The sequence below is a fragment of the Chamaea fasciata genome, unplaced genomic scaffold, assembly GCF_029207755.1.
Source record: "Chamaea fasciata isolate MVZ Bird 193981 ecotype frontalis unplaced genomic scaffold, bChaFas1.0.hap1 SCAF_16, whole genome shotgun sequence".
Taxonomy (NCBI): Eukaryota; Metazoa; Chordata; class Aves; order Passeriformes; family Sylviidae; genus Chamaea; species Chamaea fasciata.
This window is the reverse complement of record NW_027094101.1, coordinates 9,161,946-9,230,497: the sequence shown is the minus strand read 5'-3', so window position 1 is coordinate 9,230,497 and position 68,552 is coordinate 9,161,946. Positions and strand designations below refer to the sequence as shown.

Below are 68,552 nucleotides of genomic sequence, written 5' to 3'. Positions count from 1 at the left end.
CGGTCACCGTGGTGGGCCTGGGAGAGGGGACGGGGATCCAGGGCTGGGAACGCTCCTGGAATGTCCAGCTGGGCCAGTTTGGATGGGTTCAGCCCCAAAAGCAAACCTGGGAAATGAGGGAGATGTGGAAACCCGGCAGAGATGGGAGAGAGGGAATTACGTCTTTGGGGAAATCCTGGTATCTGTGAAATATAAAATATTCCTCTCTTTTAAGTTTTTTTGGCAATTTTGGTTGACTCCGGAATTCCCCAATTTCCAGCTTTGGTTTTGATTCCTCCAGTGGAAGAGGGAAGCTCATGGCACCTCAACTCCCTTGGGAACAAAAACAAACAAAATCCACATTTTTAGCTCCAGGGTCAGCACCTGCTGAAGACTTCCTTTAAAAATTAACGAAAGACGGAATTAGCAGCAGAGTTTCCTTTGGAATTGTTTTCCTGAAATACAAGAGGGGCCTCTAGTGGTGTCATCTCCCGAGTTATCCTTCCCAGGATATGAAAAACAAGTGATTGGACTTATTAATTAGTAATAAATAATTGCTATAATTATATGATATAATAATACATATCATAGCCTGATACTATAATTAATATCGGACTTACTAATTAGTAATAAAACATAATTAGAAGATTGAAGAGCTCTTTTGGGAACTCAGCCCTCTTTTCCCCAATAATTCTTCTGCTCCTTATCAATCCTGATCTTCCCGAGCCAACCTTACATCAAAAAATTAGACTAAAGCGGGGGGAATTTGAAATTGGTATTTGGGACATTGGCGTTGGTTATTTGGGACATTTGACGCTCTCACACTGGGAGATAAAGTTAATCCTGAATGTTTTCTTTTAATAAATCAAGACTTGGAACAAAACTTGGTTTGGAGCCTGGTTTCGGTCTGGTTTGGGGCTTGGTTTGGGGTTTGGGCTTGGTTTGGGGCCTGGTTTTGGTGTGGTTTGGGGTCTGGTTCTGGTTTGGTTTGGAGTCTGGTTTGGGGCTAGTTTTGGGGTCTGGGTTTGGTTTGGAGTTTGGTTTGGGGTTTGGTTTGGGGCTTGGTTTGGGGCCTGGTTTTGGTCTAGTTCGGGGCTGGGTTTGGGGACTTGGTTTGGGTTTTGGTTTTGGTTTGGGGTCTGGTTTTGGTTTGGTTTGGGGCTTGGTTTGGGGTCTGGGTTAGGTTTGGGGCCTGGTTTCGGTTTGGGGTCTGGGTTTGGTTTGGGGTCTGGTTTTGGTTTGGGGTCTGGGTTTGGTTTGGGGTCTGGTTTGGTTTGGGGTCTGGGTTAGGTTTGGGGTCTGGGTTAATTTGGAGTCTGGTTTGGGGTCTGGTTTTGGTTTGATTTGGGGCTTGGTTTGGGGTCTGGGTTAGGTTTGGGGTCTGGTTTTGGTTTGGGGTCTGGTTTGGGGTCTGGGTTTGGTTTGGGGTCTGGTTTCGGGTCTGGGTTTGGTTTGGGGTCTGGTTTTGGTTTGGGGTCTGGTTTGGGGTCTGGGTTTAGTTTGGGGTCTGGTTTTAGTTTGGGGTCTGGTTTGGGGTCTGGGTTTGGTTTGGGGTCTGGTTTTGGTTTGGGGTCTGGTTTGGGGTCTGGGTTTAGTTCGGGTTCTGGTTTTGGTTTCATTTGGGGTCTGGTTTGGGGCTTGGTTTGGGTAGGGAGGGACCTCAAAGCCCACCCAGTCCCAACCCCAACACCTCCCACCACCCCAGGCTTCTCCACGCCCCATCCAGCCTGGCCTGGAACATTCCAGAGATGAGGCAGCCACAGCCTCTCTGGGAATCTGCGCCAGGGCCTCCCCACCTCACTGCAAAAACAAATCCTAATATTTCATCTGAATCAACCCATTTTTTGGCCGAACCCCGTTGTCCTGTGAAGAATTCCTATTTTTGGAGCGGCGGGACAGGACGGGGTGGCAGGACAAGCTGTGCCCTCCCCGTGCTCCTCCAGCCGTGTCCCGGCTCCTTTTCCTCGGGAGCACAACGACCTTCCCCGACCTTCCAGCTCAAGCTGTTCCCACAAAAACCGGGAGCCCCAGCTGCTCCACAAAGTCCCTTTTCCGCACTGAGCCTTGAAGGTGGTTCGGGAAAATTGCCGGGGAAAAGCTCCTTCAGCAGCTCGGCTCGGAGTCTTCCAGGATGCCTGGTCCTTGCAGGAATTTTAAAACAGAAAAAAATTCAATATAAAAATAAAAATTCAATTCAATATAAAAATGCCATTCAATATAAAAATTCAATATAAAAATTCAGTCTCAATTCCAAGGATCTTTTGGGAATGCTGGTGGAGGCGAGCAGGGTTTGTGTCCTGTTTCAAATCCTCCCCGAGATGGTGAAATCCCGTGAAATTATTCCCAGTAATTTGGAGGATCCAGGAGGTTGGGTGGGATCTGGAGGTGTGGGAGCCTGGGCTGTGTCCATCTGCGGGGACAGGGAATGAGGGGACGCAATTCCAACAGGGAGCCGTGGAATTATCCCTTTATTTAATGGAATTATTCAATGGAATTATCCATTTCTTTAATGGAATTATTCAATGGAATTATCCATTTCTTTAATGGAATTATTCAATGGAATTATCCATTTAGTTGATGTAATTATTTAATGGAATTGTCCCTTTATTTAATGGAATTATTCAATGGAATTTTCCATTTCTTTTAATGGAATTGTTTAATGGAATTGTCCATTTATTTATAGGAAATATTCAACGGAATTGTCCATTTCTTCTAATGGAATTATTTAATGGAATTATCCATTTATTTGCTGGAATTATTCAATAGAATTATCCATTTCTTTTCTTCCTGGTGTTCCCAGGACACCTCCCGTGCTGCAGCCTGGCACTGAGCATCCAGCAGCTCCCTAAATCCAGGTCTCAGGAATTCATCAGGATTCCAGGCTCTGGGAAAAAAACAAAACAAAACCACAAATATGAACTCAACCTCATTATTTCATTGGGAATAGCAAGGCTTGGAATATTTTAAATCCATACAGAGGACAACTGGTGGTGCCCAAAATTCCATATAAATGGAATTCTATGGAATATCATAGCTCGGATAAAAAGAAACCCGCCATGGATTTAATCAAACATTCCAAGAGACAACAGCAAATCCCGCATTCCCGGTTTTTGTGTCACAAATTCTCCTTGGAGAAGCTCCTTTGTTTGTTCACCTGGATTTTCCCTGCTCCAAGTCCGGGAATTCACGAGGAGGATTTTAGAGCTGTGAATCCATTCCCACTTTTCCTGTCCCTTCCCTGCAGCCTCTCCAGGGTGTCCAGACCTTCCTTTCTCCAGGGGAACATTCCCAATTTTCTCCTTTCTCCTGCCTGGTTATCATTGTATTCCCTCTTTTTTGGATTCCTCATTTTTCTGCGCTGATTTTTTGTTTTTGTCCTTTTTTTTCCTCCCACACGGCCAAACCCGAGCTCTGTAAATCCACTGTGCAAACAGGAATATCTTCCCCTGAATGGGATTATTATTCCCAAAGAGAAAGCTGCCATTCCGAGAGGCAGAAATCCTGTTTATTCTGGAGACACCGGCACCGCTGACATAAAATCCAGAGGAAAATAAAAGCTCCCATTTGGACCATTCCTGGAGAGTTTGGGACCAGTTTTCCAGGTTTTCAGACCCCCCAAATCCTCTTTTTTTTTTTTCTTCAGTTAAAAAATCAAATTTTCTACTTTTTCAATAAAAAGTCTTTCCGTTAACGAGAGCATTTTCCTTATAAAAATATTTCCTTCATAAAAAATTTCATTTACAAATGTGTTTTACTTATAAAACAATTTGGTTCAGAAAATAATTCCCTTATAAAATATTTCCCTTATAAAATGTTTCCCCTATAAAAATACTTATTTCTTTTCAATTTTTTCATTTATTTCTATTTAAAAATTGGGGGAGGGTTTTAATTAAAAAATCATCAGCACTTCATTTCATTAAACTCCACCAATTCCAAACCATTCCCCACAAAACTCATCCACCCAGGATTATTTTCCCCCTTATTTATCCCGGCTCCACCCGTGGATCTAAAGGTTGTTTTCCTTCTTTTTATTTGGAAAAGCTGTTCCAAAGCCGGGTCAGCTTTTCCATGGAAACAGCCCCACCCCTGCTGCAGGGCTCCGGGCAGCGCTGGGAGCACTGGGAGCACTGGGAATTGGGGAACTGGGAAAACTGGGAGCACTGGGAACTGGGGAATGGGGAAACTGGGAGCACTGGGAACTGGGAGCACTGGCAAATGGAGAATTGGGGAACTGGGAGCACTGGGAACTCTGGGAATTGGGGAACTGGGTGGACTGGGAATTGGGGAATTGGGAAACTGGGAGCACTGAGAGCACTGGGGGCACTGGGAGAACGGGAATTTCTGTGAGCACCTCGCTGCCTGCTGGGATGGATCAGGAAAACTCCAGGGAAAGGAAAATTTCAACCTGGAAATAAATGGGAAAGGGCACAGAGAGGGAGAAATTCCCCTTTCCCTCCTGGTGTTCCCAGGCCGATCCAAAATTCCCTTTTCCTTCTCATCCCTAATGAGGGAATGATGCTGGAGCCGCCCTGGGATGCCTGGAACTTCCACCCCTCCTGCAATTAATGGGAAGAGGCTGGAAACAGGGAGAGGGAAATAAGGAAAAAGGAAATGGAAAAAGGAAATGGAAAACGGAATGGGGGAAATAAATTCAGAGCCCAACGGGACTTTAAATAAATCCTCCAAGTGTTTTTCCCAAGGGTAAGAAAGTGTGGGCATGAAAATTGTGGAATTCAGGAATGGTTTGGGTTGGGAGGGACCTTCAGGCTGATCCAGGTCCACAATTCCCACCATCCCGGGCTGCTCCAAGCCCCGTCCAGCCTGGCCTTGGGCACTCCCAGGCATCCAGGGGCAGCCACAGCAAATCTGGGAAATCCATTCCAGCTCCTCCCGGGGAAAATTCCTTCCCAATACCCCATCCACATCTCCCCTCTTTCAGCACAAAGCCATTCCCGCTTTTCCAGCTCGTGCACAAATCCCAGAGAATTTTTTAATGGCTTTTTTCCCTTTTTTTCTCCCCCTTTCTCCTGCTTTAAAAGATGCCGAAACATCCCAAAGGAAAATTCTTTCCATGTGATCCCAGCACTTTCCCTCTTGGCTGGGACTCTGGATGTGGTTTTGGGTTCTGTGGTGGAGTTTTTTCATCTCTTTTTTTTTTTTTTTTTTTTCTAAAATCCCCAATTTTTTTTTTTCCCACTTTTTTATTTCCATCCCTGGGAGAGGCCCTGCAGAAATTCCAGACTGGCAGCGAATCCCGAGGAAAGCAGAGCGGGACAAAGGTGCAGGAGCCCGGCACAGGTCGGTGCAAGCAAAGAAAACCAAGGGGGGGGGAAAATTCCTTTTGCCAAGTTTTCCTAAGGATCCAGCCTGACTTTCCGTGTTTGTCTTGGATCCCGGCACGGAAGCTGCAGTAGCAGGAATAGCAAGGGAAGGAAAATCCAGAGATTCCGAGGGACGAGGTGAGTTACAGGGATCGGGATAAAGGGATCGAACCCCCCCGCGGGATCACAGCATTCCCACCCTGCCGTGCGCATTCCTCGGGAAAAGCAGGAATGAGGCGGTTTGGGAACGCTGGGTTGGCTTTAATTTGTCCCGATTAAAATTCCCGATCCCGTTTTCCACCCCGGGCAGCCCAGGACGGAGCGTTTCCCGGCGGGACGTCGATGGATCCAGGGCAGGAAGGAGCCATTTCCTGGAGTCCTGGAAATTTTCCGGGAATTGCGCTTCTCCAGCCCTTTGGAATGTGCCGCTGGCTCCGGGATGGGATTGGGATTGGGAGCGTGGCCGGGAGGGATCCAGGCAGCTCATCCTGATGGGAAAATCCCACCCGGGACCCTCCGCAGGGAAAAAAAAAACAACCCGAGGGCTCCTGGCAGAATTCCCGGCACTGGCAAATCCCGGGAAAGGCGCTTTTCCATGGGGAAGGGTGAAGGAGCGCTCGGTGCCGGCCGCTTCCATCAGGGGGGTTTGTCCCGAGGGAGAAACTGGCCCGGGAATGACTTTTACTGTAACTCCTGCTGAATCACCGCCTGCGCTGCCTCGGGAGCCGGGAATCCTGCCAGGGAGCCGCCCAGCCTGGAGCAGGGACAACGCCGGGACACGGCGGCAGGCAGAGTGCGGCCAGGGACACGGAGACGGGGAGAGGGGAGAGCTGTTCCCTTGGGAATCGGGAACATCCCCCGGCTCCCTGTCCCTGTTCCCTTGGGGATCGGGAACATCCCCCTGCTCCCTGTCCCTGTTCCCTTGGCAATCGGGAACATCCCCCTGCTCCCTGTCCCTGTTCCCTTGGGGATCGGGAACATCCCCCTGCTCCCTGTCCCTGTTCCCTTGGGGATCGGGAACATCCCCCTGCTCCCTGTCCCTGTTCCCTTGGCAATCGGGAACATCCCCCTGCTCCCTGTCCCTGTTCCCTTGGGAATCGGGAACATCCCGCTGCTCCCTGTCCCTGTTCCCTTGGGAATCGGGAACATCCCCCGGCTCCCTGTCCCTGTTCCCTTGGGAATCGGGAACATCCCCCTGCTCCCTGTCCCTGTTCCCTTGGGAATCGGGAACATCCCGCTGCTCCCTGTCCCTGTTCCCTTGGGGATCGGGAACATCCCCCTGCTCCCTGTCCCTGTTCCCTTGGGAATCGGGAACATCCCCCTGCTCTCTGCCCCAGGACAGGGTGAAACCTTGGGATAAAGAGAAGGAAAGAGGGGAAAACTGTTCTCTTGGGAATCACAAATATCCTCCTGCTCCCCATCCGTGTTCCATTGGGAATCACGGGCACCCCCCTGCTGTGGCAGGATGGAACCTTGGGAATTTGCAGGAATCCAGGGGCACGGGAATGTTTCCATGCAGGCACAGCCCGTCCTCCCGCAGCACCCCCGTGGAATTGTGTAAAATCCATCCAATCCCCCCGGTGTGCAGGGATATTTCCTCGGGAACCTCGTCTCGTCCCATTGCTGGGGGATTCCTGGTGGATTCCTGATGAATTCCTGATGAATTCCCAGTGAATTCCCAGCAGCTGAGCACCCCAGTGGTCGCTGCTCAGGGCTGGCTCCTCCCAGGACGGAGGAATTCAGGGAATCACTCCCAATGGAAACAGGCCCAGGCTAAAAAACCACCAGAAAATTCAAAATAAACCGGATAATTGGGAAAGGAGCTGCAAATTGCCTGGACAAATATTCACCCAGGCACTGCAAATCCAGATGCAGCTCCACTCCTGGATGTCTCCATGGCTGGATCCCGGTTTTCCCTCCATTCCTGCCTCTCTCTCCCAGCCCCAGCAGCACTTCCAGCCCCTCTTCTCCATCATCCCGGGGTTGGATAAACACCCCGGACAAGGATGTGCCTCATCCTCCAACCACCTCAGGCAGCGGGAATTCCCAACCCACTTCCTTTTTGGGATACAAATATTCCTGCCTGGGACTCCTCAAACCCCTTCTGCCACGGAGCAGCTCCAGAAGGATCTCCGGGATATTTTGTCCCACGAGAATCCAGCGGCATTTCCCTTGGAAAACGCACAAAACTCCTCCAGTTTTTCCACAAGGAGCTGCCCACTAAGGAATTTTAGATCCTCCTGAGGGGAGAAAATCAAACAAATCCCAGAGAAATCCTTTCCAAGAGGAAGCACAGGAAATCTGAAGATGCCTCGATTCCTGCTGCTCCCCATCCGAGGAGCTCCGGAGCCGTGAGGAGCTTGAGGCTGGAGAGGAAAGGTAAAAAAAGGCACAACTGGAATATTTTCCATGTCTGGAACGGAGTTTTCCATCGAGGTTTTGGGTTTAACTGTGGGGTTTTATTCCCGAATTTAAAGGGACAGTGCCTGGTCTTGTCCATGAATTCCAAGCAAGGAGAGCCATGGATTTCTTTTCCAAGTGAAGCCTTAGGATTAACGGGAAGGTAAATATCAGCAGGAATCCCGGAATTCCTGAGGTGGGAAAAGCCCTCCCAGACCATCGAGTCCATCCTGGGCTGGTTTTTAGGATTTTCTGCCCTTTGAATCTCCCCGTGGTTCCACTCCCGTGGTCGGAAACTCAACGGTGGCTTTAAAAATCAACGGAAATTAAAAAGGATTGAATTACGTGGAATTCCGGCCATGGATGCTGACGGAAAAAGGGGATCGATCCCTTCTCCAGCTGCTCCTGGAATGAGGTACAAAATCACAGATCCAAAGGGATTTCCAGACCTGGTGGAACTCAGGTCAGTCATTATTTTCCTGCTAACAGGGATTTGTTGGATTCCCAGGAAGCTGGAACGGCGTGACTGACACTTATTTTGAAGCAGGGAAGAACAGGAAGAAAACATTTCCCAGGAATGCTGGTCCAGTCCCACTCCTGACAGGTTTTCCCTCCTTTTTTTCCCCCCCTCTGGCTCATTTTGTTCCAAGGGGAGCAGCTCCAAGGCTGGAAGTTCTCCCTCTGGAACGAAATCCATGAAATCCACGAATCCTGGGTTTCCAGTGAAATCCAGGGCACCCAGCACCCCCTTCCCAAGCTATTCCAAGAATTCCAGCTGGTGGAAGAGGAGCCATTCCCAGCCCCGGGTCAGCCCGGGTCCATCTCACTTAATTGGACTTTGGAGAAGATCAACGGAGGCCTCAATCCAAGAAATCTGTCCTGGATGAGGCTCCGCTGCAATCAGGGGAATGACACCAATTACACGTGGAATGGGAACGAGTGGCGGATCTCCAGCTCCAATCCTTCCCTGGGAACAGGGCAGTGAGGAGCCAGAGAAAATTCCTCTTCTTTTCTCCTGTTCCCAGGGAGGGATTGGAGCTGATTCTGGGAGAAATCCGGGGGGAAAAATGCTTTAAATGTGGAAAACAGAGGAATTTTCTCTGGATTCTCGCTGACCTGCTCCCAGGGAAGGATTGAGCTGAATCTGGGAGAAACCCAGGGGAAAGAAATTCCTCAGATGGGGGAAAAAGAGGAATTTTCTCCCTGGATTTCTCCCAGAATCAGCTCCAATCTTTCCTTAGGAACAGGTTAATAATGAGCCAGAGAAAATTCCTCTTTTTTCCTCACCTGAGACATTTTCTCCTGGATTTCTCCCGGCATCCAGAACCTTCTGGGGCTCACCAGGAGCAGATGAAAAAATATAACAAAGGAATCCCAAACCCCAGGGTTTGTGCGGAGCAAATCCCGCTTCGCTCTTTGGGTTTCCATCCCGCACACGGGAAAATCAAACTGGAAAACACACACGGGAATTCCGATCGGGAGAGAATCTGGGAAAGGATAAACCACGGGAAAGAAGTCACCAGCAAGAGGCTGCTGAGGAACATTGAAAGATAGAAATGGTTTTGGTTTCTTTTTTGGTTTGTTTTCCTTCTGGGCTTTTCCTCATTAAAAAAAAAAAATCAGGTTTTGGCTGTATATTTAAATAAAATTCCATTTTTAAAAAATAAATAACTAAATAAATAAATATTTATAGATTAATATAAAAATATATAATTGTGCACATTTAAATATACAGGTTTTGGCTGTATATTTAAATAAAATTCCATCTTTTAAAATAAATTAATAAATAAACATGTATTTATATATTAATATAAAAATATGTAATTGTTTCTTAATATAGTATAATATAGTATAGCAAAACATAATATGCTATAATATAATGTAAATTAATATATTATAATGTGATAGGATATAATATACATTATTATATAATATTATATTATATTACATGCATACATTCCATTATTACATAATTTATGTATAATTTTACATATTTATAAAATAGAACACATTTTAGATAAATATTTAATATAAAATAATTTTATATAAATATATAAATAAATAGATAGATAAATATAAATATAAAATAGATATATCTAAAACCTGTATTTTGCCCTTAATCTTGAATTTTTTGGGACACTGGGGCACCAAACCAACCAGCAGCGCGTCACTTTTCTCTTTTCCCCAGGACCTTCCCGTAAGGGTTGCTCCAAGAGTTTTTCCAGTGGAGAAAGGTTTTGTTTGGCTTGGGATTTTTATTTCCCCCCCTCCCCCCCGTTCTTTTGTTGACCTGGTGTCCCTTGGCAGCTGTCACAGGCGATGCCAGCCGGGAATTGCCTTTTCCAGTGCTCTGAGGTGCGCCGTTCCCAGCCGGAGTCTCCGGGCGCCGTCAATGATTAACCCCAAGGAAAGCAGTGGCCAGGTGGCCTCGATCGGGATCGCCCCGTTAATGGTTTGTGTTCCTTCTCCTCTCCAGCTGCTCCCGAGGATGAGCTGAGCTGATCCTGCTGATCCCGCTCTCGGCCGGGAATGCCGGATCCCGGCCGGACACGGCGTTATCCAGAGGAGGGAAAATACAGAAACGAGGGCAACTGTTGTGGTTTTACGTTTGCTGAATTTTGTTTGTTAACTGGGAGACCGGATTTGGGGAGAAAAAGGTGAAACGGGCTCAACTTGAAAGTAAAACGGGTAGATTTTATTAACGCACACTGAGGAAAGAGAAGAAGGAAAGGAAAATGAAACTTTCAAACACTTTCCCTCCTACCACAAACCGTTCACTTTCTCCCTCAACACAGAGAGAAAACTATGATTTTCGGTCAGCTGTGACCGTTTGAACACGATTTCGCACCACTTTGGGAGAGGAGCTTCTTTAGGGTTTATGGGGACGCTCGCTAGACGAAAAGGTTCAGGGCTGAAAATAGATGAAGCAGCGGCAGCGTTGGTGGAACGGGCAATCAACTCAGCAAACCCTGGCCGGGCGGATTTGAGCTCTGCGTTGGACACGCTGCTTGGCCCCGCTGAGAGAAGAACGGTGAACAAAGCCGTGAGGCTCCGCTGCAATCAGGGGAATGACACCAATTACACGTGGAATGGGAACGAGTGGCGGATCTCCAGCTCCAATCCTTCCCTGGGAACAGGGCAGTGAGGAGCCAGAGAAAATTCCTCTTCTTTTCTCCTGTTCCCAGGGAGGGATTGGAGCTGATTCTGGGAGAAATCCGGGGGGGAAAAATGCTTTAAATGTGGAAAACAGAGGAATTTTCTCTGGATTCTCGCTGACCTGCTCCCAGGGAAGGATTGAGCTGAATCTGGGAGAAACCCAGGGGAAAGAAATTCCTCAGATGGGGGAAAAAGAGGAATTTTCTGCCTGGGTCAGCGAGGATCCAGAGAAAATTCCTCTTCTTTTTCAACTGTTACATCAGTTGAGGTGAGCATTGCAAATGGATCCCTTCAAGGCGCTGTCCCACGGATATTCCCACTTGAAAATCCGGGATGGGATCCAAACGCCCCAGAAAATGGCGAGGTTAAAACGCCGTCAAAGCCTGGTGGTACATGTTCATTGTTATGTGCGTTTACGTGCGGTACGTGTTCATTGTCAACGGCTGGTGTTCCCTCTGCTCCCCAGGAGTGTCCCCTGCCATCGAGGATGAGCGCCCTGATCCTGCTGCTCCTGCTCTCGGCCGGGAACGCCGGATCCCAGCTGGGCACGGCGCTGCCCCGGCGGCGCCTGTCGTGCGTCAGGTGCTGCGGGCCCTCGGAGCAGCCCGTGTCCATCGTCTCCCAGAGATCCGCCAGGATGAGCCCCCGTCCCCAGTATTCCCTGCCCAAAATCCGGCCCACCATCGACATCACCATCCTCAAAGGTGGGTGCAGCCCCATCCTTGCTGCTCTTCCTTCCCTACGGCAAGAATTCAGCCCAAAATTCAAAATCAGGTCAAGGCTTGCCCAAAATGTGGTTGCCCAAAACGAGGTTAAGGTGCCCAAAACAAGGTTAAGGTGCCCAAAAGTGCCCCAGAGTGCCAAAACAAGGTCGAGGGGTGGCCAAAAATGTGCCCAAACAAAGGGAAAGGTGTGCCCAAAATGTAGTTGTGCCCAAAATGCGCCCAAAATAAAATCAAGGGGTCCACAGGATGTGGTGGTGCCCAAATGTGCCCAGAACAGGGTCAAGGGGCACCCCAAACAAGGTCAAGGAGTGCCCAAAATGTGGTGGGGCCCAAACATGGCCCAGAGTTAATCCTGGGAATTGGGAAGGTGCTGATATCTGACCAACATTCCCAGATTAAGCCTTCAGAGGAATGGGAAGGTTCTGATATCTGACCAAAATCCCCGGGTTAAATCCTTCTGGGAATTGAGAAGGTTCTGATACCTGATCAATATCCCTGGGTTAAATCCTTCAGAGGAATGGGAAGGTGCAGATATTTGGTCCATATTCCCAGGTTAATCCTTCTGGGAACTGGGAAGGTGCTGATATCTGAGCAATATTCCCTGATTAATCCTTCTGAGAATTGCAAAAGTTCTGATATCTGGTTGATATCCCTCCTCAGAGGAATTGGGAAGGTTCTGGTATCTGGTCCATATTCCCAGGTTAATCCTTCTGGGAACTGGGAAGGTGCTGATATCTGAGCAATATTCCCAGATTCATCCTTCTGGGAATTGGGAAGGTCCTGATATCCGACGAACATCCCCAGGCTGGTCCAACAACGCCCCAGCCCCTCCTCTGCCGCTGTCCCCAGAACCCGTCCTTCCCCTCCTTGTCCCTGACACCCTTTCCCCTGTCCCCGGCAGGCGAGAAGGGCGAGCCGGGCGAGCGGGGCTCCCCGGGAGCCGCGGGGAAGGCGGGAGAGCCGGGAGCCCGCGGGCCGAGCGGGAGGAAGGGCCAGAAGGGCCAGCCGGGCCCCCAGGGCCACTCCTGCAAGCAGCTCTTCGCCGCCTTCTCCGTGGGCCGCCGCCGGGCCCTGCACAGCTCCCACTACTTCCAGCACGTCACCTTCGACACGGAATTCGTCAACCTCTACCAGCACTTCAACATGTTCACCGGGAAGTTCTTCTGCTACGTGCCGGGCGTTTACTACTTCAGCCTCAACGTGCACACCTGGAACTTCAAGGAGACCTACGTGCACCTGATGAGGAACGAGGAGGCGGCGGCCGTCCTGTACGCCCAGCCCGGCGACAGGAGCGTCATGCAGAGCCAGAGCCTGATGCTGGAGCTGCGGGAAGGGGACGAGGTTTGGGTCAGGATGTTCAAGAGGGAGAGGGAAAACGCCATCTACAGCGAGGAGTCGGACGTTTACGTCGTCTTCAACGGGCACCTGGTCAAACCCGCCCTGGAGTAGGAGCTGCTCGGCCCCGGGGAAAGGCTTTGGGCCGTCCAGCAGTGTCTTCCCTCTAGAAGCGCGTCTCTAATTCCTTTTGGAACAGCTGTGCAGCCCCTGGAAGAGTTGTTTTTCCCACGTCTGGGTGGATCCAAGCTTCTGCAAGAATTCCAGAGGGTTCCCAACTCCCTTTGGGAATAAACATCCCCGGAGTTTGTCCAGTTGACAGCAAAAATGTCCCTTTTTTTCTCTGCATCCCCCGTTCCATTTGGAATATTTGTAGCCCTCGCGAGGGTGGTTTTTCCCACTCATTTATGGACGGAGGGGGCTGCTCCGACCGCACGAGAATTCCTGAAGTTTTCCAGCTCTCTGTGCAGGAACATCCCTGAAGAGCTGCCAAGTTGGCAGCAAAATAACTTCACTCCTTTCCCTGCACCTCGTATTCCATTTGGAATATCTGCAGCCCTTGGAAGGTCGGTTTTCCACCCCTGTGCAGACAAAGGCGACTCTTCCACCCGCACAGAAAATTCCAGAAGATTCCCACCTCCCTGTGGAGCGTCCCCCCCAAGAACTTTGCCAAGTTTGGAGGAAAATTTCCCTCCTTTGCTGTGCTTTGGAGAAGGAATACAATAATCAGGATGTCGTTAGGATAAAGTAATTATCCCTAAGGACCAGAGCGGTTATCCAGGTGCCAATTAAGGAATTTGGTTAATCCTGCAAAAATCTGGGCTAATTAGAGCCCCTCCCTCAGCAGCACCAGGTTGGCTCCTCTCAGGCAGGAATTTTGGTGTTAAAATCCATATTTTGCACGGGAATCAATCCCGACTTCCGGTTTCCGCGTCGTATTCCGTGATTCCAGCAGAATGGTGGAATTGGAGAAAGAACAGCACGTGGATTGGGGAAAGCTTTTCCAGGGAAACTGAGCTGGGTACAAGCACGAGCTCCAGAGATAAACTCCCCAGAAAAAGTTCCCAGCCAGGCTGGGAATGTGCTTCCCAATTGAACGAAACGGTGGGAATTTGGGATTTGCCGAGCTGAGATTTCTGGCTGTGCTCCTGTCTGGAAATTCCCAACATTTCTGGAAAATGGAGGGAAAGCTGGAAACCAAAAGGATTTTTTATTATTATTATTATTATTATTATTATTATTATTATTATTATTAGGGATTTTGGTGGGGGTTCTTTTTCCCCCCCAGAAATTCCCATCTTGGAGCACCATTATTTCTGGAAAAGGGAGGAAAAACTGGAAAAACAAAGGAGCTTTTCTTCAAGCAGCGAGTTTTAGGGATTTGGGATTTTTTTTTCCTAAAAATTTTATGGATAGAACCGTGGTACATGCATCAAAACCTCATCATTTTATCCCATTTCTTCCTTTCCTTTTTCCCAATCTCTCCTTTGCTTCCCAAACCTTTTGTATGAAGAATCCAGGGAAATTCTTGCCAGGAAAACGCTTCCATGGATCTCACCTCCCCCAGCTTTGGGAAAAGTAGCTGAAATAAAGATTTTTGCTTTCAGTACCTGCAGTTGTTTCTCTCTTTTTCATAAATTTTTCCGTAAGTTTTTCCATAAGTTTTTCCTCATTCCCTATCTAAAAGCACCACAGTGACCCTGGAAAAACCTCTGGGGACAATTTTAGCTCCTTTAATCCAAAGAATTCCCAGAAGGAAGCTGTCGCCAACTCCTTTCCCTCTAAATCAATCCTAAATATTCAAGATCTCCCAATTTTCCTGAAATTTGGGACTTTAAAGTAGAAAATTCCGGATAAAAATGGATCCCAAGCCTTGAAACCTCGAATGTGCTCCTGCTTCCCTCATCCTGCATCCTGAAAAGGAAACCTAGGAAATTTTCATGATTTTAAAATTCCCTGATTATTGCCAGGGGATGGAAAAAAGCCCACCCAGAACGTGTTCAACCCGTGGAATTCCAGAGAATTCCCTTTCTCCCGGGAAGCAGCAAAAAAATCCCCTCATTTTTATCCCTGAATAAACACATCTCCGGGAGAGATAATTTGGATTTTGGAGCCCTCGTGACTCAGCTCAGTGCCAGGAGCAGAGAAATCATTAAATCCACGTCGATTCCAAGGGCACAACGACTTTTCCAAGCATCCAAAGGGATCCAAATTATCCCTGACAGCCTAAAATCCGCCAGGAATCTCGACTTGCCGAGGTTTTCGGGGGGAAAAACTGGAACTGCCACATTTTCAATTGTTTCTCCAGGGTTGGACACCCCTTTTGGGAAGGAAATTTCCATAAAAATCCAACTTAAACCTGCCCAGCTCTGCTCCTTCAGCCCCCTCTGCCCCGGGAATGCCACGATCCCTCGTTCCCGTCTCCTCCCACTCTGTTTTGGGGATAAAGAGGGAAATCATTAAGCTCAATTCCAGGGGCAAAAATCCCAAAGGGTGCCCACAGGATCCCGGTGGCCTAAAAACCACCGGGAATCTCAGCCTGCCGAGGGATTTTTTTTTTTTTTGAGAATTAATTGGAATCTCTAAAACGTCCGATGATTTTCCCACTGCCACCATTTAAAATCCCTTTTCCCAGGGCTGGAATCCCTCAAATCCGACTTAAACCTCCTCTGCTCAGTGGTTTTCCGCTCCCTCTATCCCGGGAACGCCACGATCCCTCATTCCCAGCCCATTTTGGGGATAAAGATCCTGTCTGGGTGTGGTTTCATCCCTCTGGATGGATTTTTTTTTTTTCTCGGGAATAACAACAGGCACCCGGTGCCTTGGGCAAACTCTTCCCTTCCTCTCCAGGAGGAAAACTTTGGATTTACGACGGGAACAGCCAGATAAACATCGGGGCCGATAAGGAAACCAGGCAACGGATCAGGCTAATGGATTGGCCCTGGATGAGCGGAATGGGATTTAATGACTCCGGCAAGGATCTGCCCGCTCCCAAGGATCGGGAGAAAAGGCAGGAGATGGGAGGGGAAAGTGGGAAAGCAAACAGAGGGAGCGCTTCCGAGCCAGGGAGCAATCCCGGCTAAAAGCCTGCAGGGAGACTTTGGCCTTCCACACCTTCCCTGAACGCTGGGAATGGCGATTCCCAAACCAGGACAGGCTGGGAATGGCGATTCCCAAACTCTGGACAGGCTGGGAATGGCGATTCCAAAACCATGGATAGGTTGGGAATGGCAATTCCCAAACCCAGGAATGGGAATTCCCAAACTCTGGACAGGCTGGGAATGGTAATTCTCAAACCCTCTCTGCAGGCTGGGAATGATAATTCCCAAATCAGGATAGACTGGGAATGGCGATCCCCAAACCCAGGAATGTCAATTCCCAAAGTCTGGACAGGCTGGGGATAACAATTCCCAAACTCTGGATAGACTGAAAATGCCAATTCCCAAACCAGGACAGGCTGGGAATGGCAATTCCCAACGTCAGGATGGGCTGGGAATGACAATTCCCAAAGTCAGGACGGGCTGGGAATCTCCATCCTTCCCCAGGATGAGAGGTGGGATCCATTGTTGGGGTTCCCTCTTCTTGCCCTGTGCTCTGTTCCTGTAAATCCTGAGGATTCCTCATTCTCCTGATTTTCCAGGGTGTTTTCATTTTTCCTGGCAGCATCCAGGCCCAATCCATGAGCGCTCTCTGCCCTCAGCACCTTTTCCTTGCTTCATTTTGGGAGGTTTCCTGCTCTCTCCCAGACTTCCCAATAAAAATCCCCGGGATTCTGATGGGGCAGGACCTTCCCGTGGGGAAAACTCTGGGATTTGTGTCCTTGCAGGGCTGGATTCAGCCCCAGCAGAGACGTGGGAAGAGTTTCATCCCCTCAGGAACGGGCAAAGCGGGAGGATGAGCTGGATACCTGGGATGAGGAGGGTTTTGCTTCCCAATTTCCCAAACCTGGGGATGTTTTTTTCCACGGCTGCATTTGTATTCCAGCCGAAAAAAAAGCTGCTGCGGAGATTTGGGCACCCAGCTATTCCTGCCAGACCTTGGGAATGACAGCCTAATGCTGTTTCCAGGGGGAAAATCGCATTAAGATCGGCTCTCCGAGGGATTGCTTCCTCTCTGGATGGTTCTGGAAACAAATCCCCGGCTGCTGCCTCCGGGCTGGGATGCTGCAGGAGTGAAATTCCATGTGCAGGAAGGAAAGTGAGGAACTGCCGCCGGATTTGGGGTTTTGGTGATCCAAAACCCAGCGCACAGAGCCCGTGAATTCCCGGGGAATCCCATTGGAATCATCTCCCCTTCTCCATGCAAGCCAGAATCCAAAACAATTCCCCCACCGGATCATTTTTTTTTCCTTTGTTTTTCTGGCTTTTCATCCCTTTTAAAGTCAGAATCCTGTTTGTTTTTTTTTTTTCCCCCAGGATTGAAAAGACGCTGGCTAAAATGATAATTTAAAAAAATATATAATTTTAATTTGTAAAATTAAAAATTGGACCGGGATGGGCTCAGTGCAGCCAGAGATCTTTTCCTCACGTCTGCGATCCCGTGATCCCAGGGATCCATTCCCAGTTCCTGGCTCTGTCTGTGCGGCCCCAGCTCAGCTCCGGGTTTTTTATCAGGTCACACATCCGCGGATCTGCTTTTCCCTCCCCTGAAAACGTGCCGGAAAAATCCAAACGGCAGCGAGGGCCGTGAATTAATTCCTGGAAAATGCCCCCGATTCCTGTCAGGAGGCAGGCGCAGAAAACCAAACAATTCCCGGTGTGGGATGTGGGGCTGTCAGCCCCGTCTGGCACCCGGCATATGGGGCTGGGATCTGTGGAAAAAAACCAAAAAAACCCAACAAAAACCGGGACAGGGATGCAAACAGGACGCTCTCATTAATTCTGGGAATGCATAATTAATTAATTACCCTGCCCAGGGGAGCGGCTGTCACCACGGAGCCAGAGCTTCTGCCCGGGTGAGGCAGGAGCTGTGGGGTTTGTGTTCCCTGGCGCTTGGAATCGGGAATTGTGGATGGGATTTGTGCTGAATTGGGAACTGTGCACGGGATTTGTGCTCCCTGGCACTTGGAATTGGGAACTGTGCACGGGATTTGTGTTCCCTGACTTTTGGAATTGGGAATTGTGCACAGGATTTGTATTCCCTGGCTCTTGGAATTGGGAACTGTGGGAATTGTGCTCCCTGGATCTTGGATTTGGGAATTGTACATGGGATTTGTGTTCCCTGGTTCTTGGAATCAGGAATTGTACATGGGATTTGTGCTGCCTGGCTCTGTTGTTCCTCCTGGATTTGGGAATTGTGCCCAGGATTTCTGCCCCACCCCTGGAAGTGCCCAAGGCCAGTGCATGGATCACCCTGGGATAGTGGAAATTGTTCCTGCTCATGGCAGGGCTTGGAATGGGATGAGCTTTAGGTCCCTCCCAATCCAAACCATTCCACGATTCTCTGTTTTTCTGGGGAAAGCCAGGAGAGCATAAAGTCCCTGAGGCCTCGGAGGGGTTTTTATCCTTTATTTTCTTCCACCGTGGTGGGCTTCACCTCTGGAGCAGGCCGAGGAAAAGCCCCAAATTTCCCTCTGGAATATAAATCTGGGATCCTCCAGGGGATCTCCCATCCCAGAGGGATGCGCCAGGGATTTTAAACCCCAAACCCGACCAGCAGAGAGGATCCACGGCAGGAGAAGGGAAAACTCTTCCCTGATAATTCCCAGCTCACCGCACTCCCAGGGCTGGGCTGCGTTTGCATCCAGCCTCAAATCCCGACGGGAATTCCTCCCATCCCAGCAGGCCAGGACCGGCCATTCCCAGCTTTTCCCAAGGGCTGCTGTTTTCCCTGTCGGAAAAAATCCCCGCGGGTTCATCCCCGGGCCGAGGCAACGGGATAATCCCAATAATGGGGAGAAGGGACCAGCGGGGGCAGCTCCACCTCCGGCGCCTTTCCCGGGAATGCTGGGCAGGGAGGAGGATTAAATGTGCCGGGATCGCCGCTGGAGAGGGGAGAGGGAACACAGGAACCCCGGAGTGTCGCTCATCCCATGGCAACGGCGCCCGATTTCCATGGAGTTCTCCCAACAACACCCAAAGGGGCGGGAATGAACCGGCCAGGAAAAGCAGGAGAGGGAGCAGATGAGGAATTCCAGGGGCTGGAGATGGATAAAATGGATCCCGAATGAGATTTTGGGGGATGAAATACGGGATTAAATGGGTCCTGGATCCCAAAGATGGATTTTATCCTTTTTTTTTCCTTCACACCCTTTGGTATCCAGCAGCTGGAATTCCCTTTATTCCATGGATCTCATTGAATATCCATAGCTGGAGCCTGAACCAGAAATCCCAGTTTGTTTTTTTATTCTTATTTCCTTTTTTATTTTATTTGAAATAAAACATCCTGGGAATGAATCACAGGAATGAAATCAGCCACCCCTGCCCCGGCTGCAGCTCCCAGGAGCAGGGAAAGGCACCGGGAACTGGGAATTTGCAGTTTTTAAGGATGCTGCTGATGGATCAGAGCTGGGCCAGGACTCGGTGTCCCGGGGAATGTTTGGATGCCAGGGATAATCCCGTCCCAGGGAACCGAGGGCTCTGCCTTTAACTGCGGGTTAAAGAGGGAAGCAGCAAAAATTCCGTGTGTGGCCTGCCCTCAATCCATGGATAAATCCCGGGATAAATTCCACACTTCAGGCACATCCCTGGGATTCTCCTGCCTGGGAGAGCAGCCAGGAGAGATCCCAAAGGCAGAGGATTCCATGGAGGTGCCCAGTGAAGTCCATGAATCCCAGTCCCTCTGAGATGCCCACCTGGAATCTCCCTTCGGAATTCCTGTCTCCTAACGCCACTCATCCAAACTGAATCCACCATTTTCCCCCTTCAATTAAACCCATTTTTCATGGAATAAAAAGTGAATCCCTGAAGGAAGCTGCTCCTGGATCCCAAAGGCGGATTTTTTTTCCTTTTTTTTTTTCTTCACATCCTTCGGTATCCAGCAGTTGGAATTCCCTTTATTCCGTGGGTCTCGTTGAATATTCATAGCTGAAATTCCAGTTCATTTTTTAAAATTTATTATTTTATTTCAGTTTTTATTTTATCCAAGTGATTTTTTTTTCCACCTCTTGAAGGCCGGGTGGACAACGGGCGAATTTCCCATCATCTTCCCGTGGGTGAATTTTTTTGTTTTGTGGGGTTTTTTTAGTATTTTGGGGTTTTTTTTGTGGGGGGTTTTGTTGTTTTTTTGTTTTATTATTTCAGCAGAGCAGAGCCAACATTTGGAATCCTCGGCTGAATCAAAGGAAAAGCTGAATAAGCTGGAATTTTATAAGGATTGTCTGTCGAGGTATTAAAGATGTCAGTCAATCCCTGGGAGGCTGAGGGATTGGGGCTGGAATGTGTGAATAAAAAAAAATAAATAAAATAAAATTTAAAAAGGGGGAGATTTGGGGAGTGTCGATGCTGTCTGCAGCTTCCCGGGAAGGGCTGGCTGGGAGGACAGATTTTTCCCGGGAATTTGTCAGTCTTTGTGGAAGGATGACATGTTTTGATGGGATGTGTGCGAGGACGTTGGCAGCTCGGCTGGCTCCTCAAAGTCCCGCTGCCGAGCTGCCAGGAAAAGCCCGGGAACGGCGGCTGGGGAATTCAGGGAAAAGCCAACGGAGCTTCTCGAGGCACAGGGCAGGGATGAGGAAAGATTTTGTGGTTTTTTAGGATGGGGAAGGAATTTTTTTAGGATGGGGGCGGGAATCCCCAAAGGCTGCGAGGATCTGGGAGAGATGGTCTGCAGGAGCTGCAAGAAAAAAAATTCCAGAAATCCCAGAAAATCCCAGAAAATCCCAGGAAAAAATATTCCTTGGGCTGGGAAAAGATTCCTCCAAAGCAGTATTCCCATGGCTCTGAATTCCCTGGTTGGAAAGGGAATTTTCCTGGGAATTGGAGCATTGAGAGCTTTCCTAAATTTGCTCCTTAAATGTGATGGAGCATGACCAAGGGGAATGTTGGGTGGGCTGGCGGGGATTCCTGTTTTCTGGGAATTGGGATCCCAATCCTGACCTGGGGGAGCGGGAACAGAGCTGGGATTGGTCTGGGCCGTGTGGAAAACAAGGCCCAGCTTCATCTGCCCCTTTTCCAGGGTGTGCTCCCCCCAGATAAAACCTCCCTGGCTTTAATTCCAAGGATTTGATCAAATCCCAAGGAAAGCGGAGAGAAGTTCTCTTTGCTCTGCTCAAACCAGGCTTTAGCTCCTTCCCAGAAAAGGGGAAATTTATTAAAATTAAAGGGAGATTTTATTTATTCAAATCCTTTTTTTTTTTTTCCACAGCAGATTTTCCTGCCCCAGCCTCGACCTTTCCAGTCATTTCCCACTCTGGAGCTTCCAGGAGGGATCATTTCGGGTGGGAAACGGTGGGAATCACAGCCCAGCTCGCACCAAACCCAGGGGAAAAGTTCATTTTATCCACGGATCAGTTAAACCCGGCCGTGCTGGGGTTTGGAATGTGGCCCAGGGCAGGGGGGCACAGGGAGGAACCTGGGAGTGAATTAATCCTGGTCCCAGCCGGGCTCTGGGTCCGTCCTGGGAGTTCCCGGCTTTGGGAGTGTGAGCGTCACATCCAACAGAATAAACGGAAGCGTGGAATTATGAAAACTGGGGGAAAACCTCCAGGACTGAGGCGCCAACACCGCTCCAGTCAGGAGGGGGTTGAGCTGGGTTTAATTTCTGGAGATGCAGTTTTGAGCCCAGACTTACACCCAGACCCAAGGAACGGACCCAGAACCTCCCCAGGACGCCGGGGCCAGCAGCACTGACACCACACGGACGGGTTACAGCACGTTTCCTCGGCTGGGGAGGTGGAAACGTCACGGGAACGCTGATTCCTTCCCAAGATGTTTCCCTAATCTTGGCTTTTTCTCCTTTCCGGCCGAGTTTGAGGGGCTCCTGACTGTTCTGGCTCCCTGGGACAGCTCAGGGACGGGAAAACAAAGCACCCAGCACACCAGAGCCCGTTTCCAGAGCACGGCTGGCGCCTTTTTTGCATGAAACTCTGAAGAAATCTCGTTCTCCTGTCAGAAATCCCCTTGAAGAATCCTCGGAGCTCCCAGCTGAGCCTGTTTGCTGCTCGGAGCTGATCCCAGCAGGGCAGAGCAGCCTTAAACCCGGCTTAACAAGGGAATGAGAGCTGGCCTAGCGTTGGTCTGCGTCGCCAGAGGGGTGACAAAGCCTGGAAACCATTCCCTGGAGGACCCAAAGCGGCCCCAAACCTCGGATCCGGCAGGACACCGTGAGGGCCTGGCACTTCCAGCTGGGAAAAGCAGGGAAGGGCCCTCTGGGTACATTTCTTGGAGCTTCTGGGGCACCACGTGTTCCATGAGCTCTCCTTGATGTCCCCAAGTCCATGAGGGGACTCTGCAGTGCCAGGCCGTGCCCGTGTTGATGTCCCCAAGTCCTCCAGGGGACACTGCAGAGCCAGGCCATGCTAACCTTGATGTCCCCAAGTCCATGAGGGGACTCTGCAGTGCCCTCCTTGATGTCCCCAAATCCATGAGGGGACCTTGCAGTGCCAGGCCATGCTAACCTTGATGTCCCCAAGTCCTCCAGGAGACCCTGCAGTGCCGTCCTTGATGTCCCCAAGACCACCAGGACACTCTGCAGTGCCAGGCCATGCTAACCTTGATGTCCCCAAGCCCTCCAGGGGACCCCGCAGCGCCCTCAGACCTTGCTGGTCTGCATGTGCCCGTTGAACTCCGCGTTCCTGTGGGTCAGCATGGACTCCTGCAGGCGGCTGCTGTTCTCCTGCCGGTGCTCCACGGGCTCCCCGTCCTCGGGCCCGTCCCCTTTCCGGAGGCACAGAACCTTCCGGAAGCTCTGCTTGAAGTTGTCGGAGAGGAAGCCGTAGAGGATGGGGTTGGCGCAGCTGTTGGCGTAGGACAGCACCACCATGAAGAAGTAGAGCCCCTCGAGGACGGGGTCGGCGGGCAGGATGAGGATCAGGTTGACGATGTTCATGGTGTAGAAGGGCAGCCAGCAGAAGACGAAGACCACCACGATGATCACCACCATCCTGGTCACCTTGCGCTCCGAGCGCCGGCGCCGCGTGGAGCCCACGCGGATCCCCGAGGACTTGACCTTGACCACGATCAGCAGGTAGCACAGGCAGATGACCAGCAAGGGGCCGAAAAACCCCAAGGCCGAGGTGTAGATGATGAACGCCGCCGACCAGACGTTGACCGGCTCCGGCCAGTTCATGTTGCACGTCTGGAAATCCTCCTGCACGTCCGAGAAGATGATGACGGGCAGCACCACCAGGAAGGAGAACGTCCAGACCGTGACGCTGATGAGCTTGGCCACCCTGGGCCGCCTCCACTTGGTGGACTTGATGGGGTGCACCACGGCCAGGTAGCGGTCCATGCTCATCACCGTCAGGCAGAAGATGCTGGTGAACTGGTTGATGCCGTCCACGGTCATCACCAGGCGGCACAGGAAGGAGCCGAAGGGCCAGTAGGAGATGGCGTTCTGCGTGGCCAGGAAGGGCAGGCCCAGCATGAAGAGCACGTCGGCCACGGCCAGGTTGAGGATGTAGATGTTGGTGACCGTCTTCATCTTGGCGTGGCGCAGCACCACGTAGATGACCAGGGCGTTGCCGCTCAGCCCCACGGCGCACACCAGCAGGTAGCAGATGGGGATCAGCACCTTGTGGATGTACTGGAAGGGCGGCGGCGGCCCCGGGAACGTCGCGTTCTCCGTCGCGTTGGGAAGCAGCAAAGAGGAGTTGGCCTCGCCGGGAGCGGCGTCCGTGCTGAAGTACAAAGGATCCATGGTCTTTTTGGAAATTGATTTTTCTGCTTCTCTCGGCGTGGTTTTCCCTCTTAGGAGAGGTTAAACTTCACGGGCATCTTGTTCCTAGGAGGGAAAAAAGGAATTCAAAGTTGGAAAATTCAATATTCGAAACATTTCAAAAAAAAATTTGAAAATAATTCATCGTTCGAAAAAATTCAAAATTGGAAAATCGTTCATATTTCGGAAAATTCAAGATTCGAAAATGATTTCAAATTCGAAAATTCAAACTTCAAAAATAATTTAAATTTTGAAAAATCCCTGAGCTCCAAGGCAGAAAGGATCGCGTCTGAGACCCTCCCCACCAGGTCAGGGTGTGCACAGAGGAGGGAAGGAATAAAATCCTTTTTTTCTCTCTCTGAAGACTATTTTTTGTTTTCCTGCATCCTCTCATCCTGAACTGTTTTTTATCCCAAAAATCCCCTTTTCCCCGCAGGAATTCCAAACTGCAGTGGGCAGCTCCAGGACAGCTGAACAGATTCGAAGCTGGAATAAATTTTACCAGCCGCCCTGAAAAAAAGGTGGAGAATTTCCAAGGCCCTTTTCCCTGTGGCGTGCTTGATTCCCAGGAATATTTTCCCACATTTTTTCCATTTTTTTTTTTTCAGTGTGGTTGGAAAGTAGGTGTTTACCAGGAGGAGAAACTTGGAAACATCCCCTATAAAAAAAAAAAAAAAATTGGAGCTTTAAAGCCTGGCGAAGGTGGAAGAAACAACCCCGGCTATAATTTTTTTTTCCCTCGCATCACCTGACGATCACAATCCCGGAGTGGGGGGGAGATTTGGGGATCTGGAAATCACAAACACCCAGCCCACAGCTCCTGGAAAAATAAAAACCTCCTCGTCTCCGGGGCGGCGGCGGCTGGGCTTTTCTCCCGGGGTGAGAAAAAACCTGGGGGAGAGGAGGAGTCCCGGGAGGAATCACAAATGTGCCGAGCCGCTTTTGGGAATGTGCAGATGGGGAGTAGGTGTCTCACGTGGCTGGGGCGGAGGGGGGGGAAAAAAATCGGGAATGCGGCGAGAGCTCCGGGGGGGGGGGGGGTGAGGATGAGGAGGGAGGAGCTGGAAAGGCTGCTGGAATATTTGGGATTTATCCCTCCCCATCCCTGCAATTCCCAACATCCCGCCGCAGGCAGAGCTCAGCCAAGACCGTGCTCCTTATAAATTAACCAGGAGTGGGTCAGAGCTGGGATAAAATAACAAAGGAGGGTTCCAGTGCTCGGGGAAAATAACACGGGAAAAGTCCAGCTCTGGCGAAAAAATCAATGGAGTCTGGAATCCTGGTCTTCAGCTCGTTTTGGAATCCTGGGCTGTGGCAAATCTCGGGTTATTTCTGGGGGAATTCTGGGAGAAGCCGAAGCTGGGATCCCTCAGAGCTGGGAGGGGTTTGGGAATTCCCGATTTTCTGCTGTGACCCCGCTGGGATCGCTGAAGAGAGGAGCAGGAAGGAAAAATACTCAGGTTTATAAACTCAGATCCATGGTGCTGCATCCTTGGGATGGTGCTGGGATTGGGAATGTCCCAATGGAACTGGGATTGGGAATGGCCCAATGGAACTGGGATTGGGAATGGCCCAATGGAACTGGGATTGGGAATGGCCCAATGGAACTGGGATTGGGAATGGCCCAATGGAACTGGGATTGGGAATTTTCTTCCCAGGCGAGCTCAGCACATCCAGGTTGGCCCCAAAAAACCCAATTTTTCATCCGAGCCTGGAAAAAAAACCTGGAAGGCGTGGAAAGGAGCAGTGCTGGAACTCAGCAGGGAAGGTCGGGGGGGGCAGCCACGTGTGGCTCATCCTCTCAAAAACTGGAAAGGACATTTTTCCAAAGTCTCTTTTCCCACATTTTGGATTCAAGGGCTCCAGGAATTCCACAAAAATTTCAATCCCGGTCCTCCCACCGCCCCTGGAGTTCAGGCCTTGGAAGGAGGAGCTCTTTTCTTTTGGATGCTCCCAGTTTCTTCTCTCCCTGGAGGAATCCTCCAGACCCAAATCCCTGTTTGCAGAGGGCTCTCCCAGCCACCCATTGGCATTCCAGAGGTTTTCCATGGAGGACTTTTCCATGTGTTTTCCATGGAGAGGAACCTCCAGGTTCCCTCAGCAGCAGCTGTGCCAGACTTTTCCCCGGAGTCAGGGACACTTTTGTCACCTCAGCGTTCTGGGGCTCTTCCCCTGGGTTTGAAAACCTTTTTTTTTGAGAATTCCCATGGGAATTTCCACCTTTCCCTCAGGAATTCTGTTCTGTGGGATGAGCTGTACAACATTCCCTGTCAGGCCGAGCGGATTGGGAAAGGAATCCCAGAACTCTGGGACGGTTTGGGTGGGAAGGGACCTTCGAGCTCATCCATGAGCACTCCCCGTTATCCCAGATCGCTCCAGCCTGGATGTGGACAATCCCAGGGATGTCCCAGGGTTCGTTTCCTGAGGGAAAATCCACCTCCTTAAGCTCTGATCCAAAACTCCCAACTCCTCCCCGCTGTCCCCAGCACCAGGAAGGAATTTACTCCATCTGGCCCTTCCCAATTCCCAGCATCTGACGTCCCAAATCCCCGCAGATCTGCAAGCCCTCAATCCACGTTTTCCTCCCTCAGCCTTTACTAGAATTCTGGGATTTTTCCTGGGAAAAAACCAACCCCCTTGACCGGCTGGAAATCCAGCTGGAAATCCATGTTTTCCCGGCTGCCTTGGACGAGCACAGGGAATTTTTTCCAGGTGACAATTTGTCCCTCACCGGCAGCGATTTGGCCTCAGCTCCTTTCGTCACCACCCCCGAACCTCCACGAAGGGTGATTAAAGACGACAATTAAAGGTAATTAAGAGGCGCTGATTGATCCCTCACGGCTTTGTTTGGCGTTGTTAATTAATGGATTCATAACCAACACGCCTCCAGGGGATTTCCTCTCATCCAGCTTTTTTTTTTCTCCCATTTTGGTTTCCAATCCCCCCCACCCTGGGATTGCCCATAAATTCTGGGTTTTTCCGCTTCAGATGGAGGAGCTGGAAAAAACAAAGCTGGAATAATCCCTGATAGAATTCCAAGTTTTAACAGAGCACCATCCTGGGGGGAAAAAAAATAAAATCAGGATCCACGACAGCTGAATTTATCTGTGTCCCTGCCTCCCTCCCCAAAAAACACGGGGAATAAATAGCAGAGGTGTTATGGCGCTAGAAATTCACATTCGTGAAAACTCCTAAATAAACCTGGGTGAGGAGGAAGAAAAACCAACCGACCCAGGAATTACCAGAACAGCGACTGAAAAATCATCCCAACCTAAGGGAAAAGGAAAAAAACAAATATGGAAAATCGAATTAATTTCTTTTTTTAATTTCAAATTAAAAATGCCCAGACAGATCGAGGCTGAAGTTTTTCCCTGGCTCTGGTGGCGGCAGGAAAACAAAAAAAATAACCCGGTGGAGAGCATTGCATGAGAGCGGGGCAGGAATTGCAGCAGAAAACCTGATTTTCCAAGGCTGGATCGGATCCCGCTGCCTGCTCGCCGCTGGAATCATCGCTCTGCCATCCACGGTAATTGCTGGGAATGGAATTACAGCCCCGGGATGGCAAATCGCTGCTTCCAGCGGCAGGATAATGACGGAGAACACACCCCAGGACGATCCAGGCTTTTTTCCAAGGGTCTTGGGAAGGAAAAAACACCCGAAGAACTCTCCAGGAATTCCGTCCCGGCAGCAGAACTCCCGTCCGGTGGAGCTGGCTGAATTAAATTCCCAGAATTCTGGCAAAGGCTGAGGGAGGAAAATGTGGATTGGGGATCTGGGGGGATTTGGGACACCAGATCCTGGGGATGGGGAATGTCCGGGTGGAGGAAATTCCTGGGGTTTTGGTATTTTTTCCCCCTTTTGGAGCTGAGTGTCCATCACCTGCTGCTCCCCGGAGAAGAAGGGGCCTCACCCCTTGGATTTGGGGCGTCTGGAGCAGCAGGAGAGGGGAGGGGCAGCTCCGGGATAACTCAAAAAATCCCGGGAAAAGCGGGTGGGGGCAGCAGGGAGGGAACTGCGGCGTCACCCTGAGAGCTGCGGCAGCTCCCGAGTGATAAAAATGTTCTGTACCCGCCCGGCAGCTCCCACACAGCGGGGACAGCTCGGTTCTCCCCGTCCCAGCCCTGTCCCACCACCTGGAGTTTAAAAACCCGAAGGAATCAGCTCAGACTCTCCTGAAAAGGAACTTTCTCCTCGTACAAATCTGCCTTTGAGCCTTCTCAGGGGGCCTTTGTTGCCCCCAAAAACCCGAGCGATGGATTATCATCTTTTTTTTTTCTCTGCTGAAAACAAAACTTCCCTCCCATGGAATTGCTCCTCTGCTTCAACTCTCTGAACCGGGACTAAATTCCGCGTTCAGCAACTCCTTCCCACTTTTAACCCTAAAAAGAAATCCATTGTTGGGGTTGTATTTTCACCTCCTCGTTACCCCTCAGCTCATTCAAGGGTTCCCCAGAGCACCTGAGAAGCTGCTCCTGGTTTTTTTTTTTTTTGGTTGGTTGGTTGGTTGGTTGGTTGTTTTTTTTTAGGAGCAAACGACTCATAAAACAACGCAGAACCCCAAATATTTGCTGAAGCCTTTCTGTGGGTTTTTCACCCCAAACACATTTAGGTGCTCAGGGGTTGCTCACCCGGCCTGAGCTGCTCCTGCCACACCAACACTCGTGGAAGGCAAATGCTGATGGCTTTGGGTCCAGGTTTAAGTGGGTTTGGGTCCAGGTTTAAGACGGGTTTGGGTCCAGGTTTAAGATGCGTTTGGGTCCAGGTTTAAGACGGGTTTTGTCCTGGATTTAAAGTGGGTTTGCTCCCAATTTAAGGTGGGCTTGGTCCCCGATGCAAACTGGGTTTGGTCCCAGATTTAACGCGGGTTTGGACCCAGATTTAAACTGGGTTTGGCCCTGGATTTAAGGAGGGCTTGCTCCTGGATTTAATGTGGGTTTTGTCCCAGATTTAAACTGGGATTGCTTCCGGATTTAGGGTGGGTTTGGTCCTGGATTTAGGATGGGTTTGCTCCTGGATTTAAGGTGGGTTTGGTCCCAGATATAAGACGGGTTTGCTCCCAGGTTTAAGCTGGATTCGCTCCCGGATTCAAGATTTAAGATGGGTTTGCTCCCCGGTTTCAGCCTCTCCGGGCAGGGCAGGGTGTGCGGCTCCATCCCTGCTCTCCCGCCGGGCAGTGGGACCGGGCTGGAGCTCCCGAACCCGGCACGTCCCCAAACCCCGCGGCTTTCCCCCCAAGGTTTCCTTTCCCCCTTTCCTCTCCGCAGTCCGGGGCCTCGCGGGGATTCCAGGGACACCCCGGATCGGTGCAGGAGCAGCAATTCCCGGCTGCGGCTGCTCCCAGGCCAAGGGAGAGCAGGAGCAGCCCCGGGCCCCGCGCTGGAGCAGCAGCTCCAGAAAAAGAGCCCCGGGGAGGGAAAAATTCCAGGATTTGGGGAATGTGGGGTCTCTGGCTTGGATCCATCGCACTCCAGTGCAGCCACCGAGCGCTGGTGACTGTCCCCAGGAGCTGGGGGTCCCCCAGGCACCTCCAGACCGGTCCCAGCAGCTCTGGGGCTTCACCCGGGGGTCTCCTCCTCCCCAGAGCTGCAGCAAGTCTCTGGCTGAGCCCGACCCACCCGACCCCGGCTGTTCTCTCCCCGCTCTTTCGTGCCACTCTCCGGGGACGGGCTGGGAGCCGCGGGGAGCCCAGGGACAGCCCGGCCCCATCCTGTCCCCCCCACCTTGTCCCCTTGTCCTTGTCACCCCTGCTCGCTGTCCCCCCCCGCAGCACCCCCGCGCTCCCCGCCGTGTTTTATCCCACAGGAGCATCCTGAGCACGGCGCGGATCGCTCCCAGCACCAGCCGGGGCTCGGCCGCGTCCCCGCGGTGACAGCGGCCCCGGGCTGTGCCCGGTGTCCCCCCCGCCGGTGTCGCTGGTGTCTCTTAGAGCGGCACGGCCGCGCTCGGGCTGCTCCTGCCTCCAGCCCAGGGCCGGGGGACCCTCCCGGGCACCCCAAAGCCCGGATTGGTCACCCCACTGACCAAAGGGACCCTCCCGGGCACCCCAAAGCCCGGATTGGTCACCCCACTGTCCAAAGGGCCACTTCTGGGCACCCCAAAGCCCGGATTGGTCACCCCACTGACCAAAGGGACCCTCCCGGGCACCCCAAAGCCCGGATTGGTCACCCCACTGACCAAAGGGACCCTCCCGGGCACCCCAAAGCCCGGATTGGTCACCCCACTGACCAAAGGGACCCTCCCAGGCGCCCCGAAGCCCGTATTGGTCACCCCACTGTCCAAAGGGCCACTTCTGGGCACCCCCCAGCCAGGAAGGGTCACCTCACTGCCCAGGGGGACCCCCCCGGGCACCCCAAATCCTGGATTGGTCACGCATTGTCCAGAGGCACCCCCAGCCCGAACTGGTCCCCCCAGTGCCCAGAGTGCTCCCTCGCCATCCCCCAGCCCGGATGGGCTCACTCCTCTCTCCAGCATCACCCCCACACACACACCCCTCAGAAGGACAAATTCGGCGTCCCCACGACCCACGGCTGCGGTGCCTCCGTGACCTCAGTGAGCCCCCCAAAGCGGGGTGCGCTCCACAAACCCCCTCCTGCCCCGTGCCCGTCCTCCCGCCGGGATCGCTCCCGTTCCCGCTCCCGCTCCCGCTCCCGGCCATGGTTACCTGCGGCTCCGGAGCTGCTCTCCCGCTGCAGCCGGAGCCTCCCGCTCCCGCAGCGGCGCCGGGAGCGCTCCCCGCGCTGGCCGCTCCCCCGGGAGGAGCTCGGCGGGGCCGGGGGTGCCGCAGCCCTGGGGCCGCCCCCCGCCCGCCGACTCGGGCTGGAGCCGGGGAGCGGCGCTGCGGGGAGACGGAGCGCTCAGCGGGGATGCTCTGCCCGCCGCTGCCGCCGCGTGTGTGTGCCCGGCTCGTGTGTGTGTGTCCCTGGATCGTGTGTGTGTGTGCCCGGCTCGTGTGTGTGTGTGCCCGGCTCGTGTGTGTGTGTGCCCGGCTCGTGTGTGTGTGTGCCCGGCTCGTGTGTGTGTGCCGGGCTCGTGTGTGTGTGTCCCTGGATCGTGTGTGTGTGTGCCCGGCTCGTGTGTGTGTGTGCCCGCCTCGTGTGTGTGTGTGCCGGGCTCGTGTGTGTGTGCCCTGCTCGTGTGTGTGTGTGTCCGCCTCGTGTGTGTGTGCCCTGCTCGTGTGTGTGTGCCCTGCTCGTGTGTGTGTGTGTCCCTGGCTCGTGTGTGTGTGTGCCCGCCTCGTGTGTGTGTGCCCTGCTCGTGTGTGTGTGCCCTGCTCGTGTGTGTGTGTGCCCTGCTCGTGTGTGTGTGTCCCTGGCTCGTGTGTGTGTGCCCGGCTCGTGTGTGTGTGTGTCCCTGGCTCGTGTGTGTGTGTGCCCTGCTCGTGTGTGTGTGTGCCCTGCTCGTGTGTGTGTGCCCGGCTCGTGTGTGTGTGTGCCCGGCTCGTGTGTGTGTGTGCCCGGCTCGTGTGTGTGTGTGCCCGGCTCGTGTGTGTGTGCCGGGCTCGTGTGTGTGTGTCCCTGGATCGTGTGTGTGTGTGCCCGGCTCGTGTGTGTGTGTGCCCGCCTCGTGTGTGTGTGTGCCGGGCTCGTGTGTGTGTGCCCTGCTCGTGTGTGTGTGCCCTGCTCGTGTGTGTGTGTGTCCGCCTCGTGTGTGTGTGCCCTCCTCGTGTGTGTGTGCCCTGCTCGTGTGTGTGTGTGTCCCTGGCTCGTGTGTGTGTGTGCCCGCCTCGTGTGTGTGTGCCCTGCTCGTGTGTGTGTGTGCCCTGCTCGTGTGTGTGTGTCCCTGGCTCGTGTGTGTGTGCCCGGCTCGTGTGTGTGTGTGTCCCTGGCTCGTGTGTGTGTGTGCCCTGCTCGTGTGTGTGTCCCCTGCTCGTGTGTGTGTGCCCTGCTCGTGTGTGTGTGTGCCCGGCTCGTGTGTGTGTGCCCGCCTCGTGTGTGTGTGTGCCCGCCTCGTGTGTGTGTGTGCCCGGCTCGTGTGTGTGTGTGCCCGGCTCGTGTGTGTGTGTCCCTGGCTCGTGTGTGTGTGTGCCCGGCTCGTGTGTGTGTGTGCCCGGCTCGTGTGTGTGTGTCCCTGGCTCGTGTGTGTGTGTGCCCGGCTCGTGTGTGTGTGTGCCCTGCTCGTGTGTGTGTGTGCCGGGCTCGTGTGTGTGTGCCCGCCTCGTGTGTGTGTGTGCCCGGCTCGTGTGTGTGTGTGCCCGGCTCGTGTGTGTGTGCCCGGTTCGTGTGTGTGTGTGTCCCCTGCTCGTGTGTGTGTGTCCCCTGCTCGTGTGTGTGTGTGCCCTGCTCGTGTGTGTGTGTGCCCGCCTCGTGTGTGTGTGTGCCCGGCTCGTGTGTGTGTGCCCGGTTCGTGTGTGTGTGTGTCCCCTGCTCGTGTGTGTGTGTCCCCTGCTCGTGTGTGTGTGTGCCCTGCTCGTGTGTGTGTGTGCCCGCCTCGTGTGTGTTTGTGCCGGGCTCGTGTGTGTGTGTGCCCGGCTCGTGTGTGTGTGTGCCCGGCTCGTGTGTGTGTGTGCCCGCCTCGTGTGTGTGTGTGCCCGGCTCGTGTGTGTGTGTGCCCGCCTCGTGTGTGTGTGTGCCCGGCTCGTGTGTGTGTGTGTCCCCTGCTCGTGTGTGTGTGCCCGGCTCGTGTGTGTGTGTGTCCCCTGCTCGTGTGTGTGTGCCCGGCTCGTGTGTGTGTGTGTCCCCTGCTCGTGTGTGTGTGCCCGGCTCGTGTGTGTGTGTCCCCTGCTCGTGTGTGTGTGTCCCCTGCTCGTGTGTGTGTGTCCCCTGCTCGTGTGTGTGTGTGCCCGGCTCGTGTGTGTGTGTGTCTCCTGCTCGTGTGTGTGTGCCCGCCTCGTGTGTGTGTGTCCCCTGCTCGTGTGTGTGTGTGCCCTGCTCGTGTGTGTGTGTGCCCGCCTCGTGTGTGTGTGTGCCCGGCTCGTGTGTGTGTGTGCCCGGCTCGTGTGTGTGTGTCCCTGGCTCGTGTGTGTGTGTGCCCGCCTCGTGTGTGTGTGTGCCCGCCTCGTGTGTGTGTGTGCCCGCCTCGTGTGTGTGTGTGTCCCCTGCTCGTGTGTGTGTGCCCGGCTCGTGTGTGTGTGTCCCCTGCTCGTGTGTGTGTGTCCCCTGCTCGTGTGTGTGTGCCGGGCTCGTGTGTGTGTGTGCCCGGCTCGTGTGTGTGTGCCCGGCTCGTGTGTGTGTGTCCCCTGCTCGTGTGTGTGTCCCCTGCTCGTGTGTGTGTGCCCGGCTCGTGTGTGTGTGTCCCCTGCTCGTGTGTGTGTCCCCTGCTCGTGTGTGTGTCCCCTGCTCGTGTGTGTGTCCCTGGCTCGTGTGTGTGTGTGCCCTGCTCGTGTGTGTGTGTGCCGGGCTCGTGTGTGTGTGCCCGCCTCGTGTGTGTGTGTGCCCGCCTCGTGTGTGTGTGTCCCTGGATCGTGTGTGTGTGTGCCCGCCTCGTGTGTGTGTGTGCCGGGCTCGTGTGTGTGTGTGCCCGGCTCGTGTGTGTGTGCCCTGCTCGTGTGTGTGTGCCCGCCTCGTGTGTGTGTGCCCTGGCTCGTGTGTGTGTGTGCCCTGCTCGTGTGTGTGTGTGCCCGGCTCGTGTGTGTGTGCCCGCCTCGTGCGTGTGTGTGCCCGCCTCGTGTGTGTGTGTGCCCGGCTCGTGTGTGTGTGCCCTGCTCGTGTGTGTGTCCCTGGCACGTGTGTGTGTGTGCCCGCCTCGTGTGTGTGTGTGCCCGGCTCGTGTGTGTGTGTGCCCGCCTCGTGTGTGTGTGTGCCCGGCTCGTGTGTGTGTGTGCCCGGCTCGTGTGTGTGTGCCCTGCTCGTGTGTGTGTGCCCGCCTCGTGTGTGTGTCCCTGGCTCGTGTGTGTGTGTGCCCTGCTCGTGTGTGTGTGTGCCCGCCTCGTGTGTGTGTGCCCGGCTCGTGTGTGTGTGTGCCCTGCTCGTGTGTGTGTGCCCGGCTCGTGTGTGTGTGCCCGCCTCGTGTGTGTGTGTGCCCGGCTCGTGTGTGTGTGTGCCCGCCTCGTGTGTGTGTGTGCCCGCCTCGTGTGTGTGTGTGCCCGCCTCGTGTGTGTGTGCCCGCCTCGTGTGTGTGTGCCCTGCTCGTGTGTGTGTGTGCCCTGCTCGTGTGTGTGTGTCCCTGGCACGTGTGTGTGTGTGCCCGCCTCGTGTGTGTGTGTCCCTGGATCGTGTGTGTGTGTGCCCGGCTCGTGTGTGTGTGTGCCCGGCTCGTGTGTGTGTGTGTCCCCTGCTCGTGTGTGTGTGTCCCCTGCTCGTGTGTGTGTGTGCCCGGCTCGTGTGTGTGTGTCCCCTGCTCGTGTGTGTGTCCCCTGCTCGTGTGTGTGTGTGCCCGGCTCGTGTGTGTGTGTGTCCCCTGCTCGTGTGTGTGTGCCCGGCTCGTGTGTGTGTGTCCCCTGCTCGTGTGTGTGTCCCCTGCTCGTGTGTGTGTGCCCTGCTCGTGTGTGTGTGTGCCCGGCTCGTGTGTGTGTGTGTCCCCTGCTCGTGTGTGTGTCCCTGGCTCGTGTGTGTGTGTGCCCGGCTCGTGTGTGTGTGTGCCCGGCTCGTGTGTGTGTGTCCCTGGCTCGTGTGTGTGTGTGCCCGGCTCGTGTGTGTGTGTGCCCGGCTCGTGTGTGTGTGTGCCCTGCTCGTGTGTGTGTGTGCCGGGCTCGTGTGTGTGTGCCCGCCTCGTGTGTGTGTGTGCCCGGCTCGTGTGTGTGTGTGCCCGGCTCGTGTGTGTGTGCCCGGTTCGTGTGTGTGTGTGTCCCCTGCTCGTGTGTGTGTGTCCCCTGCTCGTGTGTGTGTGTGCCCTGCTCGTGTGTGTGTGTGCCCGCCTCGTGTGTGTGTGTGCCGGGCTCGTGTGTGTGTGTGCCCGGCTCGTGTGTGTGTGTGCCCGGCTCGTGTGTGTGTGTGCCCTGCTCGTGTGTGTGTGCCCTGCTTGTGTGTGTGTGCCCGCCTCGTGTGTGTGTCCCTGGCTCGTGTGTGTGTGTGCCCGCCTCGTGTGTGTGTGTGCCCGCCTCGTGTATGTGTGTGCCCGGCTCGTGTGTGTGTGTGCCCGCCTCGTGTGTGTGTGTGCCCGGCTCGTGTGTGTGTGTGTCCCCTGCTCGTGTGTGTGTGCCCGGCTCGTGTGTGTGTGTGTCCCCTGCTCGTGTGTGTGTGCCCGGCTCGTGTGTGTGTGTGTCCCCTGCTCGTGTGTGTGTGCCCGGCTCGTGTGTGTGTGTCCCCTGCTCGTGTGTGTGTGTCCCCTGCTCGTGTGTGTGTGTGCCCGGCTCGTGTGTGTGTGCCCGGCTCGTGTGTGTGTGTCCCTGGCTCGTGTGTGTGTGTGCCCGCCTCGTGTGTGTGTGTGCCCGGCTCGTGTGTGTGTGTGCCCGGCTCGTGTGTGTGTGTCCCTGGCTCGTGTGTGTGTGTGCCCGCCTCGTGTGTGTGTGTGCCCGCCTCGTGTGTGTGTGTGCCCGGCTCGTGTGTGTGTGTGCCCGCCTCGTGTGTGTGTGTGCCCGGCTCGTGTGTGTGTGTGTCCCCTGCTCGTGTGTGTGTGCCCGGCTCGTGTGTGTGTGTGCCCGGCTCGTGTGTGTGTGTGCCCGGCTCGTGTGTGTGTGTGTCCCCTGCTCGTGTGTGTGTGCCCGGCTCGTGTGTGTGTGTCCCCTGCTCGTGTGTGTGTGTCCCCTGCTCGTGTGTGTGTGCCGGGCTCGTGTGTGTGTGTGCCCGGCTCGTGTGTGTGTGCCCGGCTCGTGTGTGTGTGTCCCCTGCTCGTGTGTGTGTGTCCCCTGCTCGTGTGTGTGTGTGCCCGGCTCGTGTGTGTGTGTCCCCTGCTCGTGTGTGTGTCCCCTGCTCGTGTGTGTGTGCCCGGCTCGTGTGTGTGTGTCCCCTGCTCGTGTGTGTGTCCCCTGCTCGTGTGTGTGTCCCCTGCTCGTGTGTGTGTGCCCGGCTCGTGTGTGTGTGTGTCCCCTGCTCGTGTGTGTGTCCCTGGCTCGTGTGTGTGTGTGCCCTGCTTGTGTGTGTGTGTGCCGGGCTCGTGTGTGTGTGCCCGCCTCGTGTGTGTGTGTGCCCGCCTCGTGTGTGTGTGTCCCTGGATCGTGTGTGTGTGTGCCCGCCTCGTGTGTGTGTGTGCCGGGCTCGTGTGTGTGTGTGCCCGGCTCGTGTGTGTGTGCCCTGCTCGTGTGTGTGTGCCCGCCTCGTGTGTGTGTGCCCTGGCTCGTGTGTGTGTGTGCCCTGCTCGTGTGTGTGTGCCCTGCTCGTGTGTGTGTGTGCCCGGCTCGTGTGTGTGTGCCCTGCTCGTGTGTGTGTGCCCGCCTCGTGTGTGTGTGCCCTGGCTCGTGTGTGTGTGTGCCCTGCTCGTGTGTGTGTGTGCCCTGCTCGTGTGTGTGTGTGCCCGGCTCGTGTGTGTGTGCCCGCCTCGTGCGTGTGTGTGCCCGCCTCGTGTGTGTGTGTGCCCGGCTCGTGTGTGTGTGCCCTGCTCGTGTGTGTGTCCCTGGCACGTGTGTGTGTGTGCCCGCCTCGTGTGTGTGTGTGCCCGGCTCGTGTGTGTGTGTGCCGGGCTCGTGTGTGTGTGCCCGGCTCGTGTGTGTGTGCCCGGCTCGTGTGTGTGTGCCCTGCTCGTGTGTGTGTCCCTGGCACGTGTGTGTGTGTGCCCGCCTCGTGTGTGTGTGTGCCCGGCTCGTGTGTGTGTGTGCCGGGCTCGTGTGTGTGTGCCCGGCTCGTGTGTGTGTGCCCTGCTCGTGTGTGTGTGCCCGCCTCGTGTGTGTGTCCCTGGCTCGTGTGTGTGTGTGCCCTGCTCGTGTGTGTGTGTGCCCGCCTCGTGTGTGTGTGTGCCCTGCTCGTGTGTGTGTGCCCGCCTCGTGTGTGTGTGTGCCCGGCTCGTGTGTGTGTGCCCGCCTCGTGTGTGTGTGTGCCCGGCTCGTGTGTGTGTGTGCCCGCCTCGTGTGTGTGTGTGCCCGCCTCGTGTGTGTGTGTGCCCGCCTCGTGTGTGTGTGCCCGCCTCGTGTGTGTGTGTGCCCTGCTCGTGTGTGTGTGTCCCTGGCAAGTGTGTGTGTGTGCCCGCCTCGTGTGTGTGTGTCCCTGGATCGTGTGTGTGTGTGCCCGGCTCGTGTGTGTGTGTGCCCGGCTCGTGTGTGTGTGTGTCCCCTGCTCGTGTGTGTGTGCCCGGCTCGTGTGTGTGTGTGCCCGGCTCGTGTGTGTGTGTCCCCTGCTCGTGTGTGTGTGTCCCCGGCTCGTGTGTGTGTGCCCGGCTCGTGTGTGTGTGTCCCCTGCTCGTGTGTGTGTGTCCCCTGCTCGTGTGTGTGTCCCCTGCTCGTGTGTGTGTGTGCCCGGCTCGTGTGTGTGTGTCCCCTGCTCGTGTGTGTGTCCCCTGCTCGTGTGTGTGTGTGCCCGGCTCGTGTGTGTGTGTGTCCCCTGCTCGTGTGTGTGTGCCCGGCTCGTGTGTGTGTGTCCCCTGCTCGTGTGTGTGTGTGCCCTGCTCGTGTGTGTGTGTGCCCGGCTCGTGTGTGTGTGTCCCCTGCTCGTGTGTGTGTCCCCTGCTCGTGTGTGTGTGTGCCCGGCTCGTGTGTGTGTGTGTCCCCTGCTCGTGTGTGTGTGCCCGGCTCGTGTGTGTGTGCCCTGCTCATGTGTGTGTGTGCCCGGCTCGTGTGTGTGTGCCCTGCTCGTGTGTGTGTGTGCCCGGCTCGTGTGTGTGTGTGCCCGGCTCGTGTGTGTGTGTGCCCGGCTCGTGTGTGTGTGTGCCCGGCTCGTGTGTGTGTGTGCCCTGCTCGTGTGTGTGTGTGCCCTGCTCGTGTGTGTGTGTGCCCGGCTCGTGTGTGTGTGTGCCCGGCTCGTGTGTGTGTGTGCCCGGCTCGTGTGTGTGTCCCCTGCTCGTGTGTGTGTCCCCTGCTCGTGTGTGTGTGCCCGGCTCGTGTGTGTGTGTGCCCTGCTCCTGTGTGTGTGCCCGGCTCGTGTGTGTGTGTGTCCCCTGCTCGTGTGTGTGTGCCCTGTTCGTGTGTGTGTGTCCCCTGCTCGTGTGTGTGTGCCCGGCTCGTGTGTGTGTGTGTCCCCTGCTCGTGTGTGTGTGTCCCTGGCTCGTGTGTGTGTGTGCCCTGCTCGTGTGTGTGTGTGCCCGGCTCGTGTGTGTGTCCCCTGCTCGTGTGTGTGTGCCCGGCTCGTGTGTGTGTGTCCCCTGCTCCTGTGTGTGTGCCCGGCTCGTGTGTGTGTGTGCCCTGCTCGTTTGTGTGTGCGCCGGGCTCGTGTGTGTGTGCCCGCCTCGTGTGTGTGTGTGCCCGCCTCGTGTGTGTGTGCCCTGCTCGTGTGTGTGTGTGCCCTGCTCGTGTGTGTGTGTCCCTGGCACGTGTGTGTGTGTGCCCGCCTCGTGTGTGTGTGTCCCTGGATCGTGTGTGTGTGTGCCCGGCTCGTGTGTGTGTGTGCCCGGCTCGTGTGTGTGTGTGTCCCCTGCTCGTGTGTGTGTGCCCGGCTCGTGTGTGTGTGTGTCCCCTGCTCGTGTGTGTGTGCCCGGCTCGTGTGTGTGTGCCGGGCTCGTGTGTGTGTGTCCCCTGCTCGTGTGTGTGTGTGCCCGGCTCGTGTGTGTGTGTCCCCTGCTCGTGTGTGTGTGTCCCCTGCTCGTGTGTGTGTGCCCTGCTCGTGTGTGTGTGTCCCCTGCTCGTGTGTGTGTGTCCCCTGCTCGTGTGTGTGTGTGCCCGGCTCGTGTGTGTGTGTCCCCTGCTCGTGTGTGTGTCCCCTGCTCGTGTGTGTGTGTGCCCGGCTCGTGTGTGTGTGTGTCCCCTGCTCATGTGTGTGTGCCCGGCTCGTGTGTGTGTGTCCCCTGCTCGTGTGTGTGTCCCCTGCTCGTGTGTGTGTGCCCTGCTCGTGTGTGTGTGTGCCCGGCTCGTGTGTGTGTGTGTCCCCTGCTCGTGTGTGTGTGCCCGGCTCGTGTGTGTGTGTGTCCCCTGCTCGTGTGTGTGTGCCCGGCTCGTGTGTGTGTGTCCCCTGCTCGTGTGTGTGTGCCCTGCTCGTGTGTGTGTGTGCCCGGCTCGTGTGTGTGTGTCCCCTGCTCGTGTGTGTGTGTGCCCTGCTCGTGTGTGTGTGTCCCCTGCTCGTGTGTGTGTGCCCGGCTCGTGTGTGTGTGTGCCCGCCTCGTGTGTGTGTGTCCCCTGCTCGTGTGTGTGTGTGCCCGGCTCGTGTGTGTGTGTGCCCGGCTCGTGTGTGTGTGTGCCCTGCTCGTGTGTGTGTGTGCCCTGCTCGTGTGTGTGTGTGCCCTGCTCGTGTGTGTGTGCCCGGCTCGTGTGTGTGTGTGCCCGGCTCGTGTGTGTGTGTCCCCTGCTCCTGTGTGTGTGCCCGGCTCGTGTGTGTGTGTGCCCACCTCGTGTGTGTCCCTGGCTCGTGTGTGTGTGTGCCCTGCTCGTTTGTGTGTGTGCCGGGCTCGTGTGTGTGTGTGCCCGGCTCATGTGTGTGTGTGCCCGGCTCGTGTGTGTGTCCCCTGCTCGTGTGCGTGTGCCCTGCTCGTGTGTGTGTGCCCTGCTCGTGTGTGTGTGTCCCCTGCTCGTGTGTGTGTCCCCTGCTCGTGTGCGTGTGCCCTGTTCGTGTGTGTGCCCTGTTCGTGTGTGTGTGTCCCCTGCTCGTGTGCGTGTGCCCTGTTCGTGTGTGTGCCCTGTCCGTGTGTGTGTGTCCCCTGCTCGTGTGCGTGTGCCCTGTTCGTGTGTGTGTGTGCCCTGTCCGTGTGTGTGCCACCTGCTCGTGTCTGTCCCCTTTCCCATGCCTGTGCCCCCCTCCCCACGTCTGTCCCCCCTGCCATGTTTCTGCCCCCAGCCCCATTTCTGTCCCTCGTTCCCATCTCTGTCCCCATCACTGTCCCCTATCTCTGGCCCCCATCCCCATCTCTGTCCCTGCTCCTCCATCCCTGTCCCTATCCATGTCCTCATCCCTGTCCCTGTGCCTCCATCCTTGTTCCCCCATCCCTGTCCCCATTCTAGTCCCTGTCCCCATCCCTGTCCCCATCCCGGGCTGTCCTTACCCAGCCGGGGTCTGAGCCCCTCCAGGTGCGGGGTCCCCGCTCCGCTCCCGGGAGGGTGAAATCCTCATTTCCCCGGCTCCAGGTCCCGTCCAGCCCCGAGAAAAGCTCCCGAACCCTCCCGGCCGGGAACGAGCCCCTCCCGACCCCCGGGGTGGTTTGGGGACAGCGGGAGGGCTCGGACACCTCCGCGGCTCTGTTTGATGTCGCCGTCCCCGAGCAGAAGGGCGGCCCGGGTGCCGAGGTGACATCCCGCCCCTCCCGGGGGATCGGGAACCGCGTGGGGCGGTTTTTCCTCCCGCTGGCCCCGAGTCAGGCCCTAAAATTGCTCCCTGGTGGGACAACGGGGCCGAAAATCCGGGCTGAGAGGAGAGCCCGGTGCTGGATGCGCTCCCTCCTCAGCTCCGACCAAGGATCTGGGATGAAGGATTTGGGGTGAAGGAGGGGATGAAGGATTTGGGATTTGGATTATTTGGCGATGCAACAAGTGGGACAAAAAGCCAGGCAGAGCTCTCCCCTCTCCTCCCCGCGCTGTCACGTCACTCGGGTGTTTTCTGCCCCGATTTCTGGGCAGGTTTGGGGGACTCTGGGCAGGTTTTGGGGGCTCTGTGCAGGTTTTGGGGACTCTGGGCGGGTTTTGGGGACTCTGTGCAGGTTTTGGGTGGCTCTGTGCAGGTTTTGGGTGGCTCTGGGCAGATCTGGGGGACTCTGGGCAGGTTTTGGGGGTTCTGGGCAGGTTTTGGGTGGCTCTGTGCAGGTTTTGGGTGGCTCTGTGCAGGTTTTGGGGGCTCTGTGCAGGCTTTGGGGACTCTGTGCAGGTTTTGGGTGTTCTGGGCAGGTTTGGGGGCTCTGTGCAGGTTTTGGGGGTTCTGGGCAGGTTTTGGGTGTTCTGGGCAGGTTTTGGGTGGCTCTGGGCAGGTTTTGGGGGTTTTGTGCAGATTTTGGGGGCTCTGGGCAGGTTGTGGGGGCTCTGGGCAGGTTTTGGGGACTCTGTGCAGGTTTTAGGTGGCTCTGTGCAGGTTTTGGGTGTTCTGGGCAGGTTTTGGGGGTTCTGTGCAGGTTTTGGGTGGCTCTGTGCAGGTTTTAGGTGGCTCTGTGCAGGTTTTGGGTGGCTCTGTGCAGGTTTTGGGGGCTCTGGGCAGGTTTTGGGTGGCTCTGGGCAGGTTTTGGGTGTTCTGTGCAGGTTTTGGGTGGCTCTGTGCAGGTTTTAGGTGGCTCTGTGCAGGTTTTGGGGACTCTGTGCAGGTTTTGGGGGCTCTGTGCAGGCTTTGGGGACTCTGTGCAGGTTTTGGGGACTCTGTGCAGGTTTTGGGTGGCTCTGTGCAGGTTTTGGGGGCTCTGTGCAGGTTTTGGGGGCTCTGTGCAGGTTTTGGGTGGCTCTGGGCAGGTTTTGGGGGCTCTGTGCAGGTTTTGGGGGCTCTGTGCAGGTTTTGGGGGCTCTGTGCAGGTTTTTGGGGTTCTGGGCAGGTTTTGGGTGGCTCTGTGCAGGTTTTGGGTGGCTCTGTGCAGGTTTTGGGTGGCTCTGTGCAGGTTTTGGGGGCTCTGTGCAGGTTTTGGGGGTTCTGTGCAGGTTTTGGTGGCCCTGGGCAGGTTTTTGGGGTCTCACAGCCTCTCGCTGCTCATCAGCATTCAGCGAGCATGGCGCTCGGGAGAATGGATGTGGTCTCCACCCTCTGTCGAGGCTTTTCAATTAGAGCCGGGCGTTGAGTCAGACGTGCGAAGGCAGCGGGGAGAGAGAGCGGGGCCGGGCCCGGAGCTCGATCTGCCGCTGTGTTCATGGGCACGGGCTGCTAAAGGGCAGCCAGCCTCCGGGCCGCTCTCGCCGTGACAATGGGGACACTCATCGGGATAAAAATAGAACTCGGGGGATGACAAACAGGCGGCTCCCGGTCACCTGCGCACGGCCGGAAAATGCTCCCGGGTTTATTGCCGGGGGAATCAGCCCGCCGGGAGAGGCGGCTCGAGGGCCAACGGGGTTGATTTGAGGCGTTGGGTTTGCTTTCTCCTGGGTTTGTTTTGTTGGGATTTTTTTAGCGTTTTGTGTTAGGGAGAAGAAAAAAAAAGTTGCTGGGGAAACACGTTGTCCTGAAGAAAGGAGAGATTTTCCTAAATAAACACTCGGGGGAAAAAAGAATATAAAAAGAAAGGGGGTTTTAGCGGGGTCTGCTGGGAGACGGGCGGGATTTTCCAAAGCTCTCGAGGCTGGTTAAATTCTTTACCCGCTCGAGCCAACAGCGCCGTGCTGGGGCTGAATGGAGGGAACACAAAGCCTGGGAGAGCATTCCCTGTAATCCTGATTTCAGTGCCTGGTTCCCCCGGGCAGAGGGAAAAGAACAACTCAGGAAACCTCGGGATAAACACAAAGCCTGGGAGAACATTCCCCGTAATCCCGATTTCAGTATCCAGTGCTCCAGGGCAGCTCCAGAGACCTCGGGATAAACACAAATCCCAGGAGAGCATTCCCTGTAATCCTGAGTTCCGTGCCTGATCCCCTGGGCAGAGGGTAAAGAGCAGCTCCAGAGATCCCGGGATAAACACGGGAGGGAAAAGAGCTCCTGGCACTCGTGGGTGGCACAGGGACCTTTGGTGGCACAAGGGAGAGCACCCCACGGGGATGGGAGAGCTTCTTTCCTCTGGAATTTTTCTGTGGTTTTTATTTCGATTTTTTTTTGTCCTTTTGCTGCATGGAAGATTTCCCCATCCGCGGCCTTGTGGCGTTTTTTACGTCGACATAGCGGAGAGGAAGGAGAGCTGAGACTGAGATAAAACAATCCAAATGCAGGGTTGGGGCTGGTTCTGCTCTCGGTGTGAGTGAGGACGAGGATGAGGGGAGTGAGGAGGAGGAAGGGCCTGGAGCAATGTGAGGATGAGGAGGGGACTGGAGGGGGGTGAGGAGGAGGAAGGGCCTGGAGCAGCTCCGTGCCCAGGAAAGGCTGAGGGAGCTGGGGCTGCTCAGCCTGGAGAGGAGCCCCGTGAGAGGGGACATCAGTGTCCCTGGGTGTCCCTGTCTGTCCCTGGGTGTCCCTGGGTGTCCCTGGGTGTCCCTGGGGGTCCCTGGGGGTCCCTGTCTGTCCCTGGGTGTCCCTGTCTGTCCCTGTCTGTCCCTGTCTGTCCCTGTCTGTCCCGGTCTGTCCCTGGGTGTCCCTGGGTGTCCCTGGGGGTCCCTGTCTGTCCCTGGGTGTCCCTGGGTGTCCCCGGGTGTCCCTGTCTGTCCCTGTCTGTCCCTGTCTGTCCCGGTCTGTCCCTGGGTGTCCCTGGGTGTCCCTGTCTGTCCCTGTCTGTCCCGGTCTGTCCCTGGGTGTCCCTGGGTGTCCCTGGGTGTCCCTGGGGGTCCCTGTCTGTCCCTGGGTGTCCCTGGGTGTCCCTGGGTGTCCCTGTCTGTCCCTGTCTGTCCCTGGGTGTCCCTGGGTGTCCCTGGGTGTCCCTGTCTGTCCCTGTCTGTCCCTGGGTGTCCCTGGGTGTCCCTGGGTGTCCCTGGGTGTCCCTGTCTGTCCCTGTCTGTCCCTGGGTGTCCCTGGGTGTCCCTGGGTGTCCCTGTCTGTCCCTGGGTGTCCCTGGGTGTCCCTGGGGGTCCCTGTCTGTCCCTGTCTGTCCCTGTCTGTCCCTGTCTGTCCCTGTCTGTCCCGGTCTGTCCCTGGGTGTCCCTGGCTGTCCCTGGGGGTCCCTGGGGGTCCCTGGGTGTCCCTGTCTGTCCCTGTCTGTCCCTGGGTGTCCCTGGGTGTCCCTGGGTGTCCCTGGGTGTCCCTGTCTGTCCCTGTCTGTCCCTGGGTGTCCCTGGGTGTCCCTGGGTGTCCCTGTCTGTCCCTGTCTGTCCCTGGGTGTCCCTGGGTGTCCCTGGGTGTCCCTGGGTGTCCCTGTCTGTCCCTGTCTGTCCCTGGGTGTCCCTGGGTGTCCCTGGGTGTCCCTGTCTGTCCCTGGGTGTCCCTGGGTGTCCCTGGGGGTCCCTGTCTGTCCCTGGGTGTCCCCGGGTGTCCCTGTCTGTCCCTGTCTGTCCCTGTCTGTCCCGGTCTGTCCCTGGGTGTCCCTGGGTGTCCCTGTCTGTCCCTGGGTGTCCCTGGGTGTCCCTGGGTGTCCCTGTCTGTCCCTGGGTGTCCCTGGGTGTCCCTGGGTGTCCCTGTCTGTCCCTGTCTGTCCCTGGGTGTCCCTGGGTGTCCCTGGGTGTCCCTGTCTGTCCCTGTCTGTCCCTGGGTGTCCCTGGGTGTCCCTGTCTGTCCCTGGGTGTCCCTGGGTGTCCCTGGGTGTCCCTGTCTGTCCCTGGGTGTCCCTGGGTGTCCCTGTCCACCCCTGTCTGTCCCGGTCTGTCCCTGTCTGTCCCTGGGTGTCCCTGGGTGTCCCTGGGTGTCCCTGGGTGTCCCTGTCTGTCCCTGGGTGTCCCTGGGTGTCCCTGTCCACCCCTGTCTGTCCCGGTCTGTCCCTGTCTGTCCCGGTCTGTCCCTGTCTGTCCCTGGGTGTCCCTGGGTGTCCCTGGGTGTCCCTGTCTGTCCCGGTCTGTCCCTGGGGGTCCCTGGGTGTCCTGCAGGGACAGGCTCTTCTCCAGAGGAACAGGCGGGGATTGATCCCAGGAGTTCCCCCCAGGGCCGTGCCCAGTCCTGAACAGATCCCACGGAGGGTGGAGTCCCCTCCTTGGGGCATTCAGGATCTCCTTGGGGAATTTCAGGATCTAATCCCCCCATGGGATGACCCAGTGCTCCTGTCCAGCCCGCCCCATCCCAGAATTCCATGATCCAAATCCCCCTAATTCTATCCCAAACCTCCTCGTTCTGTCACACCCAGCAATTCCATGTCCCGGCACCATCCCTGGATGGGTTTTTCCCAGGAATTCTGACGGGTGTGGAAACGCTTCCACACATCCTGAACTCCTGCGGGTGTGACACGGGGCCAGAGCTCGGGAAGCTCCTCCTGCCTCTGGAATCTGCCAAAACACATCTCAGGCAGCAGGGATGGGCTGGGATCCGGATTTTTAGAAGGAAAAACTCCTGGAGAACTCGGGGCAGCAGCTTTTCCCACTGGAGATTGGCATCAAGGATGAGGGCGGTGGAATCATCTCCGGGAGAGGTTTGGGTCCAAGCCTGGCTGGAATGGGACGGAAACGTTGGATGGAAATGCTGGGATTGGATGGAAATATGGGAATGGGATGGAAATGCTGGAATGGAAATGTCAGAATTGGATGGAAATGTCAGAACTGGATGGAAATGTTGGATGGAAATGCTGGAACGGGATGGAAATGTCGGAATTGGATGGAAATGTCGGAATTGAATCCAACCTTTGCCTGGAATTCCCACCATGTTTTCCCCTCAGGATTTTAAATACTGATTTTGAACTTGCCCACCCAGAGAAAAAGGGGATGGGCAGGAGAAGAGCTCCGGATGCCGCTGGGAAATCACGGAGCGGAGCGGGAATCCTCGCTCGGGGCTCCCGAAGGCAGCCGGGATTTGGGCTCCGGCGAGGCCGGAGTTGTTCCTGTTGCCATAGAAATAAAGGGATGTTCGCTGCTGCTCCGCGCTCACAGATGCCCACAGACACCCACAGACCTCCACCCCACCGCCAGCCACCGCCTGCGCCTCCCGGCTTGGCCGCTCCCGGGAATCCCCCTGCAGCAGGAAGTTTTATGGGGTTTATTTTCACTTTTATTTCTATTTTATTTCTATTTTTATTTTATTTTTATTCTTATTTTTATTTTTATTTATTTTCTATTTTTATTTTTATTTTTATTTTTGAATTTTATTTATTTTTCTTTTGTTTTTCTTTTTATTTCTATTCTTATTTATTTATTTATCTTTATGTATTTTTAAAATTTATTTTTATTTTCATTATTATTATATTTTTATTTTTAAATATTTTATTTTTATTTTTAGTATTTCTAATTATGTTTTTATTTTTAATTTCAATTTTATTTTAATATTTTTATTTTTATTTTTATTTCTATTTTTATTTCTATTTTTTATTTATTTTTAAATTTCAATTTCAATTTTTTATCATTTTAATTTTGATTTATTTTTATTTTAATATTTTTTAAATTTTGTATTATTTTAACTTTAATTTATTTTATTTTATTTTTTATTTTTATTTTTTTTCCGCAGCCTCCCTTTCGCCGGAATCCCTGGGCGAGGCCGGGCGGCGCTTTGGCGCTCTCCATGGTGCTGCAGAGGCCCCGGACTCCCCAAATCCCATTTTCCAGCCTCATTTCCCCCCCATCTCCCGCTCCCGGCAGGAATTCATCCCAGGAACTCAACCCATGTTCCCAATCCCCAGAATTTCTCAGGGAAAGCTGAAACCCAGCAGAGCCTCATTCCTGATTTCCTCAAATCCCATCAAACTCTCCCCACGTCCAAACAAACCCGAAACTTCCAACCCCTTCCAGCGAGTCGTCCCCGGCTGGAATTGTTCCCTGAAAATCCTGGATTGGGGCTGAAGTGGTTTTTCACACCAGCTTTGAATAAAACCCATTCAACTCCCGATATCCTGGGATTGTTCTCCAGGACAAAGCCCAACGGGAACTCGTGAAAAATCCAATTATTTTTGGAATTCCTTCTTCCCAGCCCCTCTGAATGGTGGTGAAATTCCTGGAAATACGTTTTTTTAACCGTGCTAGATTCTTGGAATTAAATTAAGGAAAGGGAAAGGGGCTCCCAGAATTCCCTGGAGGCGAAGGACTCCTTCATTCCCGATTTTCTCCTCAGGAACTGCAAGTGCTGATTTTTTGGGAATATTTTCCAGTTGCAGAGGGAATTTCTGGTAAATATTCCCTCCTTGGGAAGGTAAAAACGCCCAACTCTTCCCAAAATCCCTCAGGATCCAATTCATGGAAATAAAAAACATCAAAGTAAGTTTTTTAAAAATGTGGTTTTATCCATAAGGATCCCAAAACTCTTGGAATGAGAATTATTGGGAAAATCGGCTTTTTCCTTCTTTCTGGAATGCATTTGGGAAAGATCTGCTGGGGAGAAAGAATTCCAGGAGCAAAACTCTCTCCTGCTTCTTCCCAGGGCGCAATAAAGGAGCTTTGGAATATTTTTGGGAGCGCTGACAAAACTCTTCTTCCTCCCTCATTCCGCTGGGATTTTCGGGAGCCATCCTCGAAATCCCACTTGGAAACAAAGAAAGTTGGAATTCTCCAAGCAATCCCACTCCTGAGTTCTCAAAATGATATTTTAATGTTCCTTTTTTCACCCCAAAAATGGGGTTTTACCCCCCCAAAAATGGTGATTTTTGGAACTTGGGGGAGGTTAAATTTTAGACACAGAAAACCTGATCCAGTGCCAAGGCCCAGCCTCTGGAATCTTGTGGGATTTGCTGGAAAATCCCAGAATTTCCCCTCGTGTGGAGGAGTTTGGGCTGAGTGGAAGAAGTTTTAGGGGGGGGAAAAAAATTGGGGTTTTTTGGGGGATGGACCCACTTCACCTGTGGCAGCAAAATCGGGGAATTTTCTCCCCTAAAAAGGGGAGGGAAAGCTGGGAAAATCCAGCAGAAAGCTGGGAAAATCCAGCAGAATGGGTTGAGGGAGACCCATCCATTTCCCCTGGGTTCTGTTTCTCATCATCCAAGAGCAGAAAATGTCACCAAATCCCAGGAATCCCAGGGAAATAATCCCACGGAAATAACCCTGAAGGGGCTGCAGGATGGTCCGGGTGGGAAAATCCAAGAACCACGGAAACTTCTGGATATTCCCGACCTAAATTCCAGGAACTAAAGGAAAATTAGGATTGGCTTGGTGCAAAAACTGGGGAAAGGGGCAGGAATTCTGCTCGTCCTTGTCCTGATTTCCAGGAAATTTTTGATCCCAAAAGCTGCAGCTCCAAGATTCTCGTGGTCCTGGAGAAACCAGGAATCCCATGGAAATATTCCCATGGAAATATTCCCGTGGAAATAACCCTGCAGTCATCACATGATGGGAAAAACCAAGGAAATTCCTGGATATTCCTGACTTAAATTCCAGAAATTAAAGGAAAATTAGGACTGGCTTGGTGCAAAATTGGAGAAAAAATTAATTGGGGGTTTTTTTCTGGAAAATTTTTGGTCCCAAAGATTCTCCTGGTTCTGGGGAAGGCAAAGCAGGAATGTGGGTGAGGAAAAATCCGGGAATGAATCCTTTGCCACCTGCTGGAAAAAAAAAATAAATCTGCTCAAGCTTTGCAAACAGCGAGGGATTGAAGGAAAACACCAGAAATTCCTGCCCTGCCTGCCTGGGAATCCTTGGAAAAGGATCAAAAAGAATCTGTTAAAAATAAAAAACCAAATCCTCGACCTGTGGTTCCTCCAGAAAATGCCGGGCTGGGGAGGGAACAAGGAGAGAGGAGGAATTCTGGATGGGAACTGTCAATCTCTGGTGCGGCTCCAGCCTCCGGTGAATCCTGCTGGACACCAAGCCCGAATTCCAAGTGGAATTTTCTTTTGTCCTTTCAGAGGAAAACTCCTTTAATTCTCCACAGCAGCAAAAACCAGCCGGAATTTTATTGCAGAGAGGCGTTATGGAACGCTGAGATGCAAAAAGAGTGGGGAAATTTGGGGCTCCGTGGCTCCGCTGGAGACTTTCGGGAGTGGAATTGCATCATCCCAACTTTCCTCTGGCTTTTCCTACTCCTGCAGACTCCGAACCCTTCCCTTTTCCCTGCTCCCCTTTTAACAAAATCAGGGGAAAATTCAATTTCTGAGTTGATTGCTCCCTAAAATGATCACAGGCAATCCAGCCCCTTTGTCCCTTTTTATTTTTCCAGCCTGCGATGCGGGAATGCCTCAGTCCCAATCCCAGGGGAGGGAATTGGGATCTGTTCCCCGCAATTCCCAGATTTAGGATCCCATTTTCCCTCCAGCCAATCCCCCCAGGAAAAAACACGACGGGAACACCGTGTTTACCTCCCCGGAGGATTTTTTTGCCGTTCCATTTTTATTCATTCCCTGCGGGACGTCAGCCCAAATGAGGTTTAATTTATTCCCAGCTCCCGGTGTTTATTTAATTCCCACCTGTGGAATCGCTCCGTCCCGGCAGATGTTCCCTGAAATTTGAGAATGGAGTGGGAGGAGGGAAGGGATGGGAAGGGATGGGAAGGGAAGGGAAGGGAAGGGAAGGGAAGGGAAGGGAAGGGAAGGGAAGGGAAGGGAAGGGAAGGGAAGGGAAGGGAAGGGAAGGAAGGGAAGGGAAGGGAAGGGAAGGGAAGGAGTCTGACCCATGGATGCAGAATTCGGGATGAAGAGAAGCCCTGGCCCCGCAGCCCATCCCAAATCTCCTCACCCCGGGGGTTGTGCAGCTTTCCCAGTCCCTCGCTGCTTTCCCTGAGTTTTCCATCATCCCAGCTCCCATGCTCCCTCCCGGCAGCCTCCCCAGCGGAAAACAATGACAACAATCCGGCAGATTCGCTCTGTTTTCCCGGGAATAAACATTTCCTCTCTGACAAATGCGCCCTGCCCGCTCCTGGGGAACATCCCACGGCCCCGGGAGTTGAGTGGAGCCGGGCAAATAATCGCATTTCTGCCTCCTCTGCTTTTCATTCCGTTGTCCCTCCAGGCCAATTATCCCCGGGAATTGAATCACGGGGATTGACGCCGCCGCTCCCTGCGGGAAAAGTGGGGAAAACAAGCGGGACAAGCGGGAAAATGGTTCGGGAAGGGAGGGAAAGGGAACGGGAATTCTCTCTGTGGGGCACGGGGATCCTTTTCCCAGCTTCTCCCAATATTTTCCTGCCCCTTGGCAGGGTGGGAATGAGATGAACCCCCTCGCCCAGCAGAGGAAATGCTCCTAAAAAACCAGAATCCAGCTGATTTGGAAAGTCCTTTCCAACCCAAGCCATTTGGATTTTATGGAAAAAACGGAGCCGGAATTTCCCAACCTTTCCCCCTCCAATAAAATCCCTCTTATCAGCAGAGGGTGATAAACGTTGGGAGGTTTGATAAATGTGGCAGGAGATTTGATAAATGTTGGGATATTTGATAAATACGTGAGGAGATTTGATAAATGTGTTGGGATATTTGATAAATGTGTCGGGATATCTGATAAATGTGTCGGGATTTTGGATAAACCCGTTGGAATATTTGTTTAAACGCGTTGGGATGTTTGGATTCTTTTTTTTTTTCTTCCCAGCCCATTTTTTTTTTTTCACTTTTTATGGATAAAAGGTTGAGCTTTCCCACGCTGAGGTTTCCCTTTTTCCCCGAGTGCTGCCGCTTGGGAGGGGCAGGAGCAAAACTTTGCTGCTTGGAATAATCCTGGGAAAAGTGGGATAAAGGCTGCTCCAGGGTTTTCCTATAAAACACAATAATTCGATATTACAAATCTATTTATGGGTTTAAACGGCTTGGATGGGATTTTTGGGAAGGAATTCCAAGCTGGGATGGAATTCCCAGAGTTGCTTTGGCTGCCCCATCCCTGGAATGCTCAAGGTTGGAAAAACCTGGGGTGGTGGAAGTTTGAAAGTGGATGGGCATTTCCAGCCCAAATCATTCCAGGATTTCTCCCTCAGGATCCAACATCAAATTGGAATCACGAGGAGAAATCCACAAAAAAACCCCCAAAATCTGGGATCCTAAACCCTCATTGACATTCCCAAAGAATGGGAGAGGCTTTTAGCAGGAATTGCAATTCCTGGAGAATCCTGAATTCCAGTAACACAAAATCCCAGGAATTCCAATACCACACTCTACAAATGCAAAAGGATTTTTTTTTTTTTTTTTGGTGGGAATTTTGCCTTTAGGGAATTTTTTCATCCCCCCTTTGAGCAGCTGCTTTTGAAAGGTGAAAAAAACACCCACCTCCCTGTAAAACAGGAAATGATGGAATTTCGGGCTGCTCGTTTTTCCCCAGGTTTTTGGCCACGTCACAGATGTCACAAGTGGCCCATAATGGCTCCGCGGCATTTGCCGGGGGAGCTGAGGAGGATAATTACGGATGAAATGATGGATAACAGCTCATCCCCAGGCTTTGCTCCCAGGGAAAAGCTGGAACACAGCACCAGCTCCGTTCCACATCCCAGGGCTGACGCGGAAACTCAGGATTGCATGCCCGAGCTGCTTAAATTTCCTCGTTTTTTCCTTAAAAAAAATTAAAATTAATCTCCTTGAAGGTTAAAAATCCCTGGATTCATCTCAGCAGCTGCCATGGATTGGGAGTGGTTTTTCCAACGGGCAGGTTGGCATCAAACCTGGAAAATTTGGGGAAAATTTGGGGGTTTTATTAATAATGTCTGAGCAGCTTCAATTCCTTCCTCAGTTTCATTGCTCTCATTTCAAGCTGTAAATATTTTATTTCCACTTGGATATTCTTATTATTCCTAATAAATATTCCTTCCTATTTCTTCTTATCCCTAATAAATATTCCCTCCTATTTCATTATTAGGATGAAATCCCCTCCAATAGGGACATACGGTATAGAGAGATTGCAGATGGGATAAATTGATTTAACTAATTAATTAATTAATTGTTTTAATACATTAAATATATTTTAAGCTGGTTGAAACTTTGGGTTTATGGCTTTTATAGGGGAAAGGAAAGGGGAAAAGGGGGAAAGGGGGAAAGGGGAAAAGGGGAAAAGGGGAAAAAAAGGGGAAAAGGGGAAAAGGGGGAAAAGGGGAAAAGGGGAAAAGGGGAAGGAGAAGGTGAAGGTGAAGAAGAAAGAGAAGGAGGAGAAGGAGAAAAGGAGAAGGAGAAGGAGGAAGAGAAGAAGGAGAAAAAGGAGAAGGAGAAAAAGGAGAAGGAGAAAAGGAGAGGGAGAAGGAGAGAAGGAGGAGAAAAAGGAGGAGAAGGAGAAAAGGAGAAGAAGGAAAAGGAGAAGAAGGAAAAGGAGAAGGAAAAGGAGAAGGAGAAAAGGAGAAGGAGAAAAGGAGAAGAAGTAATTGAAAGCATTTTAACCGCCGCAGAAGAAAACTGAGCGAACACGACACTTTAGCGCATAATTCCTCAATTTACTTCATCCGAAACCTCCCAGATGCTCTTCCCACACGTGCCAATGGCCCAGCAGAGGAGCAGGAATTGTGTTTTCCCCCCGGACTGGGCAGGGTGGGCACAGCAATCACTGTTTGTAACTGGCCACCTCCAGGTCCACGGGGCAGCGCAGGCGGTAGCGCAGGCACTTCTCCCCGTCGATGAAAATGCTGTCGGCCTTCACCGCGATCTCCTTCTCCAGCTTCATCCTGGTCTCCTCCAGGTTCTTCAGGTTCTGCTCTGACTCCAAGAGTTTCCTCTTCAGGGCCTCCAGGAATACCGTGAGTTCTTCCACCTCGCTCACCAGCCTGCAAGGGGTCGGGTTAAAGCGGGGAGAGATCAGGGATGGGGATCCAAGAGGTTGGGATAAAGATCAACTACAGAATGGAAAATGAATTAGGGAAAGATCTCAGAGAAATCCAAGGAAAGACTGGGTTTGGGATCAAAATCAACTAAAGAATGGAAAATTCCTCAGGAAAAGACCTCAGAGAAATCCAGGGAAAGATTGGGTTTGGGATAAAGATCAACTACAGACTGGAAAATTCATCAGGGAAAGAACCTCAGAGAAATTCATCAGGGAAAGAACCTCAGAGAAATTGCTCTAAAGGATTGGATTTGGGCTAAAAATCAACTAAAAAATTGAAGATTCCTCAGGAAAACACCTCAGAGAAATCCAAGAAAAGACTGGATTTGGGATGAAAATCAACTATGGAATTGAGAAGTTATTTCTGACTTCGAGCCAAAAAATCAAAAGTCGTGAGGTAAAAAAATCAAAAGTTTTGAGGTAAAATTTTTTTTTAAAGCTGCCCCAAATCACTTTGGGACGGAACAGGAACCTTGGGGGAGTTGATGAAGGACTCAATTAACAAAAGTTGGGGTTAATTGGCTAAATTGGGGTCGGTTAATACCTGAACTGGGGCTCGTCCCTGCAGAGCTCGACGTTGGGCCTGAAGGACCTGTCGTAGAGCCGGGTCTGGGCCACTTTGAGATAAGCCTCCTTGTCCCTGATGGCTTTCCTCAGGTTCCCCATGTTGGCCTCCTCCTCCCCAATGCCCTTCAGGATCTGCACAGCAAATTCCAAGGGGAAAAAATTCAAATGATGATAAAATATCACCCCCCAAAATGGCTGTTTGTGGCGAAGCGGGGAAGTTTTCATCACCAGCCTTCTATTCTAACACGAATAATTTTCATTTTAGATGGTAATTAGTTTTAAATTTTTTTAAGATTAAATAGAAGAATTAAGGTGGGTTTGACCTTTTGTCTTTATTATTACATTGAGAGTCACAGCTCTAGTTTAAATAAAACTGAAATAAAAGGGGCTAAAATGGGGCAGAAATGGGGCAAAAAAAGAGACTAAAATGGGGCAAAAATGAGAGTGCAATGGGGCAAAATGGGATTAAAATAGGGTTAATGTGGGAATAAATGGGGCTAAAATGAGGCTAAAAGGGGATTAAAATAGGGTTACATGGGGCTACAATGGGGTAAAAAGAGGGGTTAAAATGGGGCTGAGTTTGGGCTAAAATGAGACTAACATGGGGTTTAAATGGGGCAAAGATGAGACTAAAATGGGGCTAAATTTGGGCTAAAATGGGGCAAAAATGAGACTAAAATGGGGCTAAATCTGGGCTAAAATGAGACTAATTTTGGGCTAAAATGAGACTAAAATGGGGCTAAAATTAGACTAAAATGGGGCTAAATCTGGGCTAAAATGAGACTAATTTTGGGCTAAAATGAGACTAAAATGGGGCTAAAATGAGACTAAAATGGGGCTAAATCTGGGCTAAAATGAGACTAAAATGGGGCTAAATCTGGGCTAAAATGAGACTAAATTTGGGCTAAAATGAGACTAACATGGGGTTTAAATGGGACAAAGATGAGACTAAAATGGGGCTAAATTTGGGCTAAAATGCGGCAAAAATGAGACTAAAATGGGGCTAAATCTGGGCTAAAATGGGGCTAAATTTGGGCTAAAATGAGACTAAAATGGGGCTAAATCTGGGCTAAAATGAGACTAAAATGGGGCAAAAAAGAGACTAAAATGGGGCTAAATCTGGGCTAAAATGAGACTAAAATGGGGCAAAAAAGAGACTAAAATGGGGCTAAATCTGGGCTAAAATGGGGCTAAATTTGGGCTAAAATGAGACTAAAATGGGGCTAAATCTGGGCTAAAATGAGACTAAAACGGGGCTAAATCTGGGCTAAAATGAGACTAAATTTGGGCTAAAATGAGACTAAAACGGGGTTAAATGGGGCTAAAATGGGGCAAAACTAGGGCTAAAACGGGGCCAAGCCGAGACTGCACAGTGGCTAAAACGCGTGTAAGCGCCCCGTTTCCCAGGCGCGGCCCCCGACCTGGCGCAGGCGCTGCTCCAGGCGCAGCTTGGCCCCGGCCAGCTCTCTCAGGTGGCCCTCGAGGGCGGCGAGCACGGCGGCGCGCCGCAGGCGCAGCTCCTCGGAGGCGTCGTGGACGACGCTGTCCACGAGCGTTCGCAGCTGCACCGAGGCCAGCTTCTCCTGCTTGGCCCTGCTGACGTTGTCGCGGCTGAACTGCGCCCAGGATTTGGGCGTGGAGGCGCTGCGGGGACAGGCGGTGGGGCAAATTTGGGGGTTTTGTCGCTAAAAAATGGGTTTGTCCTTGGAAAAGCGGTGTTAGCTTCTGGGTGGTTCAGGTCTTGTCTGTGGTGCAGGTTTCCCAGGGGGAACGGGATTAAGACTTTAATAAACGAACAAAGCTCTTCTCATAAACCTGGAAGATCATCCCCGGAACAACCCGAGGATGGAGTTTGGATCAACCTGAGACGGTGGAAAACGCTGGGATCGGATCTGCTCGTTCTTCCAACCCAAATATTCCAGGTCGGACGCCCACCACATCCATGGAGCCGCCTCCAAAACCCTTCCCATGGCCAACCCTGACATTCCAGGGCTGTTTTCCCAGGAATTACTCACGTCTCCTGGAACGTGACGGAGCTGGGGTGGGACTGCACGTCGGTGCTGTGGGGGCCGTAGCTGATACACTTGTCATCGATGTGAAACGTCTCCACCTTGTCCGACCAGTCCAGCTCGCAGTTCTCCTTCTGGATCCGGTTGGATCTGGAAAATTGGGATCACAGCTCGGCTGGAGGCAAGAGGATTCCCAACCTGTCCTTGTTTGGGAAGGGCGGCTCCAGGCTTTGTGTTCCGCAGGGAAAAGGGATTGGGAGATTCCTGGAAAAGCCCAAATTGTCTGTCCCGCTGTAATCTGCTGGAAAAGGAGACTGATGGAGACGGGATATGGGGGAAAATTCCAGTGTGAGGGGTATTGGAAAAGCCGCCTGATTTGGATGGAATATTGGGGGAAAGTTCCAGTGTGAAGTGTCTGGAAGAGGAGCCTGATTGAGATGGGATATTGGGAAAAAATCCAGTGTAGGATGTGTGGAAAAGGAGCCTGACTGAGATGGGATGTCAAGAAAAATTCCAGTGTGAAGTGTCTGGAAGAGGAGCCTGATTTAGATGGAATACTGGGAAAAATTCCAGTGTGAAGTGTCTGGAAGAGGAGCCTGATTTAGATGGAATACTGGGAAAAATTCCAGTGTGAAGTGTCTGGAAGAGGAGCCTGTGCAGAGCGAGGGTGGGCAGGCCCTGGCACAGAATTCCCAGAGAAGGCGGGGCTGCCCCGGGAGAGTCCAAGGATGAGTTTGGAGCACCCTGGGATAGTGGAAGGCCCCCGCCCATGGAACTGGACCGTCGTTAATGACGTTCACATTCAAATCGCTGCTTTGTCGTTAATTAGAGTCACACAGCGCCCGGTTGATTGTAATTAGCATTATTCTAACTCCAAAAGCCTGGGGGGTGCTATCAGCTGGTAACAGCAGGTGTCACTGTCAGCCAAGGAATCGGGAATTCTGGAAAATGGGGATAAAATGGGACGAAATTGGACTAAAATGGGGCAAAAATGAGACCAAAATGGGTTTTAAATGGGAATGGGGCTAAAACTGGGCTAAAATGGGAATAAATGGGGCTAAATTTGGATTACAATGGGAATAAAATGATCTTAGAATAATTAAACCCCCCAAATCGAACTCATTATGTTCCTCTCATGCTTTAATTAATATAACAGAGCTACTTGATATTAATTAACATTTACAGCCCTTAAAAAAAAAACTGATATTTTTTAATCAGGTAGAACTGGAGCAGATTAGAGGATTTTTTAAAAAAAATTAAATATGAAGTTTCCAGCAGTCAATTCCTTTCTACTGATGGATTTTAGTTCACAAAACAACATCTTTCCAAATGTTTTTGTCAGAAATTCCAAGCAAAGAATCCTTTGGAATGGCAAGGAACACCCCTCAGTCTAAATCCGCATCTAAAAATCTGAAATTTCAATCTAAAAATCTAAAAATTAGATCTGAATCTAAAATCTAAATCTGAATCTAAAATTCTTAAATCTAAATCTGAATCTAAAAGACTAAATCTGAATCTGAAAATCTGAAAATCTAAATCTGAACGTAAAAATCTAAAATCTGAACCTAAAAATTTAAAGCTGAATCTAAAAATCTTAAATCTAAAGCTGAATCTAAAAATCTTAAATTTAAATCTAAAAATCTACAATTTGAATCCGAATCTAAAATCTAAATCTGAAAATCTTAAAATCTGAATCTGCATCTAAAAATCTGAAATCTAAAAACCTAAAATCAAAATCTGAAACCTAAAAATCTAAAATTTCAATCTGAATCTAAAAAATCTGAAATTTCAATCTGCAAATCGCGAGGTTTCAATGGAATTTCCCCAGTTTTTAAACCTGGCTGAGCTCTGTCTCCGCCTTTGTCCCAGGAATTCTTGGGCTGAGGAATCCCGGGATCAGTTTTACCTGATCTGGGTGGTGGCCTGGATGATGGTTCTCTTCAGGACATCCCGGATATCCCGGATTAATTCTGCTTCCTAAGGAAAAAACAGGGAGAATTCCGTGGATCCTGAGGAGCAATTTTGGGGATAAAACCTTAAATTCCCTTTATCTGCTTCTCACTTTGGAGTTGTGGAGTGACCACACCCTGAGGGAACTCGGCTCTAAAACCTGGGATGCTTCAAAAATCTGGGAGTTCTGTGGATTCCATGAAAAATTTTGGGTTTTTTCCTATTATGGAAGGAATTTTAAGGTCCCAAATCATCCCAGGATTCCGTGATCCCATCGGGTTAAATGGAATAAATGAATTTCTTGTTCAGTTTTGAGACAGGGAAAAATATGGAATAACTCCATGCCTGGGAACAGATTAATCAGGATGGGTTTGACGAGCTTGAAAGTCTTTTCCAAGCTCAAAAATTCCCTGAATTTTGTAATAATTCCCACATGGAAATGTCCTACACCGACTCTCCTCTGATATTGATAAATATTGATTATAAATCAGAAATTACACACAATTCTCATTCAAAATATTCCTAAATCTTATCACGCCCTATGTGCAGAATCCTAAATTATCCTAAAGTGGGAAGAATCCACAGGGATCAAGGAATTTGCCCCAGGATAATCCCAAAAAACCCCAGCAGGTGCCATTGTCCAAACATTCCATATTTTTCGACTATGAATCCTCTGGTTTAATGAGGGACTGACCATGAACTGACTGCGATTGGAGGCTGCAAGTGAATAATCATTAATTAATTGATGGGAGATTGGATTCGGTGTGATGCCAGGATGGAAAATCCCCTGGGAAAAATGTGGGTTTTTTTAAAGGGAGGAGGGGATTTCAAGGCCAGTAGAGAAGGAATTTATGACAGGAATAAGAGTTTTGTGTCGGTGCAGGAAAACTCTGCGGTCTGGGCTGAGGGAGGGATCTGCTCTCCTCCAGCCACACTTTCCAAAGGGATGAAAAAGTGGGAAGAGCGACTGGGAACCCTTTTTAAACACAGGGAAAATAAAATAAAAATCCTTGGAGTGACAGCGGGAGTGCAGGGAGGGTACGGAGCCCCAATCCCGGGATAAATCCCTCATTCCCTGGAGTGCCGGGAGGAGCACAGAGCCGGAACCTCGGGATAAATCCCTCATTCCCTGGGGTGCCGGGAGGAGCACAGAGCCGGAATGTCGGGATAAATCCCTCATTCCCTGGGGTGCAGGGAGGAGCACAGAGCCGGAATGTCGGGATAAATCCCTCATTCCCTGGGGTGCAGGGAGGAGCACAGAGCCGGAATGTCGGGATAAATCCCTCATTCTCTGGGGTGCCGGGAGGAGCACAGAGCCGGAATGTCGGGATAAATCCCTCATTCCTGGGGTGTCGGGAGGAGCACAGACCCGGAATCTCGGGATAAATCCCTCATTCCCTGGAGTGCCGGGAGGAGCACAGAGCCGGAATGTCGGGATAAATCCCTCATTCCCTGGAGTGCAGGGAGGAGCACAGAGCCGGAATGTCGGGATAAATCCCTCATTCCTGGGGTGTCGGGAGGAGCACAGAGCCGGAATGTCGGGATAAATCCCTCATTCCCTGGGGTGCAGGGGGGAGCACAGAGCCGGAATGTCGGGATAAATCCCTCATTCCTGGGGTGTCGGGAGGAGCACAGAGCCGGAATGTCGGGATAAATCCCTCATTCCCTGGGGTGTCGGGAGGAGCACAGAGCCGGAATCTCGGGATAAATCCCTCATTCCCTGGGGTGTCGGGAGGAGCACAGAGCCGGAATGTCGGGATAAATCCCTCATTCCTGGGGTGTCGGGAGGAGCACAGAGCCGGAATGTCGGGACAAATCCCTCATTCCACCTCCTGCCGGCCGCCGCTCCTCTTGCAGCGCTGTCCGCGCCTGAGCTGCGGCTCACCGGGAGCAGCCGCCGCTGCCCGGGGTGCACGGGCAGGTCGGGGGGCTGCCGGCGGCCTCGGCGCTGCACGTTATCGGCGCTCACGGCCAACGGCACCTCGGTGGCGTCCAGCGCCCGCTCCAGCCGCAGCTTCTGCGCCGCCAGCAGCTTGGTCTCGGCCTCCAGCTCCGCGATGTGCTTCTGCAGCTCCGTCCTCCACAACTGGAGGTCCTGCAGGCGCTGGCCCAGGGTGTTTGTGGGGCACCGCTGCGCTCGCTGAGCGCTGGCGGCCGCCCGCTCGACCAGGCGCTTGGCCTCGGCGCGGCCGCGCTCCGCCGCCTCGCCCGCGGCGGACGCCTCGTAGTAGACGCCCGCGTTGCGGCGGCGCCACTCGGGCAGCTGGTACTTGGCGGTGCGCAAGCCGGCCGCGGCCGCGCCGCAGCAGGAGCGCGGCCTCTCGCTGCGGATCACATCGCAGACCCCGGCGGGCGGCGGGCTGGAGGGAACGACGGGCGGCCGCGGCTGCTCGGGCTCCGCCATGGCCGAGCCTCCGCTCCCGCCGCGGCGTCCTCCCCTCACCACGGCAACCCCGCCGCCTGATGGACAGCCCAGCCGAGCAATCACAGGGCGGAGCCCCCCCGAGCGCGGCGCTGATTGGTGGATTGGCCGCCAGAGCCCGCCCCCGGGCGGCCGGTTGCCGCGGTGACGGAAAAAGGCGGGAAGGCGCTGAGGGAGGCGTCATGGCGGCCGGGGCGGCCCTCAGGGAGGCGTGGGGAGGCGGCCGAGCGGCCGGAACGTGCCCAGAGGAGGGCAGCGAGGTGGAGGGCTTCAGGGCTTTGGGAACGGCGGAGGGCGCTGGGCTTGTTTAGCCTGGGAAAAAAGGAGGCTCAGGGTGCCCCTCATCCTGGTGTCCCTTTCCTCATCCTGGTGTTCCTGTGTCCCTTATCCCAGTTTTCCCGTGCCCCTCATCCCGCTTTTCCCGTGTCCTTTCCCGCTTTTCCCATGTCCCAGATCCCTGTTTTCCCTTGCCCCTCATCCCTGTTTTCCCGTGCCCCTCATCCCTGTTTTCCCGTGCTCCTCATCCCTGTTTTCCCTTACCCCTCATCCCTGTTTTCCCTTGCCCCTCATCCCTGTTTTCCCTTGCCCCTCATCCCTGTTTTCCCTTACCCCTCATCCCTGTTTTCCCGTGCCCCTCATCCCTGTTTTCCCGTGCCCCTCATCCCTGTTTTCCCGTGCCCCTCATCCCTGTTTTCCCATGCCCCTCATCCCTGTTTTCCCATGTCCCTCATCCCTGTTTTCCCTTGCCCCTCATCCCTGTTTTCCCTTACCCCTCATCCCTGTTTTCCCGTGCCCCTCATCCCTGTTTTCCCTTACCCCTCATCCCTGTTTTCCCTTGCCCCTCATCCCTGTTTTCCCGTGTCCCTCATCCCTGTTTTCCCGTGCCCCTCATCCCTGTTTTCCCGTGCCCCTCATCCCTGTTTTCCCGTGCCCCTCATCCCTGTTTTCCCGTGCCCCTCATCCCTGTTTTCCCGTGCCCCTGATTCCTTGTTTTCCATACACAGAACATTCCTCATTTTCCAAAGGCAATCCTCCTTTCGGTCTAGGCCACACGGAAGAGCAGGAAGGCAACAGGAGCTTCCCTATGAAATATTCACGGGCTGAGGCCCGCTGGATTCTCCCGGGGAATTTTGGGATCTGGGATAACGAGTGTCTGCGGCTCTTCCCGCATTTCCTCCTCCTCCTCCCGCCTCATCCTTTATTCATGTGCCCTTGCCGTGACTTTTCGGGAAGCTTCGGATCCCTTTTGTTCCTGCTCGAAGAAGGGGAAAACCCCGCTGGAAAAACGGGAGCAGGGAATTCCCTTCCTGGGATTTCATGGAAAGTTCCCATTCCAGCCCTGCCACGGGCAGGGACACTGGGATTCTTCCATCCCAGCTTTTCATTTTTATGGGAAAGAAGAGGGAATTCTTTTCCTCCCGGGATTTCCTGGAGCACGAGAGGAGCCTCCGGGAAAAGCTTTGCCCTTCCAGGAGGTTCCTGCTGCCGGGATCATTCCCAGGACGGCTCATTTCCCCCTTCTCCATCTTTTTTTCAATCCTAAAATCCCACTTTTGGGGAGGCTGGGATGATCCAGGACCGCTCCTGGAATGCTTTGGGTTGGGAACCAACCTTTCCTTGGACACTTCCGGGGATCCAGGAGCAACCACAGCTTCAGGAATTCCTTCCCAAAATCCCATTTATCCCAATTCCCTCCTTTTCCCTGTCATTCCATACCCTTGGGAATGAATATTCCCTCTCCGTTTTTCCTGGAAGATTTCAATCCTTCCCACCCAGCTGAGAGGATTTTCCACCCTCAGCTGCTTTTATCCCATTTTATTTTTCCACCGGGAATTCTCCATCCTTGGAACGAAAAGAGGAGAAATCCAGGAGAGCGGGAACACCGAGGGAAAATCGGGATGAGGAGAGCGGGAGAGGGAGTGAGGTCAGCGGGAATCCTCGGCAGGAAAACCCGCCCGGTTCCCACGGAAACGCCACACTCCGCGTTCCGGGAAAAAAATAAAACCGGGAAAAACCCAGGGAGGGAATCCCGCCAGCTCTTTTCGTTCTTCCTGCCTGGAATTCTTGGATAAATAGGGATATTTGGGAGTGGAGCACAATTCCAAGGAGCTGCTCCCAGATCTGGCACTTCCAGGTGATTTTCTGACATTCCAGAGGATTTGGAATTCTTTTGCTTTGGGATAATCAGCGGCGCGAGGAGCTGGTTGGAAACTAAAGGAATTTTAAGGGATAAATGAAAGGAAATTAAGGAAAATAAAAAGGGAATAGGAAGAGCTTGGAGGTGAAGAATCCATCAAAATCCTGATTTTTTTTCCTAGGAAAAAGATGGAATTGTCGGATTTGGGAGGAAAGAGGAATTCTGAGGAGGATTTTCCATCGGCAGTGCCGTGGGAAACTGGAATTCCAGCCCCGAGGTGGGAATTTGGAGCCTCAAAAACTCAAATAATCCGGAATTTTTGGGGGATGGTTCCCGAATTCCAGCAGCAGCGCTGGGCTGGACAAACTTGGGAATTCTTTTCCAAAAGAAAACAAATCCATGGATTTAGCCCTAAAGCAGGAGTGACAATGAAACCGGCTCGGGAATTTTGTTCTTCTTTGTAATTTATTGGAGCCAGAATATCCCAAAAATCCGCTTTAGACGGGAAATAAACCGGGAATGAAGCCCCGTGGACAACCCAAAATTTTGGGAATTCTGCTGGAATTAAAGACTTCCTGCAGGGCAATCCTGAGCCTCCGGAATGCCGGGATTTGGGAATGGTTTGGGATGGGAAGCTCCTCCAGCTCCATCCCAACACCCGCCACAATTCCAGGGTGTTCCGAGCCCCATCCAGCCCGGCCTTGGGAATTCCGGGGATGAGGATTTTTTGGGAATGCTGTTCCAGCCTGGCAGAATTTTGGGAAGTTGAGCATTCCCAGCATGGAAAACGCTGTTCCCGAGGGAATTTGGGATGAAAGCTGGACCGGACATGAGGAACAGGAGGAGAGCAAAGCAGATAAAAGGAAAATTCCCGATTTTTCCTTGGAATGTTGGGAATGGGAGGAACCTCCGGGGCCCTGTCGGGAGCTCATCCCCGCCTTTCCCAATCCCTCCTTAACCCCACGATCCCGCTTTTCCCGGCCTAAAATTCCCTCTGGGCAGGATCCTTCAGCCTCTGGATCGTTCCCAAAGATCTGCTCCCATCCAGGCTTTTAGAGACAAAGCCGACAAAGCCGGGCTTGACAGGGCCGCGCCTAAGAGCCTAAACCGGGCCATTAGAGCCTAAACCGGGCCGTTAGAGCCTAAGCCGGGCCATTAGAGCCTAAGCCGGGCCATTAGAGCCTAAGCCGGGCCGTTAGAGCCTAAGCCGGGCCATTAGAGCCTAAACCGGGCCGTTAGAGCCTAAGCCGGGCCATTAGAGCCTAAGCCGGGCCATTAGAGCCTAAGCCGGGCCATTAGAGCCTAAGCCGGGCCATTAGAGCCTAAGCCGGGCCGTTAGAGCCTAAGCCGGGCCGTTAGAGCCTAAGCCGGGCCGTTAGAGCCTAAGCCGGGCCGTTAGAGCCTAAGCCGGGCCATTAGAGCCTAAGCCGGGCCGTTAGAGCCTAAGCCGGGCCATTAGAGCCTAAGCCGGGCCGTTAGAGCCTAAGCCGGGCCGTTAGAGCCTAAGCCGGGCCATTAGAGCCTAAGCCGGGCCATTAGAGCCTAAGCCGGGCCGTTAGAGCCTAAGCCGGGCCGTTAGAGCCTAAGCCGGGCCATTAGAGCCTAAGCCGGGCCGTTAGAGCCTAAGCCGGGCCATTAGAGCCTAAGCCGGGCCATTAGAGCCTAAGCCGGGCCGTTAGAGCCTAAACCGGGCCGTTAGAGCCTAAGCCGGGCCATTAGAGCCTAAGCCGGGCCGTTAGAGCCTAAGCCGGGCCGTTAGAGCCTAAGCCGGGCCATTAGAGCCTAAGCCGGGCCATTAGAGCCTAAGCCGGGCCGTTAGAGCCTAAGCCGGGCCGTTAGAGCCTAAGCCGGGCCATTAGAGCCTAAGCCGGGCCGTTAGAGCCTAAGCCGGGCCATTAGAGCCTAAGCCGGGCCGTTAGAGCCTAAGCCGGGCCATTAGAGCCTAAGCCGGGCCATTAGAGCCTAAGCCGGGCCGTTAGAGCCTAAGCCGGGCCATTAGAGCCTAAGCCGGGCCATTAGAGCCTAAGCCGGGCCATTAGAGCCTAAGCCGGGCCATTAGAGCCTAAGCCGGGCCGTTAGAGCCTAAGCCGGGCCGTTAGAGCCTAAGCCGGGCCATTAGAGCCTAAGCCGGGCCATTAGAGCCTAAGCCGGGCCGTTAGAGCCTAAGCCGGGCCGTTAGAGCCTAAGCCGGGCCGTTAGAGCCTGAGCCGGGCCATTAGAGCCTAAGCCGGGCCATTAGAGCCTAAGCCGGGCCATTAGAGCCTAAGCCGGGCCATTAGAGCCTAAGCCGGGCCATTAGAGCCTAAGCCGGGCCATTAGAGCCTAAGCCGGGCCATTAGAGCCTAAGCCGGGCCGTTAGAGCCTAAGCCGGGCCGTTAGAGCCTAAGCCGGGCCATTAGAGCCTAAGCCGGGCCATTAGAGCCTAAGCCGGGCCATTAGAGCCTAAGCCGGGCCATTAGAGCCTAAGCCGGGCCATTAGAGCCTAAGCCGGGCCATTAGAGCCTAAGCCGGGCCGTTAGAGCCTAAGCCGGGCCGTTAGAGCCTAAGCCGGGCCATTAGAGCCTAAGCCGGGCCGTTAGAGCCTAAGCCGGGCCGTTAGAGCCTAAGCCGGGCCATTAGAGCCTAAGCCGGGCCGTTAGAGCCTAAGCCGGGCCATTAGAGCCTAAGCCGGGCCGTTAGAGCCTAAGCCGGGCCATTAGAGCCTAAGCCGGGCCTAAGAGCCTAAGCCGGGCCATTAGAGCCTAAGCCGGGCCATTAGAGCCTAAGCCGGGCCATTAGAGCCTAAGCCGGGCCATTAGAGCCTAAGCCGGGCCATTAGAGCCTAAGCCGGGCCGTTAGAGCCTAAGCCGGGCCATTAGAGCCTAAGGCGGGCCATTAGAGCCTAAGCCGGGCCATTAGAGCCTAAGCCGGGCCATTAGAGCCTAAGCCGGGCCATTAGAGCCTAAGCCGGGCCGTTAGAGCCTAAGCCGGGCCGTTAGAGCCTAAGCCGGGCCATTAGAGCCTAAGCCGGGCCATTAGAGCCTAAGCCGGGCCATTAGAGCCTAAGCCGGGCCATTAGAGCCTAAGCCGGGCCGTTAGAGCCTAAGCCGGGCCATTAGAGCCTAAGCCGGGCCGTTAGAGCCTAAGCCGGGCCATTAGAGCCTAAGCCGGGCCATTAGAGCCTAAGCCGGGCCGTTAGAGCCTAAGCCGGGCCATTAGAGCCTAAGCCGGGCCATTAGAGCCTAAGCCGGGCCATTAGAGCCTAAGCCGGGCCATTAGAGCCTAAGCCGGGCCATTAGAGCCTAAGCCGGGCCATTAGAGCCTAAGCCGGGCCATTAGAGCCTAAGCCGGGCCATTAGAGCCTAAGCCGGGCCATTAGAGCCTAAGCCGGGCCATTAGAGCCTAAGCCGGGCCATTAGAGCCTAAGCCGGGCCGTTAGAGCCTAAGCCGGGCCATTAGAGCCTAAGCCGGGCCATTAGAGCCTAAGCCGGGCCATTAGAGCCTAAGCCGGGCCATTAGAGCCTAAGCCGGGCCGTTAGAGCCTAAGCCGGGCCATTAGAGCCTAAGCCGGGCCATTAGAGCCTAAGCCGGGCCGTTAGAGCCTAAGCCGGGCCATTAGAGCCTAAGCCGGGCCGTTAGAGCCTAAGCCGGGCCATTAGAGCCTAAGCCGGGCCATTAGAGCCTAAGCCGGGCCATTAGAGCCTAAGCCGGGCCATTAGAGCCTAAGCCGGGCCATTAGAGCCTAAGCCGGGCCATTAGAGCCTAAGCCGGGCCATTAGAGCCTAAGCCGGGCCGTTAGAGCCTAAGCCGGGCCGTTAGAGCCTAAGCCGGGCCGTTAGAGCCTAAGCCGGGCCATTAGAGCCTAAGCCGGGCCATTAGAGCCTAAGCCGGGCCATTAGAGCCTAAGGCGGGCCATTAGAGCCTAAGCCGGGCCATTAGAGCCTAAGCCGGGCCATTAGAGCCTAAGCCGGGCCGTTAGAGCCTAAGCCGGGCCATTAGAGCCTAAGCCGGGCCATTAGAGGCCTCCCATGAATATTTTAGCTCAGGGATGGGAGATGCTCCCGAGGGAATTTTCTGGGATGAGCCCGGATCCTCTGGGATTTCCTTCCCTCGCGGTCTGGAGCATCCAAGGAAATGTTTTCTGCAGTTGGAATCAGCCACGACATCGTTCCTGGCTTTCCTGGGGGGTTTTTTTGTGGATTTGGGAGGGAATTCCCGGCACTGCAGCCCCTCAGGAGGCTCAGGGTGTGATCCCAGAAATGCTGAGTGATCCCACAAATCCTGGGATCGGGATCAGGCGGGAAAGAAATGGGGAAGACAAAAACTGTGGGTGATTTAAAGGGGAAAAAAAAAAATCCCAAAAAAATCCATTTTCCGGGAGAGTTCAGGAAGGGAACGGGATAAGGACGGAGCAGAATCCGTATCCCAGGAATGCTGGAGATTCCCAGCTGGATTTATCCAACCCTGCTGCTGCCTCGGGATGGGAAATCCCAAAATTCCTGGAATTTCAGTGACATAAACCAGGGAAATGCAGAAAAAATGGGAAGGAAAAGGCTGGAAAAAATGAAAATTCCCTAAAAAAGTCGCTTTTCCTTCTTTCATCCCACCTGGGGACAACAGCTGCAGCATTTGGAATAAAATCTGGGAATTCTGGGCAATCCCAGAGCGGGATGGGCAGGACTGGAGAGGGAAATCTGGGAACGGGAGGATTATTGAATGTTTTGCCCTCAACATTCGGGATCTTTAGGAATATTCAGAAATATTCAGGAATATTTAGGAATATTTAGGAATATTTTGGGAGATTTTGGAATATTTGGGGAGATTTAGGAATCTTTAGGAATATTTTGGAGTGTTTAGGAATATTTTGGAATATTTAGAAATATTTTGGGATTTTTGGGGGGATTTTTTGGGGATATTTTAGAACATTTTGGGAATTTTCTCTCCGTGTCCCCATGAGGCCACAGTGGGGACAGGAACGAGCTGGAAATCCCAGGGAAAAGGGCCGAGGAGAAGCCCCGGCCCCATTCCCAGCAGCACCAGCAATTCCAGAGGCCCTCGGAGCTGCATCTCCTCATTTCTATTCCCAAAAAGAAATCCGGGATAATTTGGCCAAGGACGGATTTTCCGGAGCTCTCACCTCATTTTTCTGCGATCACCAAATCATTTGGGCTCATCCGACCCCAACTGCTCCCGGTTTTCGGAGGCCAGATAAGGAGGTCATCCCAACCATCCCTGGAAAAAGATGATTTCCCTCTTTTCCAACCTTCATTCCTTCCTTCTTATCCCAAAAAATGCTCATCCAGCCCAGGAATTTCCTGGATAACCGAGATAAATGAAATTACTTTATTCCCCCGCTGACCCAAGGAGGTGAAATCCTCCCTGAAGGATCATCAGGAATAAACTCCGACTTTTCCCAAGGATTTTCACCCGGCCCAAAGGTTCCCCGACCTCATTCCGGGCTGAAAATTCCCATTGGAAAAGTGCTGAGCTTCCCCCCCCAAAAAAAATCAGCAAAAATAAACCAAGTGGAATTCTGGGAGCTGGAGGTGCCGAGTTTCAGGAATGCAAAGTTTGGGATGAGGGAATGAAGGAATTTTGTGGGGAATATTTTGGGAGTGCAGGTGGTTTCGTTCCCGTTATTCCCAATATCCAAAATTCCCTTAAAAATGGATTCCCTGGAGAAGCGTTCAGATTCCCCTCTCCTGCTTTTCCCACTTTTTATGAATCCCCTGGAATGGTTTGGGTGGGAAATGTCATTCCCAAATCCCGGCTTGCTCCGAATCCTGCCCTTGGGTTTTTCCAGGGATGGGGAATTCCCAGCTCCTCTGGAAAACAGGGAATTAGAAGCATTCCTGTGGGTTTCCCACTTGGACTTCCGCTGGGATAAATCCCAGAAATCCCCACTTTTCCCTCGTTTATTTCAGGGTGATCCCGAGGGCTCCTGGAAGCCGAGAATTCCTGGGATCTGGGATCCAAAGGAAATCCGTGAGCTCCTTCCCTGCTCCTGGAAGAGCACAAGGAAATTCCCGGCAGGATCTGATCGCATCCAAGGGTTTCCCCATGTTTAAAGGGCAGCCCCAAATCCTTCCCGGGATGGGATTTTTCCCGGTTTTTCCTTGGAAAAGCGGCGGCCAGCAGAGGGCACGCGGTCTATGGAGATGGGATCCCGCTCCCGGCTCTTCCCGACCCCTTTTCCAAGAGGACAAATGGAGGCAGGAAGAGACATTCCCAAGGTTGGAGAGGGTCGGGAATGGGATCCGGGCTCCGCCAGAACTTCCAGGAGCAGAAATCCCTGGATTCTCCTTCCCAGCGATTTGGGATCCCTCAGAACTTCCAGGAGTTTGCACTTTAAAGATCATAAATCCCTGGATGTTCCTTCGCAGGGATTTGGATTTAGGAATCCCTCAGAATTTCCAGGAGGTTGGGATGTGATGAAGGATCAGAGATTCCCGGTTTTTCCCTCCCAGGCCGGGTGGGGAATGCCATAAATCCCAAGAAAACCAGCGGAGCCGGGAGTGATCCATAAAAAATCATGGAGATCATGGATGTGACTCCCGGAGCGGGAGCAATCCCCGGCTCTTGTTCCCCGGCGCCTTTGGAATGAGGTTTGTCCTTCCTGCTCCATCCCAAACTTTAGCAGGGATGCAAATCCCCCCCTGGCTGCGCTTCCCTGATCTTGGATTTGACTTTGAGGCTGGAAGGGGAAAACCCAAAGGATTTCTGGGATGGGAAAGGGACCAGGAGATCCACAGATCCCAAATTCAGTTATTCCTCCTAAAACATCCCAAATTTATTCTTCCCGACATTTCCTGGATGTATCCCTGGCTGGATGAACTCCATCCCCAATCCGTCCCCAATCCATCCCCAATCCATCCCCAATCCATCCCCAATCCATCCCCAATCCATCCCCAATCCATCCCCAATCCATCCCCAATCCATGCCCAAATCCATCCCCAATCCATCCCCAAATTGATCCCAAATCCATCCCCAATCCGTCCCCAATCCGTCCCCAATCCATCCCCAAATTGATCCCAAATCCATCCCCAATCCGTCCCCAATCCGTCCCCAATCCATCCCCAATCCATCCCCAATCCATCCCCAATCTGTCCCCCAATCCATCCCCAATCCGTCCCCAATCCGTCCCCAATCCATCCCCAATCCGTCCCCAATCCATCCCCAATCCGTCCCCAATCCGTCCCCAATCCATCCCCAATCCATCCCCAATCCGTCCCCAATCCGTCCCCAATCCATCCCCAATCCATCCCCAAATTGATCCCAAATCCATCCCCAATCCATCCCCAATCCATCCCCAATCTGTCCCCAATCCATCCCCAATCTGTCCCCCAATCTGTCCCCCAATCCGTCCCCAATCCGTCCTTAATCCGTCCCCAATCCATCCCCAATCCATGCCCAAATCCATCCCCAATCCGTCCCCAATCCATCCCCAATCCGTCCCCAATCCGTCCCCAATCCATCTCCAATCCGTCCCCAATCCATCCCCAAATCCATCCCCAAATTGATCCCAAATCCATCCCCAATCCATCCCCAATCCATCC

At 53.3% G+C, this 68,552-nt stretch overlaps 3 protein-coding genes across 3 annotated transcripts; 1 reads left to right on the top strand and 2 right to left on the bottom strand.

Moving 5' to 3' along the window:
- The first annotated feature begins 5,089 nt into the window (after positions 1-5,089).
- Positions 5,090-13,030, top strand: C1QTNF8 (C1q and TNF related 8). The gene is given in 4 exon segments (XM_066198161.1): positions 5,090-5,212; positions 5,214-5,438; positions 11,323-11,560; positions 12,483-13,030. Coding segments are annotated over 4 exon segments (1,134 nt in total).
- Positions 13,031-22,606: 9,576 nt separating this feature from the next.
- SSTR5 (somatostatin receptor 5) lies at positions 22,607-23,713 on the bottom strand. The gene has a single exon (XM_066198144.1). The coding sequence runs from the start codon at positions 23,711-23,713 to the stop codon at positions 22,607-22,609; it is 1,107 nt and encodes a 368-aa protein (XP_066054241.1).
- Positions 23,714-51,656: 27,943 nt separating this feature from the next.
- Positions 51,657-58,862, bottom strand: TEKT4 (tektin 4). Its single transcript, XM_066198208.1, has 6 exons — positions 58,344-58,862; positions 56,415-56,485; positions 54,515-54,658; positions 53,921-54,143; positions 52,477-52,631; positions 51,657-51,876 (listed from the first exon to the last, which is right to left on the bottom strand). The coding sequence occupies exons 1-6, from the start codon at positions 58,860-58,862 to the stop codon at positions 51,657-51,659; spliced, it is 1,332 nt and encodes a 443-aa protein (XP_066054305.1).
- Positions 58,863-68,552: the final 9,690 nt, after the last annotated feature.

What these genes read in the sequence shown, in the direction of transcription:
- SSTR5 (XM_066198144.1), bottom strand. Translation starts at nt 23,713, where the DNA reads ATGGATCCTTTGTACTTCAGCACGGACGCCGCTCCCGGCGAGGCCAAC.
- TEKT4 (XM_066198208.1), bottom strand. Translation starts at nt 58,862, where the DNA reads ATGGCGGAGCCCGAGCAGCCGCGGCCGCCCGTCGTTCCCTCCAGCCCG. An exon ending in GGCAGCGGCGGCTGCTCCCG is followed by an intron (nt 56,486 to 58,343) that starts GTGAGCCGCAGC and finishes TTTTTTCCTTAG; the next exon opens with GAAGCAGAATTAATCCGGGA. An exon ending in AGGGACGAGCCCCAGTTCAG is followed by an intron (nt 51,877 to 52,476) that starts GTATTAACCGAC and finishes GACCCCTTGCAG; the next exon opens with GCTGGTGAGCGAGGTGGAAG.